The sequence below is a fragment of the Cottoperca gobio genome, chromosome 7 (assembly GCF_900634415.1).
Source record: "Cottoperca gobio chromosome 7, fCotGob3.1, whole genome shotgun sequence".
Classification (NCBI taxonomy): domain Eukaryota; kingdom Metazoa; phylum Chordata; class Actinopteri; order Perciformes; family Bovichtidae; genus Cottoperca; species Cottoperca gobio.
This window is the reverse complement of record NC_041361.1, coordinates 19,737,166-19,809,254: the sequence shown is the minus strand read 5'-3', so window position 1 is coordinate 19,809,254 and position 72,089 is coordinate 19,737,166. Positions and strand designations below refer to the sequence as shown.

At 40.9% G+C, this 72,089-nt stretch overlaps 3 protein-coding genes across 3 annotated transcripts; all 3 read left to right on the top strand.

The window, feature by feature from the left end:
- Positions 1-4,318: 4,318 nt before the first annotated feature.
- Positions 4,319-10,060, top strand: LOC115010686 (keratin, type II cytoskeletal cochleal-like). The gene is made up of 9 exons (XM_029435395.1): positions 4,319-5,050; positions 6,911-7,119; positions 7,236-7,296; positions 7,650-7,745; positions 7,933-8,097; positions 8,221-8,346; positions 8,453-8,673; positions 8,794-8,840; positions 9,018-10,060. The coding sequence occupies exons 1-9, from the start codon at positions 4,487-4,489 to the stop codon at positions 9,281-9,283; spliced, it is 1,755 nt and encodes a 584-aa protein (XP_029291255.1). The 5' UTR covers positions 4,319-4,486; the 3' UTR covers positions 9,284-10,060.
- A 10,952-nt stretch (positions 10,061-21,012) lies between these two features.
- LOC115010554 (keratin, type II cytoskeletal cochleal-like) lies at positions 21,013-26,751 on the top strand. The gene is made up of 9 exons (XM_029435183.1): positions 21,013-21,735; positions 23,596-23,804; positions 23,921-23,981; positions 24,335-24,430; positions 24,618-24,782; positions 24,906-25,031; positions 25,138-25,358; positions 25,479-25,531; positions 25,703-26,751. Exons 1-9 carry the CDS (start codon positions 21,181-21,183, stop codon positions 25,972-25,974), a joined length of 1,758 nt encoding a protein of 585 aa, XP_029291043.1. The 5' UTR covers positions 21,013-21,180; the 3' UTR covers positions 25,975-26,751.
- A 1,848-nt stretch (positions 26,752-28,599) lies between these two features.
- Positions 28,600-49,803, top strand: LOC115011027 (plexin-B1-like). The gene is made up of 23 exons (XM_029435955.1): positions 28,600-28,739; positions 29,756-29,971; positions 31,363-31,506; positions 31,611-31,784; positions 32,719-32,956; positions 33,811-34,053; positions 34,150-34,326; positions 34,446-34,594; positions 35,161-35,261; positions 35,355-35,572; positions 36,059-36,237; positions 36,324-36,390; positions 37,458-37,604; positions 38,068-38,242; positions 39,040-39,143; positions 39,250-39,334; positions 40,182-40,354; positions 41,395-41,555; positions 42,159-42,306; positions 42,565-42,629; positions 46,035-46,110; positions 46,311-46,385; positions 47,025-49,803. Exons 1-23 carry the CDS (start codon positions 28,600-28,602, stop codon positions 47,127-47,129), a joined length of 3,360 nt encoding a protein of 1,119 aa, XP_029291815.1. The 3' UTR covers positions 47,130-49,803.
- The last annotated feature ends 22,286 nt before the right edge of the window (positions 49,804-72,089 follow it).

The following is a 72,089-nucleotide window of genomic DNA, read 5'->3' as shown; positions in this document are numbered from 1 at the left end:
AAAACTTTATTTTCTTAAATAATTTGTCAGCTGTTTCATTCCCTATTATCTTACAAACTCTCTTCACCATATTTCTTCCTCATGACATTTACGATCGGACCCTCAGGAGCTTCTAGCTCCCTACACTGTTTAGACTAAACTCTCAGAAGATTCTATCTCCCTACTATTCGTCTGTCGACGATTATAGTCTTTCACAAAATGTCATGAGGTTTGAATATTTTTGGGAGAGGTGGGAACGGACAGCCATCCAAGAGGGAATCACGCCGGCCTTTTACAGAGGGATACAAAGAAGCCGTGACCGTGTGTGTTAAATGAGTTATGCTGACACTTCTTGACTAAAGTCTTTTATTATTATTTATTATTCTGAACGTAATCTATCATTAGCTGGTATTTTGCGGCTCTGTTCTGTTCTAATCATTTCTGTCTGCTCCAGAATTACACAAAAAGTCTACATATCTGTCATCCACACACTTATTAAACATGTTTTCTCAAAAACATATAAGAGACAGTTTTCTACACTTTACAATTCAGCCTCCATTAATTGACTATGATAGTGTGTGTGAATGCAGATATACGACCTGGTTCCGGAAGTGTGGATCCCCGTTGCTGGGGAGTCATGTTCTCTTGTCAGTCCTTTTTCTCACGTCAGTCCTTTTTCTCACGTCAGTCCTTTTTCTCACGTCAGTCCTTTTTCTCACGTCCGGTCTACAGTCTGGGGTTCTGGTTTCACCTTTTTCTTCTCTTTAGCTTTCCTCAATTCAATTGGATTTTAATTGTAATTTACCAATTTGTCTGCTGGTGCATGGTTTTAAATTTAGGTGCGCTTTAATTGCCGTCCTACAGGAGGTGGAGGTGTTTAAATTTTGTAAAGTTTCTATAAACTTTTAGTTGTAGTCTCAATTTTGTCCACCAGAGGCATTTAGCTATCAACCGGATGTGGGTTTTTTAAATTCCCCCCGGATGAAGAAGGATAGAAAATGGAGGTTTCTTTGTTCTAAATTTTCTCTCCTTCCAGTTTGGAGAAAACTCGCATTTTTGGTTTTAATCACTCGGTCACTACATCACTTATGCATTTTATTTCCACCAACACTGCTTCAGCATAAGACTCAAGGTTTAGTTTATCACAATTTACTCTCACATGCCTCGTAACATCACGTAAACGGAATTAGCGACCCAGCATCACGTGGCCACAGTAAGCTGGTCCTAATCTCTGAGGCCTTTCACAAAAACGTCTCCTTCTTTCACGTTTTTCCAACTTAAAACTACTTCACATACACTCCACGGTTCTCTTTGATTTCACAACCGTCCCCCAGTCAGTTAGAACAGTTTTCACCCGTTCTACAAACTCCAATGCATTAGCTAAATATCAACGCTAGCTTAGCCTCGCCTTAGGCCTGCTTTAGTCACACTTTACTCACAACAATACAACAATACACAAATCTTTACATGTTTTACACTATGCTTGCCGCAAAGAAGATGATATACAACATCTGAGACTATGAGGCGATCGTCATCGGTTCTCACGTAATTCAGGATTATAATCACTATCCTTCTTTGGTGAACAACACTAGCCTCTAATGCTAGGCTTCCCAGAAGTCTTTCAATTAAACTATACCTATCTGCCTTCCAAAGGACTTTTTTAACATTAAACTAACTAAGCTTTCTTAGCTACCTTCCAAAGGTGTTTTCGTATTAAACTACATTCAATGCAAGCTTACCATAAGCTTTATCCGGTACCAGCCCGGACACCCCCAGGGATTTGGTTGATTAAATATAAGTTCTCCTAGAACTCTAACCAGACTATGCTGGAGCTCTCCAAAAGCTTTTCATACATATCGTTAACATCATTAATATCTTCGATGCTTGCTCTTATCGCTTGTATTTCAACATTCAGGATTGCTTTTTATCGTTTAACAGCAGTTGTATTAGCTATGACCGTCGAACATTGTTGCTGGCATTCATTAATAAGTTTTCCTAGTCTACCTGCAGTGAATATTTGTTTTTAACCGGTGTTCACCCTCACCTGATCTTTTGCACGTGCAATGAATACCAGTCAACGATACTCGGCGATCGTTCTTCACTTCTCCTTTCGGGATGCCCACCCTAGGGACGCCAATTAAAGGGTAGGAAAAAGCTGAAGAACTCGGAGCTTAAAGGTCGAATCAAAACAGCAATCTCCTGATGTAATCTATATATTTATTTAACGCAATAAGTCAAACAAAGAAAATATTCTCAGCTGAGGACACATTTCGCGTCGCCGTTTCCATAGACCGCATGGCTCAAAAAGCCCCATCGTTACGGTCTCACGGCCCCGCTCCAGGTGTGCCCAAACATTTGAAAATTCGCATCTAATACATGGAGTAGGCGTTGACCTTCTCCTCATTGGTCCCAGTTTGGCGCCTACACGCTCCTCCGTCAGCAGTCCGGAATACATATTGATTGAGGTAGGACAAATACATGTGATAGTCTTTCCAGTGTGGATTAATGAAGATCAGGATTAATTTACCTGACAAAACACTGCTCCAGGATGTTCCCCTGTGTGTCAAACATGAAAAAAACATTGGGACAACCAAAGTAGGCCCAACATGTCCTAAATGTATCCGCCCTAGGGAGCACTCTAGGGCGAGTGTAATGCAGGTAGATCGCACACCGCTAAAAATAGTAATATATATATATTCCCCCAACGGAACCCCGCGCCAAGTTTTTGTCTTTTTCTTGCCTTGCGCGTTCACATTCACTCCTCCGCTCTGTTTCACTCCCACACACACACACCTACAGTCAGAGTGGAGGAAAGGAGAGGAGTGAACTACGCACCAGCACCCCGTCCGTACGTCCGTACGTCGCACAAAGCTCAGACAGCACCACCTGTCGCAGCATTTTGAATACAGGTAGATCACTTGGACCTGGTCATTTTAAAAGTAGCTCACAAGCCAAATAAGTGTGGGAACCCCTGATCTAGAGGATATATTTGACCAGCCTTAACCATTCAAAAAACTGTGCTTTAGTTGGGGATATGAATATATTTTCTGATATTTTCCCACAGAACATGTTAAGCTAATGCAAAGTTGCATTTAGATACAGTATGTTGCATAATGTATGTAGGTATTAGACAAAAAAATGTTGGAAGTGAGAGTGAAGTACTGACATTTTCTTTTGGGGTGTGACTGAGTTACGCCCTACAGCTCATTTATTGAGATACTACAGTGCATAGACTGGGAAGCCAACATGTATATCAAAGTTGTCGAAATGGGTTTCAACAGGTATCAACCGCTTCAATTCTCTCAGAGAGAAATCTTTTCTACTTTAACTTGTGTTTTTTTTTTCGAGGACCTTTTTTTAAAAGTTGAAACGTATAAAAAAAAGTGCAATAAATACCCTGACTGAACCTTGGTGATTATAGCATGGGATGAGCATTGAAGATAGTACAGTGGCCTCGAGCACCTACAAACTGTAGGCCTGAACGGATTAATTACAGGATTGTGGTATCAACAAATAACTCAACATTTAGTGTAATTCTTTACCCATGTATCCTTAGATCACGTTATTACTCACCTGATTTGTGCATGCGTGACATAATGCAACTCATTTTGGGTATTGCCCACTTCTATGGTCACATGCCTGGATCCTCTCACTGATTGCGTTACTGTATAGTTAAAGGGTCAATTCGTTATTTTGTCTCATCCCTAGTGGTATTTATCCATGCAGAAAGTTTTGGTTTGATTTTTACAGGATTTTATGTATCAGTCTCATCAGATTTCTGCCTCTAGCAGTGAATTACCAGAATTTCAGTGTTGTGCAGTTGCAGCATTACAGCATAGTGCAAACTTTTATGCCTTCAAGAATCCATGCACAAATGCATACATACAATGTATTTAAATGCATACATTCAAACATATGCAGGGTCAGAATATGTTTTTGCAAAACCAGCGAGATTTTGCCAATTTTAACTTTAGTTGATGCTCTAAATATTCACATTTGATCTATCCTGCAAGATGATGAAAAGCAGAAAATGCTGGATCAGCGAGTATAGGTCCCAACCCCATACTGCGATTTCTCCAACCGTGCATACCTCTCACAACGCAGTTCATTCACACAGCTAATCAAGTAAAAATGTCTTTGCCAACATGTTTTTGCTCCCCTGTCACCCCTGGCTCTGATGCCATTCCTCTACGAGCAACTGGGTGTGTCGAGCCACGATCACTTTACACTGTTACCTGTCTGACAGGCTGAGCTGCTCCATGCCGATCTACCTGCCTGCAAGTGCACCTTCCAGGATCCAGGTCATTCGAGAAGGGTTGAGGGGGAGGTGCAGAGGAGGTGGAGCTCACTGGGACCTCCTCCACAGTTGAAGGCAGATAAAAACCCATCACGGACAGGGAGAAGATACTTCGAGGGACTTGACTCTCCTCTTAGTGCGCTTCACTACTCCAAACCTCTCTATCTGCTCCTCCTTTTCTCTGTGAATTCTTCCCTTTCAGAGGAAACAATGGAGAGAAAATTGACATCCTATAGTACCAGCAGTCAAAGCCGTAGCGGCGGCGGCGGCGGCGGCGGCGGCAGCTTTGGAGGCAGTAGTAGTTTCAGCATGAGTGGTGGTGGTGGTGGTGGTGGTGGTGGTGGTGGTGGTCGCAGTAGAGGATTTTATTCCTCAAGATCTGTTCAGCTCAATACGTCAGTCCCAGTTGCGAGCAAAAGTAGCACAATTCTGAGGTCAAGCTTTGGAGGTGGTGGAGGTTATGGCTCTGGTGGTGGAGGTTATGGCTCTGGTGGTGGAGGTTATAGCTCTGGTGGTGGAAGTTATGGCTCTGGTGGTGGAGGTTATAGCTCTGGTGGTGGCGGGGGTTTCAGTGCCTATGGTAGTTATTGTGGTGGTGGTGGTGGTGGAGGTTTTGGAGGCGGTGGTATGGCACCCATCACAGCAGTCACATCCAACCAGAGCCTGCTGGCCCCCCTGAACCTTGAGATCGACCCCACCATCCAGACCGTAAAAACTCATGAGAAAGAGCAGATCAAGACTCTGAACAACCGCTTCGCCAGCTTCATTGACAAGGTGAGACGCCCTTTTCTATCAAAAGAATGTTAAAAAATCTTACATCTGATTTTACATACATGTCATATATTTAAATGCAGAGTTTCAGATATGTTTGATACTAGAATTTGGTTTAATAATAGATGTTGATTTGAATGAACTGGGGAACATGACATAATAGGAATAGATGTTGGATGCACTGCACAATACAGTTCATGCTATCAGTTTGTGCAAGCGTCAGTAGCTGCAACATACTTTTTCTAAGGGGCCACCTGGGCTCATTAAATATTACACAGCAATTGATACGAACCTGAATATTGTGCGCACCAAGGGCCTAGCTGATTCTCCTCTGAAAACGAATACTACCAAGAGCAATGGTATTAGTACGAATACAATTTTTCACTCGTCCAGAACTGCTGTGCAGGCAGCTCTGATCTCAACAGCAAAGCTGTGCATCAGCTAACATTTGCACAGACTCTGAAAGTAGACCACTGCGCCTTTAACTTCCCTTTCAGCATAATTGTCCCTTTGCCAGCTGTCTCTATCTAGAGTGTGAGGCAGGAAACACTAGAGAGATCATATCCAGTGACTGGTGGCTCTCAGTATGAGGGAAATAAGGGATCAGGTTATCAGGACTCACATGCTTCGAATGGTGTTGCAAAAAAGTGGACCCCATCTTAACTATTTGCAATGCATTGCATTATACAGAAGTCTTTGCATGAACTTTTGTCATTTACTTCATACGATGAGGGATGGCACTTTTTAATCACCCATCTATACTGTCATGTATGAATGAAGACCTCGTAAAAAAGACGAGAGTCATTTTCCCTCAGTCAGGAAAAAACAAGTGAACCACACCCATGAGAGAAAATGCTCAGTTAGCTTTCATACTAGAGTTCATACCACAACTCATCTGTCTTTACACGGCTTACGATTTTATGATTCAAAATGAAATACGGTGCAATTAAAGATTCAATCTACTCCAAGAAGTAATAATAGCAAAGTAAGGATCAAGTGTCGATGGAGCATTATAATTTGATATTTCAATGAAATAGAATTATTACACAAATAATATATCTCGAAAGCACTCAATCAATTTGACACTTTATATCTTCAGGCATGTAGCATTAATTACTGAGGACTGTGCAAGGCAAGTTCACTCAGTGAAAGTATGCATCCTGGAGGCGAGGGAGCGGGTGTTTAGGGAGGGGCAAGGCTGAGGTGTGGCTCGGTACACCTCACCTGACATGAGAAAAAAGAAAAAGCTTACACATACACACCCAAAATGGAGCTCCACCTTCTCTCAGTTTTAAAACCGGATGGCAGAGCACTGTACTCTGTGCCTCCCATGCATTTTCTGTCTCCCTAGGAAAAGGCTTTACAACTTGTTTCTCAGGATCATGTCAGATGTTCTCAATTAATGATCTCATTACAACAAGTACAGTTCAGCTACACCGCAGAGACACTGCATAGTGGAGTATGTCTAGGACATCTCTACCCCGAGGCGGTATTTTAGTAAAGAAGCTGCGAGCATTGTTGCACACAAGAGCTTTTTGTGTGGGAAAGTCACACACAGGTGTGGCTCGATGGATCACCTGAGGAAAGTAAAACAAAGAAGACAAACATCTTTGTTATCGCAGAGTGAGCATGCCTAATCACGAAGAAAAGCAACAGTAAATATAGTCTACTTATTTGCCTTTTTTATTTGTAGTTTGCTGAAAGCACAGACATCTATATATGTGGATTATTCACAGTGTGTTATGTAGTTCTATTATCTAATTAATTACATAATCTGATTAACTTGGTTTTGCAGTCTTATTCAAGTAATACCTCTTCCAAAGTGAGAGTGGATCTAAACATGAAATCATTTTTGCCTTTTAGGTCCGCTTCTTGGAGCAGCAGAACAAAATGCTGGAGACCAAGTGGAGCCTGTTGCAGGATCAGACCACCTCCCGCTCCAACATCGACGCCATGTTCGAGGCCTACATCGCCAACCTGCGCAGACAGTTGGACGGGCTCGGCAATGAGAGGGTTAAAATGGAGGGAGAGCTGAGGAACATGCAGGGACTGGTTGAGGACTTCAAGAACAAGTGAGTTAACACCAGCACAGGAAACCAAACACGTCCTTGAATGCGACAGCTGATCTACAATGGTTGAAACCAACAGTAATTTTCAATCAGCTAATTATTTCCATTGTTTGTGTCAGATATGAAGATGAAATCAACAAGCGTGCCAGTGTGGAGAACGAGTTTGTGCTCCTTAAGAAGGTGAGAGTTAATCTGCGACTATAAAGCTCAAACATCTCATTGGAATGCATTTTAGATGCTTTTTCATGCAATTTCAACTCTTATCTACACTCCATTCAAATCTTCTAATGTTCCACATCTCTCATACATTAGGAGTTTTGTACCACTTTTATTGCTCACTTTTCCAACTGGTTCATAGTCTTTCAACTGCTTCTTCATACAGATTAAAGCCAGCAATGCAGTTTAGCGTCAGCTTTTCAGCATCCAGCATTCACACCACAATTTCTTCAGGAATGGCCTTCTCTAGTTGCAATGAATTGCTGCTTTTTCTCTGACCCATCATCAATGCAGACCACCTTCTTCTCTACTTACAGGATGTAGATGGCGCCTACATGAACAAGGTTGAGCTGGAGGCCAAGGTTGATGCCCTTCAGGATGAGATTAACTTCCTCAGAGCTGTCTATGAGGCGGTAAGAAAAATGAACCACACCTCATTCCTATCATGTCTATTTCTTTGCTATAATTATTTTAGGGAAACACTTCTTAATTTACCTAACATTAACGGTAAAGATACAGAAAATAAATAGATATAGAACAGCTTTTACTCTCTTACTTTTTAATAACACATTTTAAATAAGACATATCTCTCTTGTGCAGGAACTGCGTGAGCTCCAGGGACAGATCAAGGACACTTCAGTCATTGTGGTGATGGACAACAGCCGCGACCTGGACATGGACTCCATTGTTGCTGAAGTCAGGGCACAGTATGAGGACATCGCCAACAAGAGCAAGCTAGAAGCTGAAACATGGTATCAGCAGAAGGTAGGTAGAGAGAGAGAACCAACAGCTCCAATATGACATACACATATTCTGCAATGACAAATAATAGTGTAGCGGACATGTGGAATCTGTAATAACAATATTTTTTTTATCTTATTCCTTCAGTTCCAGGAGATGCAGAGCAGTGCAGGCTCAGCCGGAGAAGACATTCGCAACACCAAGAGTGAGATCGCTGAGCTCAACCGCATGATTAGCCGCCTCCAGAACGAGATTGAGTCAGTCAAGGGACAGGTAAACTCACAGCTACTTGTATAAATGTATGTTAAAAAGCAGATGCTGAACATTTTGAATGGTAAAAATCACTTCTGAAGCGTCTGCTGACTTTCCAACCTCTCAGCGTGTCAACCTGGAGGCCCAGATCGCTGAGGCTGAGGAGCGCGGTGAGTTGGCTGTGAAGGATGCCAAGATCCGCATCAAAGACCTGGAGGAAGCTCTCCAGAGAGCGAAACAGGACATGGCCCGCCAGGTCCGCGAGTACCAGGAGCTCATGAACGTCAAGCTGGCTCTGGATATTGAGATCGCCACCTACAGAAAACTTTTGGAAGGAGAGGAAAGCAGGTAAAAACTTAGTTGTTTTGCATTCACACATAGTTTAAAATCCTGAAACTCTAAGGGAGTGCAGTGTATGACATTGTGCAGGGCAAAGCTAAGATTGCTCATTTATGTTCCTCTCGGCAGAATTGGTGAAAGCGGCGGAAATGCAACCATCCACATACAGTCCTCAAGCTCCGGTATGTATCAACATATGTCTTTACAATACAAGTAATTTCTAAGCCCGTTCATGAAAATATAAAAGTGAAAATGAGATAACCTTCAGTAAAGCTATCAGTTTGGTTGACAAGTTTTAATGGAAATTCTTATTCCTGCCATCTCATCAGAAAATGTCTTATTTTCATCAACAGGCGGCGGCTTTGGCGGCGGCGGCGGCGGTGGCTTTGGCGGCGGCGGCGGTGGCTTTGGCGGCGGCGGTGGCTTTGGCGGCGGCGGCGGTGGCTTTGGCGGCGGCGGCGGTGGCGGCCGTGGCAGCATTAGTGCTGGCTACAGCAGCGGCTACAGCAGTGGTGGCGGCGGAGTTAGCTACGGCGGCGGTGGCGGCGGCGGCGGCAGCAGCGGCGGCATGATTTACTCAAAAGTGAGCAGTAGTACCTCATCCAGCCGTGGTTATTAAAAACAGCAGTTGTCTTTCTCTCCATTCTTCTTCTTCCCACATTTTGTTCTCCTCATCTTGTACCTCCCCTCTCCCTGACCTCACTCACAAAAGCTTCAATAAACCTCAATCATCTCTCTCCATGGAGACACAGCAGCCTGACCAGTTTCACCTCACAGATCCATGTAATGGTACAGCTCTCTTTGGCACAACATACCAACAGAGAGTCAGAGATTACATCAAAATACAAATCGAGGCAGAGAAGTTATTAGAGCAGAAACAAAGAGCAGCAGAAATGTGAGTCAGTCCTCTCTGCCTTTGATCAGTCAGCCTGGCTGTCTTTTGGTTGCTGGATCCGCTGTCATGCAGACAAGAGGATACTTGTAGTGTTATGACAACGTATCCTTACAAGGCAAAACTCATTGCACACAAAAAGCAAACAGCAGCTACTAGATTTGTACAGAAGATGGTCCGGATGTAGATGTTCATGAATTTATAAAGCACACCTGGCATCCACCCTTCTTTTCTGCAATGTCTTCTCTGTTGTCTTACATCTGTCATTTTGCTGTGCATTTTAAAATCATCAAAAGCAGCCACATATAAACACTTTCATTATTGTTTTTTGGGATCCTCTTTTTCTTCTCCAGTTCTGAGATAAAATGAGGTCTCCAATGCTGTTTTGATCCTGCTTTACTTCCATTTCCACTCTGAATAAAAAAGAAACATGGATAAGGCTGACTGGGACAACCAGATTTTGTAACACCCAAACGTCCGAAATAAATCTGATTTCGTAGCCATCATGGCAGTTTTGTTTCCTCTTATTGATTTTTTTTGAGTACTCTTTTTGTGTAACTTTTGAGAAATACAAATAACGTGGGTTTATAATTGACACATATAAGTATAAGTATGTGTACATATACCAGGAATGTGACATTGTGTTGCTCTCCAGGTACCTAAATAATAGAAATAGAAATACAGCCAAAAGAAAAACATGGACAAAAAAGCTGAACACAGGAAAACAAAGATTTAGTTATTATGTACATACAAGGGAATGAAGAGAAATATATATATATATATATATATGTATATGTGTATATATATATGTATATGTGTATATATGTATATATATATATATATATATATATATATATATATATATATATATATATATATATATATATATATATATAATATATATATATATATATATATGTATATGTCAAATCAAATCAAATCAAATTTATTTGTATAGCCCAATATCACAAATTATACATTTGTCTCAGTGTGCTTTACAGACTGTACAGGTTACGACATCCTCTGTCCTTAGACCCTCACATCGCACAAGGAAAAACTTCCTAAAAGAAACCCCAAAATTAAAGGGGAAAAAATGGAAGAAACCTCAGGGAGAGCAACTGAGGAGGGATCCCTCTCCCAGGACGGACAGACGTGCAATAGCTGTCGTGTGTACAGGATAAACAACATAGTACAAATACAACATTTGACAGAAATTATGTTGTGTTGGAAAAAAAAGAAATAGAAAGTTTGGATGAATCCAGGAAAATGTCAATAAGGCTTCCCGGTGTCCAGCAGGACCAGGTCAGCAGGCGCTGTCACGATTCATGATCCTGACGTAAACTTTATCAGTGGCAACCTGCCACATGAGAGACAGACACTCCGGGGATGATACCCCGGATGGTGAGTTAGTAACATACATTTACATAAATGCATACAGATAGAGAGGGAGAAGAAGAGAGAGGGAGAGAAGGAAGAGAGCAGGGAGGTGTCCCCCGGCAGTCTAAGCCTATAGCAGCATAACTAGGGGCTGATCCAGGGCAAACCTGAGCAAGCCCTAACTATAAGCTTTATCAAAAAGGAAAGTCTTTAGCTTACTCTTAAATGTGGAGAGTGTGTCTGCCTCCCGAACACAAACTGGAAGCTGGTTCCACTGGAGAGGAGCTTGATAGCTGAAGGCTCTGGCTCCCATTGTACTCTTAGAGACTCTAGGAACCACAAGTAACCCTGCAGTCTGGGAGCGTAATGCTCTAGTTGGTTTATAAGGGTACTAGGAGAGCGGGAAGGAGCGGGAGGGAGAGAGAGGGAGAGGGAGAGAGAGAGAGACAGAGAGAGAGAAGAGAGAGAGAGAGAGAGAAGAGAGAGAGAGAGAGAGAGAGAGAGAGAGAGAGAGAGAGAGACAGAGACAGAGAGAGAAGAGAGAGGACAGAGGAGACAGAGAGAGACAGAGAGAGAGAGAGAGAGACAGAGACAGAGACAGAGACAGAGAGAGAGAGACAGAGACAGAGACAGAAAGAGAGACAGAGACAGAGACAGAGACAGAGACAGAGAGAGGAGAGAGAGGAGAGAGAGAGACAGAGACAGAGAGAGAGAGAGACGACAGAGGACAGAGAGAGAGAGAGAGAGAGAGAGAGACACAAGAGAGAGAGAGAGAGGACAGAGAGAGACAGGAGAGAGAGAGGAGACAGAGAGAGAGAGACAGAGAGAGACAGAGAGAGAGACAGAGAGAGACAGAGAGAGACAGAGAGAGAGAGAGAGAGAGAGAGAGACAGAGAGAGAGAGAGACAGAGAGAGAGAGGAGACAGAGAGAGAAGGAGACAGAGAGAGGAGACAGAGAGAGAAGGAGACAGAGAAGGAGACAGAGAGAGAGAGAGAGAGAGAGATAGAATATATAGATATAATATACATATAGAAAGATAGAGATAATATAAGATAAGAGACAGATATAGAGAGAATATGAAGAATAGATACAAAATATATAGATAGAGATAGACAATACATAGAGATAGAATAGAGATAACATAGACAGATATTAGGAGAGATATACACATACAGATAATATATATATAATACATATACATATAATATATATATATTATACATATACAGATATATATAATATATAACATACATATACAGATATATATATACACATATACAATATATATATATAATACATAATAGATAGAGATATATATATATATACACATAAATATATAATATATATACAGATATATTTAAAATAAGATATATATATATAATAATATATCAATATCTATCATATATATATAATTATAATACATATAGATAAATCATACATATAACAAATACATATATATATATATAATATATATATATATATATCATATACACATATATTATATATATATAATATATATATATATATATACACACACATATATATATATATATACATATAAATATCTATACTTTATATATATGTCCCCAAAGGGGCAATTTGTGATTTTTGACCAGTCAATAATAAACATAATATAGACACAATTAAAACACAGAACAGAGAAAACAAATCAAATACATATATATATATATATATATATATATATATATATATATATATATGGCCCCTGGCCCCTGGTGGAGAGGTTTGTGTGTCCCTATGAACCTGAAGCTGTGTTGTCTGGAGCCTAGTGCTCCTGGTAGGGTCTACTAAGGCAAATTGGGCTCAGGCGAGGGGCCAGACTAAGGATGGTTCAAAAACGACTTCATGGAAAAAAGTGAAAGGAAAGGAGAGAGGAAAGAGGAAGCCCGGGGCCCCCGTCTGGAGCCAGGCCCAGAGGGAGGGCCCGACAGCGAGCGCCTGGTGGCCGGGTTTACCACGTAGCCCGGTCGGGCACAGCCCGAAGAAGCTACGTGGTGCCTCCCATCCATCCATCCTGTGGGCCCACCACTCATGGGAAAAACCGCTGGGGTCGGGTGCGCTGTCACACGGGTGGCAGTGATGGTCAGGGACCTCGACGGACCAGACCCGGGCAGCAGAGGCTGGCTCTGGGGATATGGAACGTCACCTCTCTGTGGGGGAAGGAGCCGGAACTAGTGCGGGAGGTGGATCGCTACCAGTTGGATCTGGTGGGGCTTACCTCCACGCACAGTCTTGGCTCTGGAACCGTACTCCTGGATAGTGGTTGGACTCTATTCTTCTCCGGAAGTTGCCCAAGGTGTGAGGCGTTGGGCCTGGGTGGGGATACTCACTAGCCCCCGGCTGAGCGCCGCTACGTTGGAGTTTACCCCAGTGGACGAGAGGGTCGCCTCCCTACGCCTTCGGGTTATGGGGGGGAAAACTCTGACTGTTGTTTGTGCCTATGCCCCAAACCGCAGTTCGCAGTATTCGGCCTTCTTGGAGACCCTGAATGGAGCCCTGCAGGGGGCTCCAATAGGGGACTCCGTAGTCTTGCTGGGAGACTTCAACGCACACGTGAGAAACGATGAGAAAGGGCCTCCCTGATCTAAACCGGAACGGTTGTTTGTTGTTGGACTTCTGTGCTAGTCATGGAATGGCCATAACAAACACCATGTTCGAACATAAGGATGCTCATAAGTGTACGTGGTACCAGAGCACCCTAGGCCAAAGGTCAATGATCGATTTTGTAATCGTATCATCTGATCTGAGGCCGCATGTTTTGGACACTCGGGTGAAGAGAGGGGTGGAACTGTTGACTGATCACCATCTGGTGGCGAGTTGGATCAAGGGGTGGGCGAAGACTCAGGACAGACCTGGTAAACCCAAACGGGTAGTGCGGGTGAACTGGGAACGTCTGGAGGAAGCCCCTGTCCTGGGGATCTTTAACTCACACCTCCGGCAGAGCTTTTCAGACATCCCTGTGGAGGTTGGGGGCATTGAACATGAGTGGGCGATGTTCAAAACCTCTATTGCTGAAGCTGCGGTGATGAGCTGTGGTCTCAAGGTCTTAGGTGCCTCAAGGGGCGGTAACCCTCGAACACCGTGGTGGACCCCGATGGTCAGGGAAGCCGTCCAACTGAAGAAGGAGTCCTTCCGGGTTATGTTATCCGGGAGGACTCCGGAAACAGTTGCAGGGTATCGAAGGACTAGTAGGGCGGCAGCTTCTGCCGTGTCAGAGGCAAAGCAGCGGGTGTGGGAGAAGTTCGGAGAAGCTATGTAGAAACAGCATCTGCGTTCAGTTTTAAATTCTTTTTGAATCTCATTTCCTTTGCAAGCATAGTTTGTTCGAAACACGATCTCTCAAAGTGCCCACAAATCGTCAGTTTCATCGACGCACTGGTCTTGTCCATAAACGCGACATTTTATCATCTTTTAGCCACTAAAAGCTAGATGTGGAGACGGCCCCACATGCCCATATAACACATCGCTTGCCAAGTATTCTTGCCGATCGATTGTTGTCCATTCTTTATCATAATAATTGACATTAGTCTTTGCTGGACGCTTCAACGCAGACAAACACTGGCGGCTGTGTTCTACTTGTGACGTCATTGCCCGAACATTGCCGAAGTGGATGTTCCCGGCGCAGCGACCGATTGTTGTTAGCGGAAGTCATTTTTATGCTGTTATGATCGTGATTTATTATGAATACATCAATGATAAAAATATATATATGGCACATTTCACAATAGAAATGCAACCTCTATCATATACCAAGCCCAATAACACTGATAAAATATCATTTCGTAGGCTCTCCAAACTGACATCAAAGAACTAGCAGCGACGGAGGCTGACTGTTCGCCCTCACCTCGCCTGCGTCTTGGCCAAAAAGTCTGACTCTCGCTCATCACTTTATTGAAGATGCCCATGTTGTGCGAAAATATACATGTATTGGAATCATCAGATGAGATGAAAAATGAAAAGAGCATCTGTGTGTGTCCTCTTGACTTTAGAAGTTTGCTTGTTTTTCTCACTGTCCGTTTGTCTTCTCATACACTGATTTGCTTAAGCTGAACAGCCAATCAGAGTGATATCTCTCACCGACGAGGGGCCGAATAGTGGCAACAGTGTGACACACACCGCAAAAACTAGGGCAACAGACGCTCACCAATGGCCCGACATTGGCCGACGCTCAACAATCGGCTTGTTGTGTCAGGGGCTCTAGTGCCCCAATTGGCACCAAAATGTCAGAGCATTTTATTTCTAGTAGTTTTATTGCATAATTGTGTTGAGTGTGGTGCCTGTTGTAGTTAATTTACAATGTACTGGATGTGGTTAATATATTTGGGCAAAGCTATTTGACCAGAAAAGTTAGCTTCATTGTTTCTCAGTTTCTGATCCTTCAGTCCACACAAAGCTTATACATATTCTGTTCGATCAGCCATTCAGAGTCAGCTGTGAGTTAAACCTGGTCACACCCACATGATCAACGTAGATTTAAAGAAGCCTTTACACACTGCACAGTAGATACAAACTACAATAACTATACTATATTGCAAGATGTGTTAAAGTTCAGGTGATTTAGGCATAAAAAAAAGGTCAACTTCCAACAGAATATCTACAAGATCCCATGCAACATTCATGTCGCTCCAGCAGGCCCCCCTAATAAGCAACAGATTATTCATGTGTCCCGTCTCCTGAGGAGTATTCATGCTTCTCCACACAGGTGGAACTGTATTGTTGCTGGCCATTATTAGTGCACCTACCACGCCTCTGTTTTGGCAATAGGTAGTTGCCTGAAGATGTTCAACTGTACAATGAGAAGTGTAAATCTGAAACAAAGCAAATAGATCAATACAGGGGAAACTTTTCCAAAAGGGTATTTGTTTAAAACACCCTAAAAAAAATCTGGTCATTACTTGTGTTCAAGAGATGACATTGTGCTCTCCAGTATTCAACAGGTTTGACATACCTCGATCCATAGTGCATGACTAAATAGATATCGTTGTCCTGGCAACAAAATAAAATAATTACAATTTTTTACCACAGCATGATACTCGAGGACGCTGTCAAGTATGATGCCAGAAACAATAAAGTATCAAATCAGAAAATATTACATATTACAATATATATTATGCTTAGTTTGCACATGAAAGTAGCAAGTATTGCACCTCAGAATCCTCATTTAATTACTCTGTCTTCTCAGCCATTCCTCTTGCCAAGTTTCAGTGGAGTAAACTCCCGTCTCAGGGTTGGTTCTCACAGAGAAAATGAGCTTGTGAACATTCCACAACATGCGCTGACTAGAAAGTCTGAAATGTCACCTGTCATATCATGTGAGATCAAATGCAATCCTGGACCAGATGTTTTAGTGTCACTGCCTTTAAGGAAAGGTTAGAAGCGTGAAAAATAATGTTATTTATTGTGGTGACTGGGAGTTTTTCTGAAAAGGTTAAAAATGTCAGAGGGTGAGGCCCTTATCTGACACATTAATTTCTGGTTCTGAAGCAGAGATCTGTTCATACTGTATATGCAGAGAGAATGTACCCATGAATGTTTTATAGCTTTTCTATACAGTTAATCATATTATTTACACTTTTACAAATACTATATGTTTCAAGTTGTGGACACATACATGTTTAGTGTTACAGTGCAGACATATTACATAACATCGTGTTAACATGACAGTTGTTCAAGGCTTCAACTTTGTGTAAGATGAGGTAGCTGTGAGGTTATTTTAATTTTTAGCAAAAGGTTCAACTGTCTACCAAACTGTGGGTGTTATTTCCCCCACTGTTTCTGATCAATTAATCCACCTCACACTGTTGCTGACACTTTTTTAAACTTTTGTTGCCTAAACTTTTGTTGTTGTTTTGTTGCGTAAACCTAACATAAAGCCACGTTGAATGTTTATTTTGAAAAGACACTGTATGCCTGTAACAGGTGGAAACTGTAAGTTACCTGTTAACACAGAAGTTTATTTTGACAAGACACTTTGAATGTAATGAGCGAAAACTATCACGACATCTCTGACACATCCAAAAACTGATGCTAGAGGGTTACCTAGAGCGTCACAGTTTGAAGCGTAGGACCACTGACCAAGCCATCGGTATTTGACAAATTGGAATGAGAATGTTTTGCCCTTGAATCTGCACCAAATGTTTTACCCAACAACTCCCCAAACTTAAAGTTGAATAACAAGATAGGTTGAATGTTAGATTGCCATCATGGTCATTACCAAGTATCAGTTTAGGCCTAGTTACCCTTCATCTTTAGATTTGAAAGCATGACTGGATCTCATTGTCTTTGTACGGCAATGGGACCAAAAGTATTAAAGTACTCAGATCAAAGCATGCTAAGTGCTCAATAGTTAGAAATTAATGCATTTCATAGACTTAAAGTAGATGACCGTGTTGCACAATCAATTCATGGTTTGGATACATTTTCCCGGTAACCTCCCCTCTTCAATTAACTGAATAAAACCAGGCCTGCCAAGTCTGAAAACATCCTCACTGCGCTCAGCACCAACCGACACATGCAGCATACCACGTTCTGCTCACTTGCTAGTGGAAAGTGATGTCTGCTGGCTGTGTTTTGCCATACCTCTATTTTATGTTGATGACTATGCAATTTTCCCTTGAGTCAACGCTTTGTGCTACTAAGTGGCCAGTAAATTGTGCCCTGAGACTGGATTTTCTTCTGATGGGTCTCACTGATCATTGAGGCCAACCAGGACTCGATAAATGCAAAGCGGCAATCTTTCCCTCCAGGACAGTCTTTCTCAAAGAGTGGTCCCCTAGTGGTCCGCGAGTATATTGGTAAAATGTCACGTTTTAAATTCATTTATAATAATAATAATTAATTTTATTTATAGAGCGCTTTTAAAAGGTACTCAAATACGCTTATAAGTTCAAAGTGTTTCTCAAACTGTTTAAAAAAGACTAGTATAGAGTGTAGCATAGATGTAGCCTAGTTATGCAGCTATGTGTAGAGCTTCGATCGTAAAACGAACCTACGCAGCTGCGTAGCTACGTAGGTTCGTTTTACGTGATTACGTCATAAATGATCTGCGCGGTCAATTTGAGCGGACAAGATGGATCGATGGCTAAAGACAGGGTCAGTTAAAAGAAAATTAAATGAACAATCTGACACGGCAGGCAAGGTGCTGGTCCTGATGCAGGTGATTCAGCAGCTTCAAGTGCTTCAGCTGCAGCAACAAGTCATTGTGTGTGCGTTACTGAGTCCCAGGAGAGTGGTTCGCCGTCCAACTACCTACCACCCGGCTGAAAGCTGTGAAACTCGGCTTGAACGTGGAAAGTCCAGCGCTAAAGTGAAAAGAAAATATCACAGCGACTACATAAGATTTGGACTGGAGATGAAGAGGATCCTAATCCACACTGTGTTTTGTGCTACGAGTCGTTGGCGAACGAGGCTATGTTTACGCCAAAGCCAGTTTTTCACACGATGAGTCGACTGATATCGGGAATGAGGCAAATCTGCTGTGTTTTGTAAGGTACATTTATGCTACATTTAATAATTAACTTGTGTTTATTGTTAAATTCCTGTTAAACTTGGACCTGCAACCATAGTGTTACTGTATTTTATTTTTGAAAATCCACAGCGGAAGTTTGTGTCGTACTAAATGTGGTGCATTTTGTGTATCTTGCTGAGGGTAAGTTCACTCTGACACTCAGTAATAAACTCAGTAATAAATGTAGTCTACGTTTCATTTGATGTGTAAAATCTATCAGCATTTACCGTTGTTGGAAAAAAATATACTTAAATAAACCCACGAAGTCAGGACCAAAATAAGAGTTTTAATCAATATTTTTGCAAGAAAGAGCAGAGTTATACATAAAAAAAGATGTACAAACTCTCACACGTAAGCTTGTAAGACTGCCGTGTGCTGCTCAGAGGAGTGAATCCTCTGCTGCGGTATTTATACTGAATTCAAAAGTCAGGAGGTAGTTCAGGTCAGTCCCTCTTTTGTTTACACAACATGGTGGTTTGCAGAAGAGACAGATGGTCTTCTTATCTGGAGTTAAATCGCATATGAACGAAATGCTTGTAGAATCCGTATTTGTATTTGTATTGTTGATTTAATGTGTGAGCGAGCGATATAGAGAAGGTCACATGAAGCTCATTATTAGGCTGTCATTTGTAATATATTGTTGGAGTGGTAAGCAGGCCTATTGTTTTTGGATATTTGGAGAGTTAGGTGGTCCGTGAGTGTTTTTTTTATTGGTTAAGTGGTCCTTGGTCTGAAAAAGTTTGAGAAACACTGCTCCAGGATGTTCCCCTGTGTGTCAAACATGAAAAAAACAGTTGGGACAACCAAAGTAGGCCCAACATGTCCTAAATGTATCCGCCCTAGGGAGCACTCTAGGGCGAGTGTAATGCAGGTAGATCGCACACCGCTAAAAATAGTAATATATATATTCCCCCAACGGAACCCCGCGCCAAGTTTTTGTCTTTTTCTTGCCTTGCGCGTTCACATTCACTCCTCCGCTCTGTTTCACTCCCACACACACACACCTACAGTCAGAGTGGAGGAAAGGAGAGGAGTGAACTACGCACCAGCACCCCGTCCATACGTCCGTACGTCGCACAAAGCTCAGACAGCACCACCTGTCGCAGCATTTTGAATACAGGTAGATCACTTGGACCTGGTCATTTTAAAAGTAGCTCACAAGCCAAATAAGTGTGGGAACCCCTGATCTAGAGGATATATTTGACCAGCCTTAACCATTCAAAAAACTGTGCTTTAGTTGGGGATATGAATATATTTTCTGATATTTTCCCACAGAACATGTTAAGCTAATGCAAAGTTGCATTTAGATACAGTATGTTGCATAATGTATGTAGGTATTAGACAAAAAAATGTTGGAAGTGAGAGTGAAGTACTGACATTTTCTTTTGGGGTGTGACTGAGTTACGCCCTACAGCTCATTTATTGAGATACTACAGTGCATAGACTGGGAAGCCAACATGTATATCAAAGTTGTCGAAATGGGTTTCAACAGGTATCAACCGCTTCAATTCTCTCAGAGAGAAATCTTTTCTACTTTAACTTGTGTTTTTTTTTTCGAGGACCTTTTTTTAAAAGTTGAAACGTATAAAAAAAAGTGCAATAAATACCCTGACTGAACCTTGGTGATTATAGCATGGGATGAGCATTGAAGATAGTACAGTGGCCTCGAGCACCTACAAACTGTAGGCCTGAACGGATTAATTACAGGATTGTGGTATCAACAAATAACTCAACATTTAGTGTAATTCTTTACCCATGTATCCTTAGATCACGTTATTACTCACCTGATTTGTGCATGCGTGACATAATGCAACTCATTTTGGGTATTGCCCACTTCTATGGTCACATGCCTGGATCCTCTCACTGATTGCGTTACTGTATAGTTAAAGGGTCAATTCGTTATTTTGTCTCATCCCTAGTGGTATTTATCCATGCAGAAAGTTTTGGTTTGATTTTTACAGGATTTTATGTATCAGTCTCATCAGATTTCTGCCTCTAGCAGTGAATTACCAGAATTTCAGTGTTGTGCAGTTGCAGCATTACAGCATAGTGCAAACTTTTATGCCTTCAAGAATCCATGCACAAATGCATACATACAATGTATTTAAATGCATACATTCAAACATATGCAGGGTCAGAATATGTTTTTGCAAAACCAGCGAGATTTTGCCAATTTTAACTTTAGTTGATGCTCTAAATATTCACATTTGATCTATCCTGCAAGATGATGAAAAGCAGAAAATGCTGGATCAGCGAGTATAGGTCCCAACCCCATACTGCGATTTCTCCAACCGTGCATACCTCTCACAACGCAGTTCATTCACACAGCTAATCAAGTAAAAATGTCTTTGCCAACATGTTTTTGCTCCCCTGTCACCCCTGGCTCTGATGCCATTCCTCTACGAGCAACTGGGTGTGTCGAGCCACGATCACTTTACACTGTTACCTGTCTGACAGGCTGAGCTGCTCCATGCCGATCTACCTGCCTGCAAGTGCACCTTCCAGGATCCAGGTCATTCGAGAAGGGTTGAGGGGGAGGTGCAGAGGAGGTGGAGCTCACTGGGACCTCCTCCACAGTTGAAGGCAGATAAAAACCCATCACGGACAGGGAGAAGATACTTCGAGGGACTTGACTCTCCTCTTAGTGCGCTTCACTACTCCAAACCTCTCTATCTGCTCCTCCTTTTCTCTGTGAATTCTTCCCTTTCAGAGGAAACAATGGAGAGAAAATTGACATCCTATAGTACCAGCAGTCAAAGCCGTAGCGGAGGAGGCGGCGGCGGCGGCGGCGGCGGCAGCTTTGGAGGCAGTAGTAGTTTCAGCATGAGTGGTGGTGGTGGTGGTCGCAGTAAAGGATCATATTCCTCAAGATCTGTTCAGCTCAGTACGTCAGGCCCAGTTGCGAGCAGAAGTAGCATAATTCTGAGGTCAAGCTTAGGAGGTGGTGGAGGTTATGCCTCTGGTGGTGGAAGTTATGGCTCTGGTGGTGGAGGTTATAGCTCTGGTGGTGGAGGTTATAGCTCTGGTGGTGGAAGTTATAGCTCTGGTGGTGGCGGGGGTTTCAGTGCCTATGGTAGTTATTTCGGTGGTGGTGGTGGTGGTGGTGGAGGTTTTGGAGGCGGTGGTATGGCACCCATCACAGCAGTCACATGCAACCAGAGCCTGCTGGCCCCCCTGAACCTTGAGATCGACCCCACCATCCAGACCGTACGAACTCATGAGAAAGAGCAGATCAAGACTCTGAACAACCGCTTCGCCAGCTTCATTGACAAGGTGAGACGCCCTTTTCTATCAAAAGAATGTTAAAAAATCTTACATCTGATTTTACATACATGTCATATATTTAAATGCAGAGTTTCAGATATGTTTGATACTAGAATTTGGTTTAATAATAGATGTTGATTTGAATGAACTGGGGAACATGACATAATAGGAATAGATGTTGGATGCACTGCACAATACAGTTCATGCTATCAGTTTGTGCAAGCGTCAGTAGCTGCAACATACTTTTTCTAAGGGGCCACCTGGGCTCATTAAATATTACACAGCAATTGATACGAACCTGAATATTGTGCGCACCAAGGGCCTAGCTGATTCTCCTCTGAAAACGAATACTACCAAGAGCAATGGTATTAGTACGAATACAATTTTTCACTCGTCCAGAACTGCTGTGCAGGCAGCTCTGATCTCAACAGCAAAGCTGTGCATCAGCTAACATTTGCACAGACTCTGAAAGTAGACCACTGCGCCTTTAACTTCCCTTTCAGCATAATTGTCCCTTTGCCAGCTGTCTCTATCTAGAGTGTGAGGCAGGAAACACTAGAGAGATCATATCCAGTGACTGGTGGCTCTCAGTATGAGGGAAATAAGGGATCAGGTTATCAGGACTCACATGCTTCGAATGGTGTTGCAAAAAAGTGGACCCCATCTTAACTATTTGCAATGCATTGCATTATACAGAAGTCTTTGCATGAACTTTTGTCATTTACTTCATACGATGAGGGATGGCACTTTTTAATCACCCATCTATACTGTCATGTATGAATGAAGACCTCGTAAAAAAGACGAGAGTCATTTTCCCTCAGTCAGGAAAAAACAAGTGAACCACACCCATGAGAGAAAATGCTCAGTTAGCTTTCATACTAGAGTTCATACCACAACTCATCTGTCTTTACACGGCTTACGATTTTATGATTCAAAATGAAATACGGTGCAATTAAAGATTCAATCTACTCCAAGAAGTAATAATAGCAAAGTAAGGATCAAGTGTCGATGGAGCATTATAATTTGATATTTCAATGAAATAGAATTATTACACAAATAATATATCTCGAAAGCACTCAATCAATTTGACACTTTATATCTTCAGGCATGTAGCATTAATTACTGAGGACTGTGCAAGGCAAGTTCACTCAGTGAAAGTATGCATCCTGGAGGCGAGGGAGCGGGTGTTTAGGGAGGGGCAAGGCTGAGGTGTGGCTCGGTACACCTCACCTGACATGAGAAAAAAGAAAAAGCTTACACATACACACCCAAAATGGAGCTCCACCTTCTCTCAGTTTTAAAACCGGATGGCAGAGCACTGTACTCTGTGCCTCCCATGCATTTTCTGTCTCCCTAGGAAAAGGCTTTACAACTTGTTTCTCAGGATCATGTCAGATGTTCTCAATTAATGATCTCATTACAACAAGTACAGTTCAGCTACACCGCAGAGACACTGCATAGTGGAGTATGTCTAGGACATCTCTACCCCGAGGCGGTATTTTAGTAAAGAAGCTGCGAGCATTGTTGCACACAAGAGCTTTTTGTGTGGGAAAGTCACACACAGGTGTGGCTCGATGGATCACCTGAGGAAAGTAAAACAAAGAAGACAAACATCTTTGTTATCTCAGAGTGAGCATGCCTAATCACGAAGAAAAGCAACAGTAAATATAGTCTACTTATTTGCCTTTTTTATTTGTAGTTTGCTGAAAGCACAGACATCTATATATGTGGATTATTCACAGTGTGTTATGTAGTTCTATTATCTAATTAATTACATAATCTGATTAACTTGGTTTTGCAGTCTTATTCAAGTAATACCTCTTCCAAAGTGAGAGTGGATCTAAACATGAAATCATTTTTGCCTTTTAGGTCCGCTTCTTGGAGCAGCAGAACAAAATGCTGGAGACCAAGTGGAGCCTGTTGCAGGATCAGACCACCTCCCGCTCCAACATCGACGCCATGTTCGAGGCCTACATCGCCAACCTGCGCAGACAGTTGGACGGGCTCGGCAATGAGAGGGTTAAAATGGAGGGAGAGCTGAGGAACATGCAGGGACTGGTTGAGGACTTCAAGAACAAGTGAGTTAACACCAGCACAGGAAACCAAACACGTCCTTGAATGCGACAGCTGATCTACAATGGTTGAAACCAACAGTAATTTTCAATCAGCTAATTATTTCCATTGTTTGTGTCAGATATGAAGATGAAATCAACAAGCGTGCCAGTGTGGAGAACGAGTTTGTGCTCCTTAAGAAGGTGAGAGTTAATCTGCGACTATAAAGCTCAAACATCTCATTGGAATGCATTTTAGATGCTTTTTCATGCAATTTCAACTCTTATCTACACTCCATTCAAATCTTCTAATGTTCCACATCTCTCATACATTAGGAGTTTTGTACCACTTTTATTGCTCACTTTTCCAACTGGTTCATAGTCTTTCAACTGCTTCTTCATACAGATTAAAGCCAGCAATGCAGTTTAGCGTCAGCTTTTCAGCATCCAGCATTCACACCACAATTTCTTCAGGAATGGCCTTCTCTAGTTGCAATGAATTGCTGCTTTTTCTCTGACCCATCATCAATGCAGACCACCTTCTTCTCTACTTACAGGATGTAGATGGCGCCTACATGAACAAGGTTGAGCTGGAGGCCAAGGTTGATGCCCTTCAGGATGAGATTAACTTCCTCAGAGCTGTCTATGAGGCGGTAAGAAAAATGAACCACACCTCATTCCTATCATGTCTATTTCTTTGCTATAATTATTTTAGGGAAACACTTCTTAATTTACCTAACATTAACGGTAAAGATACAGAAAATAAATAGATATAGAACAGCTTTTACTCTCTTACTTTTTAATAACACATTTTAAATAAGACATATCTCTCTTGTGCAGGAACTGCGTGAGCTCCAGGGACAGATCAAGGACACTTCAGTCATTGTGGTGATGGACAACAGCCGCGACCTGGACATGGACTCCATTGTTGCTGAAGTCAGGGCACAGTATGAGGACATCGCCAACAAGAGCAAGCTAGAAGCTGAAACATGGTATCAGCAGAAGGTAGGTAGAGAGAGAGAACCAACAGCTCCAATATGACATACACATATTCTGCAATGACAAATAATAGTGTAGCGGACATGTGGAATCTGTAATAACAATATTTTTTTTATCTTATTCCTTCAGTTCCAGGAGATGCAGAGCAGTGCAGGCTCAGCCGGAGAAGACATTCGCAACACCAAGAGTGAGATCGCTGAGCTCAACCGCATGATTAGCCGCCTCCAGAACGAGATTGAGTCAGTCAAGGGACAGGTAAACTCACAGCTACTTGTATAAATGTATGTTAAAAAGCAGATGCTGAACATTTTGAATGGTAAAAATCACTTCTGAAGCGTCTGCTGACTTTCCAACCTCTCAGCGTGTCAACCTGGAGGCCCAGATCGCTGAGGCTGAGGAGCGCGGTGAGTTGGCTGTGAAGGATGCCAAGATCCGCATCAAAGACCTGGAGGAAGCTCTCCAGAGAGCGAAACAGGACATGGCCCGCCAGGTCCGCGAGTACCAGGAGCTCATGAACGTCAAGCTGGCTCTGGATATTGAGATCGCCACCTACAGAAAACTTTTGGAAGGAGAGGAAAGCAGGTAAAAACTTAGTTGTTTTGCATTCACACATAGTTTAAAATCCTGAAACTCTAAGGGAGTGCAGTGTATGACATTGTGCAGGGCAAAGCTAAGATTGCTCATTTATGTTCCTCTCGGCAGAATTGGTGAAAGCGGCGGAAATGCAACCATCCACATACAGTCCTCAAGCTCCGGTATGTATCAACATATGTCTTTACAATACAAGTAATTTCTAAGCCCGTTCATGAAAATATAAAAGTGAAAATGAGATAACCTTCAGTAAAGCTATCAGTTTGGTTGACAAGTTTTAATGGAAATTCTTATTCCTGCCATCTCATCAGAAAATGTCTTATTTTCATCAACAGGCGGCAGCTTTGGCGGCGGCGGCGGCGGCGGTGGCTTTGGCGGCGGCGGTGGCTTTGGCGGCGGCGGCGGCGGCGGTGGCTTTGGCGGCGGCGGCGGTGGCTTTGGCGGTGGCGGCCGTGGCAGCATTAGTGCTGGCTACAGCAGCGGCTACAGCAGTGGTGGTGGCGGCGGAGTTAGCTACGGCGGCGGTGGCGGCGGCGGCGGCGGCAGCAGCGGCGGCATGATTTACTCAAAAGTGAGCAGTAGTACCTCATCCAGCCGTGGTTATTAAAAACAGCAGTTGTCTTTCTCTCCATTCTTCTTCTTCCCACATTTTGTTCTCCTCATCTTGTACCTCCCCTCTCCCTGACCTCACTCACAAAAGCTTCAATAAACCTCAATCATCTCTCTCCATGGAGACACAGCAGCCTGACCAGTTTCACCTCACAGATCCATGTAATGGTACAGCTCTCTTTGGCACAACATACCAACAGAGAGTCAGAGATTACATCAAAATACAAATCGAGGCAGAGAAGTTATTAGAGCAGAAACAAAGAGCAGCAGAAATGTGAGTCAGTCCTCTCTGCCTTTGATCAGTCAGCCTGGCTGTCTTTTGGTTGCCGGATCCGCTGTCATGCAGACAAGAGGATACTTGTAGTGTTATGACAACGTATCCTTACAAGGCAAAACTCATTGCACACAAAAAGCAAACAGCAGCTACTAGATTTGTACAGAAGATGGTCCGGATGTAGATGTTCATGAATTTATAAAGCACACCTGGCATCCACCCTTCTTTTCTGCAATGTCTTCTCTGTTGTCTTACATCTGTCATTTTGCTGTGCATTTTAAAATCATCAAAAGCAGCCACATATAAACACTTTCATTATTGTTTTTTGGGATCCTCTTTTTCTTCTCCAGTTCTGAGATAAAATGAGGTCTCCAATGCTGTTTTGATCCTGCTTTACTTCCATTTCCACTCTGAATAAAAAAGAAACATGGATAAGGCTGACTGGGACAACCAGATTTTGTAACACCCAAACGTCCGAAATAAATCTGATTTCGTAGCCATCATGGCAGTTTTGATTCCTCTTATTGATTTTTTTTGAGTACTATTTTTGTGTAACTTTTGAGCAATACAAATAACGTGGGTTTATAATTGACACATATAAGTATAAGTATGTGTACATATAACAGGAATGTGACATTGTGTTGCTCTCCAGGTACCTAAATAATAGAAATAGAAATACAGCCAAAAGAAAAACATGGACAAAAAAGCTGAACACAGGAAAACAAAGATTTAGTTATTATGTACATACAAGGGAATGAAGAGAAATATATAAAAAAGTATACATATGCTATATAGTATACATATACATATACATATATATATATATATATGTATACTTGTTTATATATTTCTCTTCATTCCCTTGTATATATATATATGTGTGTATATATATATATATATATATATATATATATATATATATGTATATGTATATATACATGTATATATATATATATATTGTATATATACATATATATATGTATATATAGATTATATATTATAATACATATATATAAGCATCAAGGGAGAGAGAGGAGGGGCCTGAACAGAGGACGGATCACCGGGGGCCCTGAGAGAATGGAGGAGATCGTCCCGGAGGCGGACTGCCCCGAGGGAACACTCTGCCATGTCAAACAGGTAAATGCGGGATTCAGAAATATGATTTGGTATGACAGGAGAGCTGATTACACCAATGATTACACACGTAGCCATTTTGTTGTAGTGAGACCATGTTTTGAAACTTGACCTGATTGTATAAACGACCTGTTGTGAGCTCGATAACCCCAGCCTCATGAAACTTTACAACTAGCGACTGAGGACATAAAAGGATGTTTGGATTTCATAGTTTTTCTGAGCAGTTTCCAGAACAGACTGCTCGCCATCCAATCTAAGGCAGTAATCAAAAAGGCAATTCATACAGAAATCTCCAAATGTCAAAAGTTTTAGATGCCAAATCACAGCATAAATTATTTTATGGTGTTCCACAATGTCTCGGTGTCTTAATGTGGTATTTTGGAGAGATTTTTGACAATTTCTTTATCAATTTTCAAAAAGTGGTCAAAAAGGTTTTAATTTGGCATCTGTGTAACAAATGGTATCAACCCAAATTTGCTGCAACAACATATGAGACATAATAGAGCCATAATAGACGTAATGTTCTTCAATCATGATGTTCGAATTCAGGAAAAACATTCACAATTTACTTAAATTAATTATTAACAACTTCAGGTTCCCAGCTTTCAGATGATGTACACCACTTCTATGTGGCCTATACTGTTGACCATCCCCTGTGCCCCATCCCTCTAAAAGGGGGTTGAATGGTGAGGTTAAACCTGTAAAATATATAAAGCTTAATACAAATATTTGAAGCTGTTGTTATAAATACTCAGAAGGTAGAGTGGTGATCATATGTTCCATTACAAACTATATTTCTCTAATGTCCCTAATATACTGAATTACATAATTCCTGCGCTCCCCTCCAGTACGAGTCTGGCTGCACGCTGAACGGCTCCTCCCTCATCTTGTGCCCGACTCCAGCGGTGGGTCCGGAGGCCAGGAGGGCCCGGGTCAAAGTTCATTTCCTGTTGGACAGCCTCCAATTTGACTTTGCCGCCGTGGGGAACGAAGCCTTCAGATATGAGCCCAACCCGCGGCTCTACCTGCTTAACCAGAACGACCCCAGCAAACCGTACCACCACAACCCGGCAGCATCATCTCCGTCGAGGTGTGCAGCAACGGCAAATTTGAAGGAGTCGCTGTAACTGTGTTATAATCATCAACACTGAGAAAAGTCACGTCATTGTGTGTCTTTCCCCTGTGGAGAGAACCTGGATCTAGCCATCTACAAGCATGAGGTGGAGGCTCGGATTGGGGCGGGTGTGTTCGGTGAAGACCCTGACCCACAACCACTTATACTGTGAACCGCCGACTCAGCAGCCCTCAGTCACAGCTGGCAGAACAGACGGCATGGAGAGTCTGCCTAGTTCACAGTGAGTAAATGTTTCTGAGAGTTCATGTCGCATATTTCACATTCCGTCTGACTATACTGCAGCGCAGGGCTCTGCTTAAGTCAAAGGGTGACTTTGATTTACATTTTTTTTTCATCATCCAGGTGAGAATGGGGAATCTAAACTTCTCTCTGGGCAGAGTGCAGTATGACAGCCAGGCCCAGTCTACGTTTCCTCGGAAGCTCAGGTGGGAGTCGGGGTGGGAGCCTCCATCGTGGCTCTCATTGTGCTCATCTAGTTCTCATATACAGGTGAACACAGACTGCTCTTTTTTTATTATTTTATTATTTAATTTCAGTTGAACTGACTTATAGTCCTCAACAGGCTGCAACGTAGTAGTATATAAATGCCTGCTATTGACTGCTATATTTATTTTTATTTTTTCTGTTTTTTCATAACTAGCTAACACGCATTGTTTGTACCTTGTTTTTTAGAGTGCATGGAGAAATTCACTCACCTGGGAAAACGGAAAAAAGGGAATGCTTAACATGAGGCTGACCTTCGCCTCTTGTGGTCGAATTTAGTATTACAAACACAAAATCGCCTACCAAAACTTAAAAAAGAAGAAAAAAGGCACCTTTCCCCACCTGTTTGACAAATGAAAAAAGCCAGTAATTCAGAAATACTTTCCTGGCAAAAAACATTTTTTTCACTTCTTCTTATTCATTTCACAAGAAAATATTTAGATCAGACTAAGACCACCAGAATATGTTTTCCTCACTTGCCACTCAGTCCTTCTGTACTCTTCTATTAACATTCTGCTGCTTTATTTCTTTACCTAAATGTTGTCCGCATCATTGTTGTTTGTAGGAGGAAGAGCAAACAGCTATGAGGACATAAGAAGGTGCAGATCCAGCTGGAGAACCTAAGGACGAGTGTGAGAGACCGCTGTAAGAAGGAGTTCACAGTACGATCCAAAGCTTCTAACTTAAAAAAAATCAACTCAAAAATAATTGTCCCCAAAAAACTAAGGCCTCATTCCCTTTCCCCTCCTTCAGACCTGATGACGGAGATGATGGACAGTCCAGTGATTTGGTTGGTTCGGGGATTCCCTTCCTGGACTACCGGGCATATGCTGAGCGCATTTTCTTCCCCGCCCACCAGGATTCGCCACTGAGGCGAGATCTGGATGTTCCTGAGAGTCGGAGGCAGACTGTGGAGCAAGGGCTGGTTCAGCTGTCCAATCTGCTCAACAGTAACTCTTTCTCACCAAGGTCAGCCAACAGGGTTATGTTGTTCTTTCTTCATTGGAGCAGGTTGTTAAATAAAAGGTTAGTTTTAGGGTGCGCTGAAACCACAGTACACTCTGGGAACAGTTTGTTACTGGGAAAGATCTTCACATCAATATTCCCTTGCAAGTTTCTCAGAATCGGGGACAGTGAATTATTCAGAACGCTGCTTTTCTAGATAACTTGCTGTATATACAGAAGCCCAGAGACAAAGTGAGGAAAACAATTCTGATGATCCATTTTCCAAATCTTGTTTGAAATAGTTTTCTCTCTTGTGTTTATGGCCAGGATAACCTTAAAAATGTTTTCTTGTTTCTGTTTTTAACATATTGTTCGAATCAAAATGACTGTTTTTGTCAAAGGAGTCTGGTGGTATTGAAAGGAGCGTAGATAACAGTGTCAGTTCCTACTCAGAAAGGGCTGTCTGACAGCAAGGTCAAGCTGTGGAAATATTCTAAATATAGCGTATACTGCTTAAACTGATATTGATTTTTTGTTTAGGTGTCTGAAATAAGTTTAGCTGCTGCCCCCGTCCACAGACTATGGACTATGGGGGTACCAAGTACCTCATAAAGATCCAAACTATCTCTTTAAGTGCATGTAAAGCCACTAAATGTCCACAGAAGCTCCCGCTACACTCGTTCAGTAAACCTGTCTTGGAAGGATTGTATAATTATGCTGAAGCAACTAAACAAGCATTTCAAAAACAAAGACATCTCAGGAGCATTTTCACTCCCAGTTCACAAGTAGCACTTACTTTGAATACTTGCATGAGGTTGGAACAGTTACATATACGAGAACGTAGTAATCGCTCCTTGGTTGTGGACCAAAACTGACGCACCGAGTCTTTACTGAGAGGATCCCTAGATGTTTCTCTAAACTAATCCTGAAAGGCCTCATTTACAGAATTTGATACAGCTGAGATTGAATACAACCTCAGGAAATGGGTTATGACACTCCACAAATGTAGCCGTTTAATATGTTTAACGTTTGTTTATCCGAGAAACGGAAAGGTCAGCAGGTTTCTCACCAATTAAGGAAATGACGGATCCCACATAACTTTGGTTAATTAGGCTTCCCTTGAAATTGCGCCGTGTGGAATGTAAGCGAACCGCTGCAATAAAGTAGCAGCATGTCTCCTTATTTACATTACAGTAAAAGGGCTGTAGGTCTGACAGCAGTCGTAGTTAATTAGCCCAAGTGACAAGCACATGAATTGCTATACTAGCTGGCCGTGAGGCAACCTTCTAGTGTTTCCCAGAATGCCCCGGTGTCTCTTTTTTATCTTCCTAATAAATCACCCGCTCCGTATCGGATTATTGATTACGCTGTTCTTTCTCTCTCGTGCATCTCATCCTTTTTTATCTTTCTTCTTCTCACCAGGATCCCGTACTAAGCAGCATCTCCCCCCAAAGAGGGCCTAAGGCAGGGGGCTCCTCTCTCACCATCAGAGGCCGGAGACTGAGGACCGGACACTCCAATGAAGTCAGCGTCCTCATCGGAGGAGTGTCGTGTTTTGTGTATGTGTCTCTAAATAACCATGAGTTAAAAGCAAAACTGTCTCTTAGTGTAACAGACCGATTTTTTTATATTTGTTCGAAAATAAATGTCCACTTCTATTCAGGCTGAACATCCAGGACGAGCACATCAGCTGTCTGACCAGAGGCAGCAACAGAACAGGAGAGCATGGCATCACTGTGCGCTTTGGAGGCACAGAGCGCCACCTGCAGGGTCTGGTGTATCATTACACCCCCAACCCCAACATCTCAATGGCTGCGCCGTCCAAAAGCTTTCTCAGGTGCTTATCGGTCTCAATAGAGCAATCTTGAGCCACATATATTTCCAGTCTGTGGTTTAATTTGCTCACAACTGTGTAATTTGTATTGTATAAGTGCTATGGAAAATCCCAGCTCTATCTTAATATCTCTATCTTGTGACCTGGATACAGTTAAAAGTTAAGGTTTAGGGTTTACTGTTTTAACTGAGTGGTTCTCCCCTGCCTATAGGATCATGATTGTGTAATTTAATTTTATAGACACTCAACAATTGACTTCAGATTACACCAAATAAGTAAAAAAAGGTCTGTCTCACTATCGCCTCACTAATGTCAGTAGATGTCTCTGCAACACAAGACATAACGTCGACACTGTTACCTCTTCACACTCTGTTGATAATCTGTTAGTTCATTGTTTTAATGTTTAAATTCTAGCTTTTCTTACACGTTGAACTGTTAACTAAATCACACACATTTTGGCTATTCTGTGTGATCTTCTTTTGATAACTGATGTAATAACTAATTAAATATTTTAAGCTCGCCTCCCGCTTTGAATAACCTCTCGATTCTACAGGATGATTCAAAAGAAGAAGCAGAACTGTGTTTAGTCTAAATTTACGAATTGACTTTTGCTCAGACGATTAAGAGGCTACAGTTTCAGCAGTAAAGTTACAGGAAACTTTATTTAAAAGTGCGTTTATTGCATATTTATATGTAGGAATATGTGATGTAATGTACAAAGATTTTTAAAATCCCTGTAGATCTTTATGGGTGCAGACACCAGGACGGTATGAACGTTTCAATTAGAGGCCAATAAAATCCATTACAACCTCGGAAAAACAAAAAGTCAACTCTGTAACCATGTCGGCAGCAATTTGACTTGCATTAAATTCCAGACATTTACGTATTTAGTCTTAGTAAAATGTTCATTCTTCATTGCGTCTTCTTTCCCCTGCAGTGGAGGGCGAATCATCAGAGTTTCTGGTCAGAACCTGGATGTGGTCCAAGAGCCGAAGATGAGGGTGACCCTCAGTCCTCCTGATACTCTCCCTCCCAGGAGGAGGAGGAGGAGCATCAAAGGGAGGAGAGGAGGGAGCCTGAACAGAGGACGGGATCACCGGGGGCCGCTGAAGAGATGGAGGAGGATCGTCCCGGAGGCGGACTGCCCCGAGGGAACACTCTGCCATGTCAAACAGGTAAATGCGGGATTCAGAAATATGATTTGGTATGACAGGAGAGCTGATTACACCAATGATTACACACGTAGCCATTTTGTTGTAGTGAGACCATGTTTTGAAACTTGACCTGATTGTATAAACGACCTGTTGTGAGCTCGATAATCCCAGCCTCATGAAACTTTACAACTAGCGACTGAGGACATAAAAGGATGTTTGGATTTCATAGTTTTTCTGAGCAGTTTCCAGAACAGACGTGCTCGCCATCCAATCTAAGGCAGTAATCAAAAAATGCAATTCATACAGAAATCTCCAAATGTCAAAAGTTTTAGATGCCAAATCACAGCATAAATTATTTTATGGTGTTCCACAATGTCTCGGTGTCTTAATGTGGTATTTTGGAGAGATTTTTGACAATTTCTTTATCAATTTATCAAAAAGTGGTCAAAAAGGTTTTAATTTGGCATCTGTGTAACAAATGGTATCAACCCAAATATTGCTGCAACAACATATGAGACATAATAGAGCCATAATAGACGTAATGTTCTTCAATCATGATGTTCGAATTCAGGAAAAACATTCACAATTTACTTAAATTAATTATTAACAACATTCAGGTTCCCAGCTTTCAGATGATGTACACCACTTCTATGTGGCCTATACTGTTGACCATCCCCTGTGCCCCATCCCTCTAAAAAGGGGGTTGAATGGTGAGAGGTTAAACCTGTAAAATATATAAAGCTTAATACAAATATTTGAAGCTGTTGTTATAAATACTCAGAAGGTAGAGTGGTGATCATATGTTCCATTACAAACTAATATTTCTCTAATGTCCCTAATATACTGAATTACATAATTCCTGCGCTCCCCTCCAGTACGAGTCTGGCTGCACGCTGAACGGCTCCTCCCTCATCTTGTGCCCGACTCCAGCGGTGGGTCCGGAGGCCAGGAGGGCCCGGGTCAAAGTTCATTTCCTGTTGGACAGCCTCCAATTTGACTTTGCCGCCGTGGGGAACGAAGCCTTCAGATATGAGCCCAACCCGCGGCTCTACCTGCTTAACCAGAACGACCCCAGCAAACCGTACCACCACAAACCCGGCAGCATCATCTCCGTCGAGGTGTGCAGCAACGGCAAATTTGAAGGAGTCGCTGTAACTGTGTTATAATCATCAACACTGAGAAAAGTCACGTCATTGTGTGTCTTTCCCCTGTAGGGAGAGAACCTGGATCTAGCCATCTACAAGCATGAGGTGGAGGCTCGGATTGGGGCGGGGGTGTGTTCGGTGAAGACCCTGACCCACAACCACTTATACTGTGAACCGCCGACTCAGCAGCCCTCAGTCACAGCTGGCAAGAAACAGGACGGCATGGAGAGTCTGCCTGAGTTCACAGTGAGTAAATGTTTCTGAGAGTTCATGTCGCATATTTACATTCCGTCTGACTATACTGCAGCGCAGGGCTCTGCTTAAGTCAAAGGGTGACTTTGATTTACATTTATTTTTTCATCCAGGTGAGAATGGGGAATCTAAACTTCTCTCTGGGCAGAGTGCAGTATGACAGCCAGGCCCAGTCTACGTTTCCTCTGGAAGCTCAGGTGGGAGTCGGGGTGGGAGCCTCCATCGTGGCTCTCATTGTGCTCATCATAGTTCTCATATACAGGTGAACACAGACTGCTCTTTTTTATTATTATTTATTATTTAATTTCAGTTGAACTGACTTATAGTCCTCAACAGGCTGCAACGTAGTAGTATATAAATGCCTGCTATTGACTGCTATATTTATTTTTATTTTTTCTGTTTTTTCATAACTAGCTAACACGCATTGTTTGTACCTTGTGTTTAGAGTGCATGGAGAAATTCACTCACCTGGGAAAAACGGAAAAAAAGGAATGCTTAACATGAGGCTGAACTTCAGCCTCTTGTGGTCGAATTTAGTATTACAACAACAAAATCGCCTACCAAAACTTAAAAAAGAAGAAAAAAGGCACCTTTCCCCACCTGTTTGACAAATGAAAAAAGCCAGTAATTCAGAAATACTTTCCTGGCAAAAAACATTTTTTTCACTTCTTCTTATTCATATTCACAAGAGAAAATAATTTAGATCAGACTAAGACCACCAGAATATGTTTTCCTCACTTGCCACTCAGTCCTTCTGTACTTCTTCTATTAACATTCTGCTGCTTTATTTCTTTACCTAAATGTTGTCCGCATCATTGTTGTTTGTAGGAGGAAGAGCAAACAGGCTATGAGGGACTATAAGAAGGTGCAGATCCAGCTGGAGAACCTAGAGACGAGTGTGAGAGACCGCTGTAAGAAGGAGTTCACAGGTACGATCCAAAGCTTCTAACTTAAAAAAAATCAACTCAAAAATAATTGTCCCCAAAAAAAACTAAGGCCTCATTCCCTTTCCCCTCCTTCAGACCTGATGACGGAGATGATGGACATGTCCAGTGATTTGGTTGGTTCGGGGATTCCCTTCCTGGACTACCGGGCATATGCTGAGCGCATTTTCTTCCCCGGCCACCAGGAGTCGCCACTGAGGCGAGATCTGGATGTTCCTGAGAGTCGGAGGCAGACTGTGGAGCAAGGGCTGGTTCAGCTGTCCAATCTGCTCAACAGTAAACTCTTTCTCACCAAGGTCAGCCAACAGGGTTATGTTGTTCTTTCTTCATTGGAGCAGGTTGTTAAATAAAAGGTTAGTTTTAGGGGTGCGCTGAAACCACAGTACACTCTGGGAACAGTTTGTTACTGGGAAAGATCTTCACATCAATATTCCCTTGCAAGTTTCTCAGAATCGGGGACAGTGAATTATTCAGGACGCTGCTTTTCTAGATAACTTGCTGTTATATACAGAAGCCCAGAGACAAAGTGAGGAAAACAATTCTGATGATCCATTTTCCAAATCTTGTTTGAAATAGTTTTCTCTCTTGTGTTTATGGCCAGGATAACCTTAAAAATGTTTTCTTGTTTCTGTTTTTACATATTGTGCGAATACAATATATATATATATATATAATATATTTAATAATTAATATGTGTGTGTATATATATATATATATATATATATATATATATATATATATATATATATATATATATATATATATATACGTTGTCTCTCCAGTTTATTCACACTCTGGAGGTCCAGCGGACTTTCTCCCCAAGGGACCGGGCCTATGTGGCTTCTCTGCTGACCGTGGCCCTGCACGGTAAATTGGAGTACTTCACAGACATCCTGAAGACGCTGCTTAACGATCTAGTGGAACAGTATGTGGCCAAGAACCCCAAGCTGATGCTCAGGAGGTGAGGCCGAGTCGGTTCATTGAGGTTATCTTTAGCACGGGTAGTTCCGTCGTCCATAAACTGTTTGCTTACTTTTCCTTTTGCAGAACGGAATCTGTGGTTGAAAAGCTTTTGACAAACTGGATGTCCATCTGCCTGTTTACCTTTCTGAGGGTATGTACCAGTGTTTTACGCCTGACCAGAGATTAGTGAATAAAGAATACATCTGTATTAAAAGTTTAGTATGCATAACATAACTAAATGACCAACAGAGAAAACAATCATCCCAATTATATCAAAATATTAATCTCATAAACTAATGCTCACTAAATGTGTATGCAGTTACTTAGATACCGCATACAGTAAGAAGAATAGGGATTTTCTTTTCAGATTGTTTCAATAGAACAAATAAAAAACTTAACAAACATAACTTTTTGTAACTTAACAATTCGTTTTTCTTTCTTATCCCTTTTTGTTCTTCTTTTTTATCTATGGACCTCCTTTATTTATGTTGGGACCCCTTTTGGAGTCCCACCCCCCACTGCTACAGTAGTTAACAGTCGTTATAGCTGTATTATCAGTCAATCAATGTTGTTGTAGCAGCTTCCATACCGGTTAGTGCAGCTCAAAGTGCTTCAGACAAGTCCAATTTAAGACGGATCAAAAGAAAACACAAAAACAATTTCAGACTAAACTAAATTAATATAATAACAATTAAATACAAGACAATTATACAACTTAAAAACAATAACATAGGTGATTGCTAAATTAATAAAGTAGAACACAATTTTACACCCTAAGTGCAATAAAAATAAATAAAATAGTTTGATCATAAAAAAATCTAATCTGACCCAGCAAAGCTTTTAGCCCTGCCAGATGAGCTTTATATAGTTTATGTTGTTTTATTGATTCTATTTCCTACTAAATAAATGACTTGGTCGCTGCAATTTTTCCACAAGAATCAATAATGTAAATATCCACCTACCTACACCTACACACACCTACACACACACACACACACACACACACACACACACACACACACACACACACACACACACACACACACACACTAGATTTGTATAGTGCTTTTCTAGAAACTATATATATATATTTCTGTTAGTCATGAAGCCGGGTGGCTGCTCAGAAGTAAACACTTTGTTCAGGACACACTGAATGACTCAAATTAAATTCTGTAATGTTCGGACATCGTTGACCTTTCCTTCTTTATGCTTGGCCAGGAATCGGCAGGGGAGTCTTTCTATATGCTGTTCAGAGCCATAAAGCACCAGGTGGACAAGGGACCTGTGGACGCCGTGACAGGAAAAGCCAAGTACACACTGAATGACAACCGGCTGCTGCGAGAGGACGTGGAGTACCGCACGCTGGTGAGGACATACATCCATACAATACATTAACAGGGGCAGAGTTAATATGTTAACCATGTCAGTCATGACGAAACAATCGAGGAAATCCATTGTGTATATCGCAAAAACAAAAAAGAGCAACCTTTTCCTCTTGTTTTTCATGCTCCTTTTCCTTATTCTTGATGGCATTAAGTTTGTGGAGTTGGCACGTTTCTTTTAGTACTATTAATGCCACTTTAAAACAATCTTGTAAATGTAAAATATAACACTGAGTTTGTGCTAGATAATATACATTTTTAAGAACATACTTTACGTTGAATTACTCTTGTAATAAATCATTCTTTCTCCAAATTCAAACTTGAATGAAATTAAGACGCAAAGTTGAACTCAAACTGCAGACACCACAACACTCGCAAGCCTCCCCACCAACGGAGATTTAGCACAGCAGTATTACAACAGTCAGCCCATCTTTTCATCTGTCCAGACCCTGAATGTTGTGATGCCAGCTGCAGCCACCACGGGAGGCACTACTACCCAGACGGTCCCTGCCAAAGTCCTGGACTGCGACACCATCACCCAAGTGAAGGAGAAACTCCTGGAACAAACCTGGAAGGGAACGTCCTTTTCCCAGAGGCCGCACATCGACTCATTACACCTCGGTGAGGCCAATTGATTTTACAAACCCACGCTTGTTTCTCAGGAGTTGAATGTTGGTCAGATTTAGCAGATAATCACAATAACTAGTGGGCTGGGTCTATGGAAGCCCATAGGGGACTTTATTAAGTGTTATGACGTCACTTCCTCGATCACATACCGAACCGCTAAAGTCGTGTTCCGGAAGGTAGCCTGTGGTGTCACGCCTACAGAGATCGGTTGACATCGTAATTTAAGACCCTTGAAGACGGATTGCTTGTTCATTCTGACACCAACAGAAGGTGGTGATGGTAAATGTAAATGCAATACACGCTGTTTCGCTGTTTGCATTTGAATGTTGTCCAATGTACAACAAGTTAAGATTTTCCATTTTCAAATAGTAAGAAAATTGCATTTTATTTTAACGTTTACTTAAATATTGCTAATAATCAAATTTTATTTTATTTTAACGTTTAAATATTGTTCACAGTACAGTGGAGACAACTTTGAAATTAAAAGTCAAACAGCTTTTCCATTTTGGTCATACGACGCCCATATGTGAAAATGCAAATTTAATTATAGCATAGTGATTATTGCTCTAATAGCACATCCATGTGTGGAAAAGCACAATGCTATTTAGGAATTACATTTTAATTTTGAAGTTTATATTATCCTCTTAATAAAGTCTCCTATTGGCTTCCATTTATTACCAAAAGCAATGAAACTGTCCTCTTTTTGGAGAAACACATGTCATATATGTCTATTTTGTAGTATTGTTAGACAAGCAGTTGCATAAGTTTACACACAAAGTGTTTCCCTCCAGAGTGGCGTGCAGGTGTTGCAGGTCACCTAATTCTATCGGACGAGGACCTGACATCAGTAGTACAAGGCTTATGGAAGCGTCTTAATACACTGCAGCACTACAAGGTAAGTGCAAGTCATACAAACACTAACACGCATGCACACATCAATCATGCATGATGATTGTTTTAAGGCGGGAAGTGTGACAGTTGTGCTGACCGGTGCAATGCAGGTTCCTGACGGAGCAACGGTCGCCCTCGTCGCCAGGAACACCAAGAATCACCTCCACGACAGCCACGACTACATGCCCGGAGAAAGTGAGTCATTTATTTCTGTATTTGTACACACACTTGGGATTTGCACCAACAGATGTTATTCTTGTGATCTGATATTGAAGCATGTATGACTTAATAAGAAACAGGAATATAAGGAGCTGAAGTTAGGAACCGTCTTAAAAGTGCATGCAAAATCATGCAATATTGCCAAATGGAATTATTTCTTATTCACCCAGACAATCAGCATTTACACAGCTTTTATTTTGACTCAGTTTTGACTTCCTTCTTTTTTTGAGAAGGCTTAAAGGTTTGATTATTTCAAAGATCCTTCAGGCGCTGTGTGTGTGTGTGTGTGTGTGTGGTGTGTGTGTGTGTGTGTGTGTGTGTGTGTGTGTGTGTGTGTCTTAGAAATCCAAAACAAATAAAATGGACAACTGCACATTGATATTTGCGAGGTCAGCGCTTGAATGTAAAATGCTTAAATTCCGTAAAGCAAATAGTGCAGCTCTATTTAGACCTCATGTCGTTATTATACAACACATTGTTGCACAATGAAATGCAGATGTCGTGCTATACTCGATGTTTTTAACAACTTTACCTGAAAATGCACTCATATCCACATTTCTTCTGTGTGTATCGGCAGCTGTTTCCATAACTACTGTATGAGAGAATGCATTTGAACTGAGTTAAACTGTTGAACTGAGTTGAATATATATATATATATATATATATATATAATTATAACACTGATAATGTATGTTTGCAGTGAAAAATATTAACCTTAGTTTTACACCTAAACCTGATATTTTACTATAACTTTCTTGAAATTTTCACAATGAACCAAGCCAACACAAATCTACTCCTTCTGATGTTGTCCCCATCCTTCCAGAGACCCCCATGCTGGATGATATGGAGGAGGGAGGAGTGAGGCTTTGGCATCTGGTGAAAGCCAGCGATGAGTCGGAGCTGCCCAAGCACCGGAGAGGTAGTGTGAGGGAGAGGGGTGGCGAGAGAGCCAAGGCTATACCCGAGATCTACCTCACACGCCTGCTCTCCATGAAGGTAAAACACACCGACATCTACAGGGTGGTGCTCAGTCACTTAACTCTTGTGCCTCACAAAATGCTCTGATGTCCTCATAAAAATATTATATATGTGTATTATCGTCCAATTTCACTGAGTTAAATTTTTTAACCAGTCAGTCCTTATCATCACTACCAAATATTCATTTTCAGAATTTTAACACTGAAATGCCAGTTTGTTTACATTAGGCCTTGTTTTTATGGGTCAGCTTGAGATTTTTCAGCAGAGGAGCAGTAGCCAGCAAAATAAATAAGATATAATAATAATAATAATAATAATAATAATAATAATAATAATAATAATAATAATAATAATAATAATAATAACAATAATTTAGAGCTGTACTGAATGTCATTTTTATTTAAAACTTTTATTAAGGTTTTAGAATGAAAACCAAATAAAATAATAATTTCGAACAAAATCTTAAATTCAGGATCTTAAAAAAGGATTCAGCGGATTCAATAAGTTAATCTTTTTATCAAATTAAATTTCTTTAATCAATATAACTTGTCGTGCAGCAAGCAATGAAAATGTTGGGTTGAAGTATTTCGTTAGATAAAAACATCTATATTCTTTCAATAGATTTTGACTTTTGGACTTCACAGCACTCTAGAGTTATTGGAAATATTTCAATAATCACACGAGTCGGAAACAATCCCACGCAGCCACCACTGGAATATAATTCTACAAATATATGTATAATACTAATAATATTAAAGCTGTACTCTTTATCTGCACAAATACCGACAATGAAGAAAAATAGAAGAAGAAAAAAAGAAGAACTGTGCAGCATTCAAATGTTGATTTAGAATTGGAATGTTAACGCTATGAATGAAGCTTCGTACTAAAAGTAAAACGCTTGAATCACAATCTCACAATTATAGAAAATGGCAGTGATGAGAATAATAAGAAAACTTTAATTCAATGGATAACCTGGTGTGAGCTTGATTGTGTGAACACATGTGTGCAGATGTGTGTCTGGTTTATTTATCCGCTTCACTTCATCTGTTCCGTCTCAGGGCACACTGCAGAAGTTTGTGGATGATTTATTCACCGCGATCCTCAGCACCAGTCGTCCTGTACCGCTGGCTGTTAAATACTTTTTCGACTTGTTGGATGAGCAGGCTCTGCAGCACAACATCACGGACCCTGAGACCATCCACATCTGGAAAACCAACAGGTAATCAGCTTATCAGAAGGATGTTGTTAGGAGGCAGGTTGGAACTGGTCGGAGACCAACTTCTGCTGGGCATATGAGATGAACGTTATAAACACACTTCAGGGGTTTTATATATATATATATATATATATATATATATTTAATAGTAATAGTAATAATAATAGTATTATTTATCTCTCTCCCGCACCCTAACTTTGGTTCATTTGGTCAGAAAAAATAAATAAATAATTTTTTTACTTTTTGTTTGTGTTCACATTGACTTACATCAAACCAAGAGAAGTAAATAATATGACGCCATATTCAATGACAAGTATCAAGTCATTTCTTGGACAGTTTGGCCAAAGATAGTTCTGCATCAGGGATGAGGGAGTAATATTCCATGAAAATATGGGTATTAAAACGTTCACAAGTGGTACATTTATAAGAAAGAATTCCCCAAATTTACGAGAAATAAAACAAATATTGACAGCTATAAAGTGAACAAAAGGTTAATTGAAGCGTCACTTGTTCTCTGACATATAATTAAGTGGTCTGTCTTAACATGCATTACAATCAGATGATCTCTGTTCACACGTACGTCCACTTTCTTGTCTTGCCAAACAGTTTACCACTGCGGTTCTGGATCAACATCCTGAAGAACCCACAGTTCATCTTTGACGTGCAGACCTCAGACCATGTGGACGCTGTGCTGTCTGTCATCGCCCAGACCTTTATGGATTCCTGCACCATCGCTGACCACAAACTGGGACGGGTGAGCTAAGGCTCTGCTATTAAATAAACCAATCTAAAAACACAATGCGAGCACAATAGGGTGAACAGATATTACTGCAATATACATCAGTACAATAACATGACTATATACAGTACATTCACTTCTCATCTCTATGCATGCATAGATAAGGGAAGCGATAGAAATGTGAGTTGGGTGGGTTAAAAAGAAGCAAAGTTTATATGACCCGTTTAATGTGATATTCAGAACACTTTTTCTCCATTTGTCTTCCTTGCACAGGACTCTCCCATCAACAAGTTGCTGTACGCCAGAGACATCCCGCGTTACAAGCAGATGGTGGAGAGGTAATAATATGGCGGCCAGTTGCCCCACTGACCCTAGGCATAAAAAGCATTCTGGAGGATAGAGGGAGGGAGGGAGGCCTCAGACAATCTGTCAGTGGCAAACAGAGGTTAGACTAAGCCTGTGAGGCTTCCATGCATGGATGGCCTCAGAGCAGACTGCTACACTTACTGCTGTCTGCTGCACATTACACTGGTGACGTATTAAAGCTTTGCTTCAGCAGATTTTTATGGAACATGTATGCCTGTTTTTTAAGCTCTATTAGTTTAATTTAAATGAAAAAGGTTAAATGCTGCAGAAAACAGTTCTAGACTATTTCTCTTAATATTCCCCCCCACTGATATGCTATAGAACAGGGGTCACCAACAGGCGGACCGCGGTCCGAGTTCGGACCCAGACGCCGACCTATCCGGACCGGTACTTCTATTTTAACAGTGCATTTAATTTTTTTAGCTTCGCGCATTCACATACGCTCCGCTCTGTATCACGAAGGGCGGCGCTTCGCACACACCTATACACACAAACAGAGGGGAGGAAAGGAGAGGAGTGAACTAGAGAATCACCGCACTCGTTTTTACGGCACTGGTGTAGCGGTTCAGGAAACTCACAGACCAATTACAAACGAGTTAAGCCATCCCATGTGATGCTACGCAGCCAATCAAATCTGTGCATTCCAGGCGGCAAACATTGCGACTCTGAATACAGACAGATGAGAGGCGAGTGACAGACGGAAAGACGAGTTAGCGATACAGGGAGAGAAGACGGAGAAAGGGAGAGAAACACAGACGAAGAGACAAGTGAGCGGCAGGGAGAGAACATTAACTACTCATGGCGCTCTCCAAGAAGAGAAAAGTCAACAGAGCTTTCAACCCAGAATGGACTCATTCATGTTCATCCTTCATACTGGGAGCACAAAACTAGTGTCTCATATGCTCAGAGATGGTGCTCATTAAAAGTGGTGATGTGAAACGCCACTATGAGGCAAAGCACAACATTTTTGACCAAACATACCCACTCAAGTCTGAACTGAGGGCACAGAAAATAAGCACTCAGAGCCCAATGTGATTTTGATTTGTGACAAAATAGAGCAAATAGGCCACCTGTCAGCATCATCAGCCACAGAGAAAAGTTTTCAATTGTTAAGTGTTGAGACTGATTTATTCTAACATTGGTTGAGAGTTAAATCAAGATGTGAAACAGTTAAAGAAAAAGGGAAACTCAAGCTACTGCTACACTTTATTTTATTTTTCCAAAATTAAGCACTTTATTTTAAGATGCACAATTCAAAAGCTATTTTATTTATTTTCTCAATTTTATTTTTAAATACAGCCCAAGAAGAACATTATACATATCTATAGTATTATATATATATATCTGTATAGTTCTGTAAGTGACAATAAATATTGTCTAAATGTTTTTAAATTGTCAAATCTAATAATGAAAGTACAGTCAGTTGTTGATGACGTGCAGACGTTGATACAGCTATGAGGATACTTCAATATATATCACACTAATTCATAACGCAAGTTAGACATTATGATGCTCTGGACCTTTACTTACGGAAATCTTCTCTAACTGGACCTCTTAAAATTTTAGTTGAATACCCCTGCTATAGAATCATCATATTTCCCATATGAAATTAAACCGCAGAGACATCTTTTAGGGACATTTTTATTGACGTTACTTTAGGAGTAACTTAAAGTAACAATCCTTAAGATTTCAGTCCCGGTGGCAACACCCTATGTACTGGTGGCGACACCCTATGCATGTACTGGTGGGGACACCCTATGCATGTACTGGTGGCGACACCCTATGCATGTACTGGTGGCGACACTTTATGCATGTACTGATGGTGACACCCTATGTACTGGTGGCGACACCCTATGTACTGGTACTAGTGGTGACACCCTATGCACTGGTGGTGACACAATATGTACTGGTACTGGTGGTGACACCCTATGTACTGGTGGTGACACCCTATGTACTGGTACCCTATGAACTGGTACTGGTGGTGACACCCTATGTACTGGTACTGGTGGTGACACCCTATGTACTGGTACTGGTGGTGACACCCTATGTACTGGTACTGGTGGCGACACCCTAAGTACTGGTACTGGTGGTGACACCCTATGTACTGGCGGCGACACCCTATGTTCTGTGTGAGGGTGAGAGAGAGAGGGGTTGTGTGAGGGTGAGAGGGGGTGTGTGAGGGTGAGAGAGGGAGAGAGAGTGTGGGTGAGAGAGGGGTGAGAGAGAAGGTGAGAGAGAGAGAGGGGGTGTGTGAGGTGAGTGAGGTGAGAGAGGTGGTGTGTGAGGTGAGAGAGAGAGAGAGGTGGTGTGTGAGAGAGAAGTGGTGTGTGAGGGTGAGAGAGAGAGGGGGTGTGAGAGAGTGAGGGTGAGAGAGAGAGGTGGGTGATGTGAGGTGAAGAGAGAGGTGGTGTGTGAGGGTCAGAAGAGAGAGAGAGAGAGAGAGAGAGAGAGAGAGGAGGAGAGAGGGTGTGTGTGAAGGTGAGAGAGGGTGTGTGAAGGTGAGAGAGGGTGTGTGAGGGTGTGTGAGGGTGAGAGAGGGGGTGAGAGAGGGGGTGGTGAGGGGGTGAGAGAGGTGGTGTGTGAGGGTGAGAGGAGAGAGGTGGATTTGTGTGAGGGTGAGAGAGAAGAGGTGGGTGTGTGAGGGTTTGTGAGAGGTGGTGTGTGAGAGGTGAGAGACGGGTGGTGTGTGAGAATGAGAGAGAGGGTGTTGGTTGAGGGTGAGAGAGGAGAGGGGTGTTAGGGTTGAGAGAGGAGAGGGGGGGGGTGAGAGGAGAGGAGGGGGTGTGAGGGTGAGCGAGAGAAGAGAGAGAGAGAGAGGGTGTGTGTGAAGGTTGAGACGAGGGGTTGTGTGAGGGTTGAGAGAGGGGGTGTGTGAGGGTGAGAGAGAGAGAGGGTGTGAGGGTGAGAGAGAGGGGGGGTGTGTGAGGGTGAGAGAGAGAGAGAGGGTGTGAGAGAGAGGGTGTGTGAGGGTGAGAGAGGTGGTGTGTGAGGTGAGAGAGGTGGTGTGTGAGGTGAGAGAGAGAGAGGTGGTGTGTGAGGGTCAGAGAGAGAGAGAGAGGGTGTGTGAGGGTGAGAGAGGGGGTGTGTGAGGGTAAGAGAGAGGGGGGGTGTGAAGGTGAGAGAGAGGGGGGGTGTGAGGGTGAGAGAGGGAACCAAGTTTCGGTTCCCACTCTTGGGCAAAGGTGCTGTAAAATACAATTGAAGACACTAAAAGGCATCATATTCCATTACAAATGCAAGATGTGGGGCTTTTACTGTAAAACAATACAATAGTCGAAAAGAATAGTAATATCAAGTTGATTTTATTCCTCCAATAATTCTATGCCGTTCCTTCCTTCTTTTCCTTTACATAACTCTATTCTCCGCTCTCTCTCCAGGTACTACGCAGACATCCGTCAGACCATCTCCGCCAGTGACCAGGAGATGAACTCCGCTCTAGCAGAACTCTCTCGTGTATGTTACTCCGCTCTTGTTTTCCCATTCTGCAAGAAAAATGTTTTTTTGTGTTAGGCAAGGTTGAACACATGAATCATCAGGTCCTGGAAATAACCATCGGACAAGCTGTGCCTGACAAGCTAAATGTGGAGTTTGAAATGAAATATGCAATTTTGAACAGTTTTTTCACCTCTCTATTTTTACTCTTCACAAAACAGAATTATGCTGCGGAGGTCAACTGCCTTGTGGCTTTGCATGAGCTGTACAAGTACATCAACAAATACTACGATCAAGTGAGTACATGGCTGTTGATCTCCACTACATGTACAAATAATTATATTTCTGGAAGTGCTGGAAATACAGTAGGGGAACAGTCTCTGCTGCTTCTGATGGTTACCATTGCACATGTGCATTAAGTGGCTGGGTATCACCACTGATTTCCCAATTCGATAAAAAAAAAAGGTACACAATTGATTTGATTTCCCATTCGATTAGGGATATCTTATTTTAATATCTCAGAGAACTAATGCTGTAAATTAAAGGAATCCTCTACTGGTGCATTATTAGAAAAATATTTATATTTGCATTAAGAATTGACCCCAAAGCAGTTAAATGTACTTTTTATAAAAATACATTTTAAAAACATTTTGCACATCCTTTTGTCCAGTTCTTCTGTCTTCATAATATTTTTATCCGACATGCAACCAGACATCTGCATGTAGGCTTCCCACACGAAGTTAACCTGGTTAAAGCTTCACGCATCCAGGCATATAATAAAAAATAGATGTCTGGATTTTCTGAATCAATATCAGATCATTAAAACAAATATTTTAATCTGAGAATCAAATTTTTTTAACCCAGTCCTTTATGTATCATCAGACATCACGTTAATCTAAGTAAGTACACTTGTAATGATTTCCTTCTTCCGTCAGATCATCACAGCCCTGGAAGAGGACTCCACAGCTCAGAAGATGCAGCTGGGTTACAGGCTCCAGCAGATCGCTGCTGCTGTAGAAAACAAAGTCACAGACCTATGACCCACAGGACGCGATAGATTTTTCCTTTAACCTCGAAGAGACGACGATGAGCGGAGAGGCTCCTGTTGTTTCTTTTCTTTTAAGATGGAGGACAAAGGAACATTGTGGCACATACAGTAATTTTGATGAACAGACTTTTAGTAAAGGGAGAAATAATCTCAAGAGGACCCCTGTCACTGGCCATGGAGGTAAAGTGAGGCTCCCTTGGAAAGTCCACAGGTCCAAACACTGGGACTAAAGTGACACTGCTCTGAGGGGGAGAAAAAAGAAGAAAAAAAAAGTGAAATGAAGCACATTAAAACTAAGGAATTTCCTCTGAATTATGACATCTCTCGTAAGGATTTCCCACGTTGCATTCAAACTAAAGGGAGATGTTATGTGAAAAGAGATGTTTCGTTTTTTTTACTCTGACTCTACGTGTCTCATGGACTTGAAGGTTTTCTTGACAAACTGCACTGAACATTCCTGTAAGTTTACAGCTATACTCATGAGTCCTCTGCTGAGGAATGGATGATGTAGGTGTGCTGGATGAAGACACAAGTTTTCTACCACTTTAAGTCAAAGTCTTACATAAAAGGACAAAGAGACAAAGTGCTATGGAAGCCTGAGCAACTTCTTCCCGTATTGGAAGGATGTTTTTATTCTGCTTTTAGCTTCCTTTTAAATCATTCTAGCAAGTCTTACTCTATGACGTTTAATTAGCTGGTATTGGACAGTTTGTGGAAACGGTTTCCCAGGCTTTCTTTTTTTATATTTTATAAGCTTCACATCGCCAGTTGTGCTTTTACTGCAATTTGTAGATGCTGCCTGTAGTTTGAACTGAAAACCAGTGTTTTTGTAAAAAAGTGTTGATTTTCTTTTGTTGAGGACACAAATGAATTCTCTCAACCTCCTGCTGTTGTGAATGTTCCTTTTCTAAGGTCATGTTTCCCAAATGTCGATATCAATTTTGTAAGTTTTTTTTTTTTTTTTTTTATAATTACCCAAGAAAATTTGGCAGATGCGCTTTTATCTAACTCTGATCCGTCCGTAAGAAAACCATGACAGTGAAAGATTTAACTCTGTGTAGACAAAGTGTAATCTGTACTAATGAAAGAATGGATGATTTTATCACTTATGAAAGATCAGGCCTGACTTATTGGACAAAAATTTACAAATATATGAATAATGTACGAAGGTATTGAGGAATATTGATGTACTTCTGCCTCTTCAGTATTTATTTCCCATCCCCGTTTTCCTTTTGTGTGATATATTTGTCTTCCACGGGATGTTTTTTTACGTGCGTGACTAACAATAGTTTTCCTTAAGTAAGTCAAAGAAAGTCCTAAAATTGGACTGTAAATCTGGTGACTAATATAAATAACTGCTTTCGAATTAGATTACTACGACGTGTATTTGGGCCTTTTGTAGGTAAAAACATTGCGTTACGGAGCCGGTGGAGGAGGGTAATACTCCGAGAATCAAAGTCTTGAATTTAGGAGAGAAATAAACGTTTATATTATCTGAGATTAAAGTGATACATTTAATAGAAAGAATATGCAAATTTATGAGAATAAAACTCAAATATTCTCCCGCTAAACAGGGAATACCACATATTAAACAAGTTAGTGATGAAGTGAAGCGGTATGGGACATGGACCTATGCCGTAACTAAATCAGTGTCTTAATGTCTCTTCAAAGTCTGGATGCGAGTATTTCCTTATTATTATTATTTTATTATTTCCTTATTGTTATTGTTAAATCCCATTGCAAAGATTCATTTGATTAGGTCATCCACTGCAGGCAAGCTGTGGCATCTGTGGTGTAATGAGGTTGATCCAACCTTGCAAAGTGAAGCCACGTGGATCCTTACAAAAAAAACATCAGAGTATTCTAGTTTTTGTTTTCTTGAATTTGTGAGTTATTCTCTTTTTCTCAGAATATTACCCCCCGGCTCTGTATTTATCTCTTTTTTTCAAAACATTTTTTTACTTACAATGGCCATAATACACCGTCATAGATTACTACATATTTATACAGTCACTTCTCATAAATGCACATTTCATAGATTTATTTAAATTGCTTTGTCTTATTCACTTTTTTTATTCAGTTCTCTTTTATTTAAGTCAGGTTTGATCTTCCATATGTATAAGATGTTTCGAGTATTGTCTACATTATGTTTTATTTTTGGATATTTTTTCATGCAGCCAAGTTATTAATTATCTCTTCCCCACTTGAGTCTAATATCTGTAACTGTTGCTAAATCCCGTCAATAGTATGGGCTTTTTCATGCTCAAGGTAAATCGGGGAGAGTGCTGCCTCCACTGGATGGTTATCTTTTAGAATTCTTCCCTTTCTCTCGAGACTTAAATCAGACAAGATGGTTAATAAACAAAGGTGCCTATTCTCCCTGTTGCTCTGTAATGCCACATGTGAAAATCTAGTTTTTGTCCAATTTAATTTATTTTGTATTTATTCTATTGCAAATGTTGTTTTTTTCCGGACATATGGAATAATAGTGGTTATACCCTTCCAAATCAAATGCTTTATCGTGTTGTTGTTTTTAAGAGCACAAGAGATTTTTTTCTATTTTTGTTTTTTTACCTTATTGTGTGTTTCTTTCTATCTACTCTCAAGATAGTTGGGAGGAATTACTACAAGTCAAAATTAAATGCACATCAGCTGTGTTAAAACCCGATAGTTTCAATCTCTCATTTCATATTCTGCATCAATTTTAGAAGCAATAGAGAAACATGATTTGTAATGTTGCAAGCGATTATTTTGTACATTCAAAAAAAAGTGTTGCTTGTGGCCTGTATGGTTGTAAGCTCAGTTCTAATGTTTTACCAAGTTCCTGTAGATACATAACGCTCTTCAGTAATCCTGACTTCAGTGTTCTCTGACTAATTGATAGTATGAACCTAACAACAACTTAATGTGATGCAATAAAGTGGTTCCAATGTAAGTGAATGTGTCAAGTTATTTAGCTATTCCTTTATGCAGTGAAAAGTGTTAATAGTCGTAACACATTCAGTGTTGCACGTAATACATCAAAGAGGCATGTGTGGCAAAGTGTAGTGCAGTATTTTTCTAAATCACACTTTTAATCTTCAGTGTCTCCACTTGTCATTGTGGTACTCATTTCTTATTGTATGATTTCTCTCATGTTCGTCCTTGGTTTGTGTGGCTGCTTTCTTTGCAGGTGCTGGAGGTGGGCGTGGCAGAGGGTCATCAGTAAAGTGTCGACACCTGGGCCCTTTGTGCCAGTGCGCCTATAAAAACCTTGTTGGAGCTCAGTTGCTCACTTTCTCCTCCCTGAGATACCTATTTTGTTTTTTTGGGTTGATGGTGTGTCTTGCGTTCCTGCCCCATACAATAATGCATTTGCATACTTTTCCGCTCATGTGCATACCTACCTAATGGCCAGTCGGTGTGTGCCACAGGTCCCTCTGCCCCCTCTGAGTGGCTGTTTTATGTTGAGGACCACGGGTGGGTGTTAAAAGCATTATGTGTATACAAATACAAAAAGATTATCAGCAGTGGTGGGATAATTATCTAGAGCTTTTACTTGAGTAAAAGTAGAAATACTACGGTGTAAAAGTAAAAGTCCCGCATTTGAAATCTTACTTAAGTAAAAGTACAAAACTATTAGCCTAAAACTATTAGGTACGTGAGCGGCAAAGTTGCTGGCTCTAGCTATGCATCTGGGAGGAATAAAAAGAGTCATATCGAGCTCCTCTCCAAAAGAGATGTCGAGAGAATTGCGTTTAATTCAGCAAACGGCAATAATAGTGTGATTTGTTTTTCTTGTGACTGGAGGTGAAATATGGTGTGTGTGTGTGTGTGTGTGCGTGTGCGTGTGCGTGTGCGCATGCATTAATTTAAGCGCTAAAGTGGGACAAGTGTTTTAAATTAGCAGCAGCATCATAGCAAATTAATTTGAGTCACATTTCACTCGAGGCAAGGGTGGGGGTCTGATAGGTCAAACTGAAGGTGAGGGAGAGTGTGTCTGCATTTGTAAGCATTTATAGTATATGGAAATGTGTGTGAATTTGGGCTATGTATCCTTTAGTGTGTCTTGCAACGTGATGTATTTATGGTTTGAAATGCCTATTAATACAGTAACAATAAAAGGAATCAGCCTTCACAGCATTTTCAGTGTCTATGTTGACAAATGTCTGGTTATATCATTAAGAATTAATTTAGTATGTCGTTTCAGTGGTTAAACTGGAACAAAAATATGTTGTGACGCAAACTTCTTTCATCACCTGCTATTTATCCCCGCCTAACCCAGTCATCTAGATCCATGCAGGTCTCTCAGCAGCGTGTACACACACACACACACACACACACACACACACACACACACACACACACACACACACACACACACACACACACACTCTCTCCTGTGGGAAGTGTCTTATTACATCTCTGTGAAAATGGAAAATAGTAACAGCCAGCACAGACTTTTCAGCTTAAGACTGGACGAACATTAGACAGTAATAATAGGACACAGGAGGATTGACAAAAAACAACCTGCATACTCAAATGCAATGTAATACAACAGCCTAGAAAACATTACTTTGTTGCAGCTTTTTAGCGTTGCGTTCTTTTTGATACTTTGCATCATAGAGGTTTGGCCAGTAAAAATGGAAGGCTACCACTAACTGTAGTCTCACTATAGTAGAATTCACAACTCTCAAGTGCAATGTTCATGTCATTATATGCATACACAAAACTTGCGGCACATTGTCTTGGCATAATTCACAAATATTTTACTTGTTCAAAAGGTTGCTGCTTGGCAACAAAAAGGGAGATCAGATCACACCTACACAGGCCCCGCCGGCCGCACCGTGGCAAAGAATTGATTTTGAAGTTGTGAAAAGGTCGCCTCTCTCTAGTGATGGCAGTGTGATACTGAAGCTTCGATAGGTGCTTCAAACTCTGGACTACAATTACATAGAACCACTGCTTCGAAGCTTGCTTCAAATCACGTGACATATGACGTCAGAAGCAGTAACTGCTTCATTGCCTGAATGAATCACCGGACTGGTTCGCGGTCTAATCAGGTGATTCGCTGCCACTGTCTCGTCTCGATTCTGACAGGTTGAGACAGTTTTGAATTTGAGCCCCTCAACACTTTATAACCGCTCTAAACAATGTCGTAGTAGTATGCGTTATTGATGTTGAGTTGTTGGTATTGCATTTGTATTTGATCATTATGGAGCCAGCCAACTGGCGAAACAATTTTTATGCACGCCAGCATCATCTGTTCCTTGTGTGCAAGTAAAGACACCAGATCTAAATCTGTTGAACGAATAATGTACATCCAACATAAAAATGCGCAGCCCCAGTGACGCAGCTCGTAGAGCAGGCGTTCCCTCAATTAAAGGCTTGCCGCAGCAGCACGGGGTTTGAATCCGACCAGTGTCCATCTGTTGCGTCTCATTTTCCTTATCTCTATCCAATCTTAAACTGTACTATCATTTAAAGCCTAATAAGCCCACATTTTCCCCCCAGCACTCTCTTCTCAATAACACATACACACAATCATCAATCTTTATTTTTAAATAGAACATGATATTCAGTCTTAGATGTGTGCGTCAAAGAATTTTCAAGGCAAAGATACTTCAAATCCACTGTAGCCTTGCACTTCGCCAGTAGAGGTCACTGTACCTGAAGCTTCAAGTAATGAACCCATTTCCAAAACAATTGGCTGAAGTAGTTCAGTGCTTCACAAAAGCTTCATCACTGCCTCTCTCCCTTTTCACTCGGCCCTGTTCTCCAAAATTAACAGTGTTTTGTGTCTGCTTGATTATTAATTTCAGTCCAATGTTTTAGTTTATTTGATACATTATCAACTAAGGTGTATAAATGACTTTCTTTGTTTTATGGGTTCAAAGGATTTTTGTTGTTCTGTCTGGGATGTTGTTGTAGTTCAATCAAGTAAAGTGCTAACAGGTGTGCCTCATTATGTGCTCTGAGCAGGGAGGGGCTGGGCTCTGTTAAGATCAAAGATAGGGAAGATAGTTCTGCAGTAAATAACATTCTGTAATATTTTGTGTGTTCATTAGAATGTAATGATAGAATGTAATGATTTCCCATAGATGCATTGAGATGTCAGCATTAATTTAAAGATCTTGTATTAATGGTATGCTTATAATTCTGTGTGATTTGATTTTTCCCAGGTTTTTATATTGCAATTTTTGCTTCAGTAAACCTTGTTAATAAATGCCACTTTTATTGCACTTCTCCTGCTTATCGACCTGAGTCCTGTACTATGAAGCAGGATTTGGGGTTTGTAAGATAACTCCAGGGTTAACCCTGGGTTTTCAGTCCTACGACGGTGTTTCACTTCTTACCGGGCTAGATCACCATGGTAACTAATGCTGCACACCTAACTGCTCCGAAGCAGGTTATGTTTGAGATAAGAGATTTGTGTAAAAGCAGGGCCTGCTGACCAATCACGGCTCAGTGTGCTGATGTTAAGATAATATTACACAAATGTGCTATTTACAAAGCCAGGCTTTTCCCCCTGCCTCCTGTCTTTACCAATCCCACAATGCAACTTGATGGCCGTCAGTTCAGTTGAAGGTTTGGGTGTGTAATGCTAGTGGCTAGTCTCTAATGAAGCCTCAAGCCAACTGTCTCCTAAACTTAAAAATTAAGTTTCAAGGTAAATTAATTTTTTCCCAGATTTCCGTCACAGTTTTAAATGTTTAGGTAACAAAAATAAATAACATAAAATAAGTATGTTTGTTGCATTATCTAAAGGCCCTGTCACACAAACGTATACTGACGTATACGAAAATATATCAGTCCAAATACGTCCAACTTTTCATTGGATTGGAAAAGTGAATGTATACATGTCTAACCTATTGATAGTGTAGGTAGCATTTATTACCTTTTTTTTTTTAAGTTATATTTTTGGGCTTTGTCATGCCTTTTATGATAGAGAAGTGCAGATTGTGAAAGGGGAGAGAGAGAGGGAACGACATACAGCAAACGCCACAGGTTGGACTCGAACCAGTGGCCGCTGTGGGCAAGGACTAAGCCTTTGTATATGGGACGCCTGTGCTACCGGGACGCCCCATGATAACAGCATTTTGATAATACTCTCAGCTGAGGGCACTTTTTACGTCTCCAATTCCACAGTCTGAATTACTAAAAAACCCAGATGGCTGTCTGGTGGATAAGCAAAGAAGTGTCCCAACAATCTCATAAACAATTTGACTAGTTCAACACAAAAGGGTGTAGTCTCTTTCCATTGGTCCATGTTGGCGCGGTCACGGCCCTTGGAGAGCAGCGTTATGACGAGATGGTTGTAGACCTGTAACCTTTTAAAGGAGAAGCGTACCTGATGTGTTTTACATTCATAACTAATATAGTGCTCATTATACATGTGCTGAAATACATGTTGTGCTGAAATACATGTTGTGCTGAAATACATGTTGTGCAGAAATACATTTTGAGCAAAAATATATATTGATTGAGGTGGACAAATACATGTGATAATCATCAAGTGTGAATTAATACAATCAGGAGTTATTTACTTCACAATACCGTATCACTTACTTATACAAAACGTATCAGACGAATGCCCAACGAATGCATAACGTATACAAAAATATGGCATATACAAAATATCGGCAATACGCTGGGGTACGTTGTTGAACGCTGAGGCTGTGAAAATGTTTTGAACATGTTCAAAGTTTTTGGACATACCCAATGTGTGCTTCAAAGGTTATGCAGACGTTACACATAAGTTACATTACGTTAGACATACGTGAATACTGAATACGTACGTGAATACAGTATGTGAATACCTACGTGGATACAGTACGTGAATACGTTAGAGCAGGGGTTTCCAAACTACGGGCCATTTTTTTATTTTAATAAGAAAAGTTTTTTTTAATTAAAATAAAAAAATGAAATTAAAACATTACATTTTTAATTGGCCCGCAGCACATTCTAAAAGTATAATGCAATATGGCCCAGATAGAAACTTATGCTTGAATGTAGTGTACTTCTTAGTTCTAACACAGAAACCCAGTTTTGACTTGTCATCTAACTTAAAACATCAAGTGTCAGATAAAGCTTGTGCTTTAGATTTTTACTCGATTGCATGTGATGAGAGAACATATGCGACGGACACCGCACAACAATTTTTTTTGCAGTTTGGAGTTGACGATAACTTTTGCATTACGGAAGAGCTGCTTGGTCTTAGGAGTCTAAAGGCCACAACATAATTCGAGCACGAGGACTTTACCACAGAGAATTTCAAGCTTTTGTGATATAATTAACTAATAAATGTATTATCTTGTGTAATAACTGACAAAGCCACGTATTTACATTGATAATGTGAAGAAATGTTAGGTACTATATATATTAAATAAAGCTCAACTCACTCATAACTGTCTTGTCATATCAGGGATAATTGGGATATTGTGAATGCATAATATGAGCGCGCCCCCCTGGCAGAGTTGTTCGAATACCCCGTATGATGTGACGTGATGATGTCAGACGTCAAAGACTGGAAATTATATAAAAACTTATGTAACCGAGAGGCGGGACGTTTTTCTGCGGAGCAGGGGAGAGAGAGGCTGCAAAACATGAACGTCTCTCAGCTGAGAATATGTTCCATGCTTGACTTATCATATTAATTAATAAATATATCGATTTAACTACAAGTTTTCTGTATTGATTCGATTTCTTCAACTTTTTCCTCAACAACTTGGTGTCACAGTGTGAGGCTCCAGCCAGGAGAGGTAAAGAAAAGTGAAGAAAGATTGTGGAATAATAGTTGACTGGTACTCGTTGAGGCCTCAAAACCAAAGGTGAGGGCGAACACCCGTTTCAAATTTAGGAATTAGGAAAATTAGAAAAATTATTATTTACCAGTGCCAGCAACACTTTGACTGTCATAACTAATAAAAGTTAATTAAGTTAGATGTTAAATGATAAAAAGCAATCCTGAATGTTGAAATATGTGATAAGAGCAAGCATTGAAGATATTCAATGTGATCAACTGGTTTATTAAGTTCTATGGAAGGCCCGGTGTGGTACCAGAGTGCCCTACGGAAGGTCTGAATTGTATTCAGTTGAATAGAAACCCTAAGGTAGGTAGCTAAGTGGGACTTAGTTGGTAAACGTTAAGATTAAATGTTAAAAAATTCCTTTGGGAGGCAATAGGTATAGTTTAATATTAACTTCAAGACTTACGGGAAGCCTAGCTTAGAAGCTAGTGTTGTGGCAAAAGGAGAAAATTGAGTGTAAGCCTGATTTACGTGATGGAGTTGATGATGATCGCCTCATAGTCTCAGTGACATTATATCTCATCTCCTTTTGGACAACATAGTGGTAAAATAAGAATGTTATGGATACTAATTGTGTTGTTGTTGTGAGAAAAGTGTATCTCAAGCAGGCTAAGGCTAAAGGCTAGGCTAAGCTAGCGCTGATATTTCGCTAATGCATTTGAGTGTGTAGATCTGTCAAACTGTACAAACTGACTGGTGGATGGTTGTGAAATCAAGGAGAACCGTGGAGTGGGTAAGATGTTTTAAGTTGGAAAAACGTGAAAGAAGACATTAATTTACATTATTAATAAGACGAGAAAAGTAGTAGAACGCTAGAATTAGAATAAAAATAAAATTCGCCATTTTGAATTTTTCCATGTGGTCGTAAAAAGTAAATAACCACGCAATATTCATTATACTCAAAATGTGAATATCTCCATTTAGAGTAAAACGATAGAATAACACAAGCTCCTGTAAAAAAAAATATTCAAAAGATCAGCCACTCGGGAGAACTCCAACCGACTGAATTGGCCAAAGTCAGTGATTTTGATTAACAACAAAAGTAGACAAAGACAGGAAACACAGGCCCAGTGGGCAGCAGCTGTTGGCCATTACTTCCTCCCCCACCTGGGGGATGGAAAGACTTTGGAAACAAAGGAGACATTGTACCCATCCCCCACCAACCAGTAGGCTATAGGAATGTCTGATATTCATAAACAAAAAACATGAGGACAGACAGACTACCTTAGGAGAAAGGTTTAATCCATCCGTAAACTGGAGTGGAGACAAGTATCAACCTGGTGATGCAACAGTAGAACATGAATATGTTAAACGGAGCGCCACTCCTGTGTCAATCATGTTAAAATATTGGACAATTACGTGATGAAGAGAGAAAATAAGAGCAGGGAGCTACTAGGGGCAGAGCCCTGTAGCAGAGATATTTTATGACTAAAGACAAGAAAAATGTGAAACCAGAACCCGAGGGAGACTGCAGAACAGACGTCAGAAAAAGGTCTGACAGGAGAACATGACTCCCCAGCAACAGGGGGTCCACACTTCCGGAACCAGGTCGTATATCTACATTCACACACACTATCATAGAGCCAATTAAAAGAGGCTGAATTGTAAAGTGTAGAAAACTTTCTCTTATTTTTTTTGAGAAAACATGTTTCATAAGTGTGTGGATGACAGATATGTAGACTTTTTGTGTAATTCCGGAGCAGACATAACTGATTAAAGCAGAGCTGCAAAATACTCAGAATAAAGAGTGTAAAATAAAAACAATCTCAGTAAAATCAGCTAACGATAGATTATGTTCAGAATAAAAAATAATAATAAAAGACTTTAGTATCAGGCCATATTAGAGATGGTATCTGTTTACGCAAGAAGTGTCTGAGAGATTAGATCAGGTGTGTGAAGTAAATTACTCCTGATTGTATTAATCCACACTTGAAAGACTATCATATGTATTTGTCTACCTCAATCAATATGTATTTCTGCACTATGAATGTATTTCTGCACTATTATGCATTTTCTGCACTGTATGTATTACAAACACAATACTCTGTATTACAAGCATAATATTGAATGTAAACACAATAGGAACACTTCCCCTTTAAGAGAACAGGTCAACAAACCATCACTTCCTGACTCTGCTGACGGAGGAACGTGATGGCGCCAACGGGGACCAATCAGGAGAAGGTCAACGCCTACTCCATGTATTAGATGCAATTTTTTTTACAACTCTTGTACACACTTGAGCGGAGCCGTGAGACAGCAACCTGGGGGTTTCTTAGCCATTCAGTCTATGGAAACGGTGATGTGATTGGTGTCCTCAGCTGAGAGTATTTTCTATGTTTGACTTATCACGTTAATAAATATATCGATTTAACTAGAAGATTGCTGTTTTGATTCGACATTTAAGCACCGAGTTCTTCATCTTTTCCCTCAACAGGTGCCAGGGGCAATCCATATTTTCAGTAAGGAAAACTGCCATATATAGGATGGAAAATGCTGCCAGATTTACAGGTAGTAAATAAAGTTGTAGTACCAAGAGCATCCATAGATTTAGAAAGCACATTTTTAATAATAGATATAGCAAACGCATTCTTTTCCAGCTAAATGGTAAAAGAAAGTCAGATTTAGTTTGCTTTCCAGTATAGATCGTGTGCATGTGACGTCACGCTTACGTCCCAACCCGTAAATCAGTCATGTTGGATGATATACACAACCAAGACGGCGCCCGTTCGCGTGTGAGTTGCTGCAACGCTTCGTCTAAGATTGAAAGAAAATGCCAATCGTGTGCGCAGTTTATAATTGTGGTCATAACGCTACTCGTGACCCAGAGAAACGGTTCTTTAGATTTCCTAAAATCATCAAAAACAACGATCCACAAAAGAGGGGAGAATTGCTGTCTACCGAACGCCGTAAGCTGTGGTTTAGCAACATAACTCATGAGGATTTAACAGAAGAAAAAGCACAATTCACCCGTGTGTGTGGGGTCCACTTTATATCTGGTAAGAGTTCATGCTAAAGCTATGTTTTCAATGTTTAAGTTAAACATTTGTGCTTATGATATAGCCGAACACTGTAAGACCTTACTTCTCCATATCGCTGACTGGTAAATAAGGCACTTTCTTTACATGTGATGGCAGCCATTTGCTCTTTTCTTCTGTGCATGTTTTTGTTTTGCTTATTCTTGAGACTACTTCACTTGCGAAAAGCAAAGCACCAATGTGAGAACATCGCTTAATCCAGCCATACAATCACAGTGTGCGAGGATAACATCGCCGCTCTTCTCACTCACAAACCACGGCTTGAGAGGTGTATCTCGAGCTCTTTGAGAGTGATTTACACGGGCATGGACGAGCACCCTGAGCACCCTGTCATCTTTCACTGGTTTGGTAAGAAGACTACCAACCCAGCCAGAAACAAAGACATTATAAGCATCTAAGCTCTTGTATGCCTTCATTTGTGCGTTGGTTGCCCACGACGTTTGTAGCACAAGGTAGTTCACAATATCCGGATATTCAATCGGCGGTAAATCCTCAATATAATCCGACGGCTTTAGCGTGTACGGGTCACGGCTGCAAATTTGGACTTTTTCCTCTGAATCTTGCCTTTGCAGAGGACTCCAGAGAGTCAGAATACTTTAAAGAAGTCGGAGTTGTATTGCTGTTGTTGTTCGCTTTAGACGCCATTGTTGATTTGTATATCATCCAACATGGAGTCGCACACATACGTCACACAGTTTTGTCACGTGTTTTCACACTATCTATGAGGGAAAGAAGTGTGCATTTACACAATAATCCCATAAGGATATGGTGAGTGCCTTGATATAATAAACTACAATTGTTCAAATCAATAGTAAAGGATTTGAGTTACAACATTTCACAATCAGGCAGATCACTTGAAGAGGAGAGGAAGAAAACTTAATTAGAAGCACCTAAACCAGACTGAGAGACAAATTATGTAATTTCTGTAGAAACTGAGTGCCAAATGATGCACTATTAATTAATCCTCTGTCAAAACTGATTCCTAAAAACCCTATGTCAGCATCTGATAAGATAATATGGAGTGAAACAGCTGACAAATTATTTAAGAAAATAAAGAAAGTTTTGGTAAACTCATCTGTTTTAGCAATACCAGACTATAAGAAACCTTTTATTTAAACAGCAGACTCTATGACATTAGTATTAACATAGAACCATGGAAATAAGAGTAGACCAGTGGTTTATTAGACCCAGTAGATAAGGCAATGCCTGACTGCACATACGCAGTAATTGCAGTTTCAATGGCAGGTGTAGAGAGAAGTGGATAAGGGTGCAATTCATATAAGTGCCGACTATATTTATATTAAGAATATATATATATATTTATGGTCAGGATAACATATGGATGAAGTATTTGTCATTATCGCAGAAGATGTGTGTCAATTACATAGAATGAACTTAAATAACCTATGGGTTATCTAAAAGTTAAATATGTTATCTTTTATCATTTATTTGCTTTCTGAAGTACTGATATATAGTAGTACTTGTGTTAAAGTTAAATCAGAGTACTGGAATCTTTAGTATTCATAGTCGCCTCATTATAATAATTTTTCTTCCATTAATTGGAACTCTGTGTGTGTGTGTGTGTGTGTGTGTGTGTGTGTGTGTGTGTGTGTGTGTGTGTGAAGGGAGGTACAGGTTAATTTTAACAACTCCTAAAATAAAATAAATATTGTATTTTTATCTGTAATAATTGTGATTATATGTTTTATGCATGGTAATGCCATGGGTTAAGTTCTTCTTCTTTTTATGAATTTACAAAAAGGTCATGCCATATGAATAGAGGACGTGATGTTTTGGCCAGCTGAGATCTACTGCATTGCTGAGGCCCTGCTGAAGCCGGCAAGACACCACTTCCTCTGTCAATAGGGGCTCTAGGTGTTACATCCGGTGACAGTTGATGGAAGGGTTGTATGTAGATCAAGATAAGCGTTACGTAAACTTTTGAACTCTGATACATGGGTTAACTGCTATTCACAGGTTTTTTGGTTCTTGGAAGAAACAATAGAAAAAACGTCCGTCGAGAACGCACTTGCATGTCCTGTGTAAAAATGCGCAGGAACGGGCCTTAAGATATAAGGGGATGTTTTTGACAGGTCCAACAGGCTGATAGTGATGGGCAGCGGAGCCCTAACACGCTTGACATAAGATATCATGATTCTGAAACTAGAGAGGTAATTACATTTTTAATGAACTAACTAAGAGCTTCTAGAGGTCGATGAAGTTACAGAATTGTAAATGAGTTTTGATTGTTGGAAATAACCAGTTGCATTTTCAAGAGAAATCAAAACGGAAACTTAATACTTTAGCCGCTGGAGCTAGAATAGAGAAAAACCTAATTGACCATCCATGAACCTGTACTGAATAACAGGACTTCCAATAACCAAACACTTGGAGTAAGTCACTTGAATAACTGTCATATTGTAATCTGTTCTTTATTTTGATTCTTTGTATTACATTTTTGATAAACTTAAACGTATAGAAAATAAAAGCGTTGTGAAAACTTAAGAAAGCCTTTGTTCAGAGTCCTTCCTTTCACTTTTCTTCAATCGAGAGGACCGGAGACACCCAGAGAGAAGAAGAAAAGAGTCTTTTTACGGGACCTCGCTGTAGCCCCCGCAGGTAAGCATCAGATAGTACGGCTGACACACTACTGATTTTTCCAAAATATTGTACACACGCCATATAGGACACATCGGGTGAGATAACCTGTATCACCGTATAGGGACACTTAAAACCAAAACTGGCCCAGTGCCCAGAATTCTCGTGGAAAAATCTTATATCTGGTTGGATTTTGTAGTGTTAAAGAGCTTTCTGCATTGCATTGTGGTTGAATTGGTGCTGGGAAAATGTTTATCTGATGGTGACTGTCTGTGAACGCTCTTCGAGTTGTCTGTGATTCTCGACTTTGTATAAGAGGCCTTTTTCCTAGTGGTTATCTTAGACGAAGGATTTGCCGAGGGGATTAAGTTTAAAAGCAGGTCCGGGAAAGTCGTGTTCTCTCCAGAGAGAGAGAGAGGCGGCCGACCCTAGCTCCCGAGACCGATTAAAGTTTAGCAGGAATGATATAAGAGGTCCCGTATCCCCGTCCCTCTCCCCTTTCCTCGTAGCTGGTGCTGAAAGAATTTCTCCGTGGCCCATACGTGTCTTCAGGACAGAGACGAGACCAGTGGGCGGGAGTTTGATTAGGTATTGTTAAAAGTAAATAATGGAAGGCTACGAGAGGGGCTTGCGGTGGTAACCGGACGAAAAGCGGACTGAAAACCCAGCCGAAAATGAATCTCTGTGGGTTAAGGGCCCGCTGGTAGCAGTCCGCTGTGTGTTCCGAGAGTGCTACGGACGACAGGTGCTTTTTCCTCCGCTGGGAGGAAAACGTGTCGTTCACCTGGCGAGAGAGTCTCAGTTTCTGACGCTGACTGAGAGCGGCTTGCTTCATTGTTTGTGCTTTTAAAAAGTTGTGTGAACAGCTGGAGGTTAATGAGGAGCGGCGACAACGGGGCAGACAGAGCTTGAATAAGTGTATTTACTGCTGGTTCTGCCGCCGTCCTCCCCGTAGCCCGATTCCACTGTTCAGTATTGTATATTTTCCCCTGATATACGCTTCATGACACACTGCGTGAGGAAAGTGTTGCTGTGCCAATGAAAGGCCCAACAAGAGGAGAGGATTTATTCAAGTCTTTCATGGAGTTCGCCAAAGAAAGAAATCTAACGATAGAGAAAGTGATTTCTGTGTGTACTGATGGTTTTTCACCAACATGTAGGGTGCTGTATGTTGGTAAAAAACAAAGGATTTGTTGCGCTTCTTCGTGAACATGAAAATAGACCTAAGTTTTCATTGCATTCTGCACCAGGAGGCGCTTTGTGCTCAAACGTGTGGCGAGCAGCTTGGTGAGGTGATGTCGCTGGTCATTCGAGTGGTCAACTTTATTGTTGACCGAGCTTTAAATCATCGCCAGTTTAAAGCACTGTCAGATAAAGATGAGAATAATTATCCCGGCCTGCTTTTACACAACAATGTGCGCTGGTTGTCAAGGGGGAAAGATCTCAGCCGTTTTGTCGCTTGCCTGAGTGAAATCCGGACTTTTCTCAAAATGAAAAGCGTCGAGCATCCGGAGCTATCTAACACTGAGTGGCTCCTGCTGTTTCACTATCTCGTGGACATAACTGGCCATCTGAACCAGCTCAATGTGAAAATGCAAGATGTTGGAAATACAATCGTATCCCTTCAACAAGCAGTGTTTGCATTTGAAAGCAAACTGGAACTCTTTATCAGGGACATTGAAACAAGTCGTCTTCTGCACTTTGAAACACTGCGACAATTTAGAGATGCGTGCTTATCAAGTGAGCCCACTCAACATGTTGATCTCCAGCAGCTAGCTGGCTTTACGTCTTTACTGTTGACATCCGTTTTTATATAATTTCCGGTCTTTGACGTCTGACGTTATCATGTCACATCATATGGGGTATTCGAACGACTCTGCCAGGGGGCGTGCTCACATTATGCATTCACAATATCACAATGAGTCACAATTATCCCTGATATGGTAAGACAGTGAGTTGAGCTTCTTACAAGTCTAATATGAGCTTTATTTAATATATATAGTACCTAACATTTCTTCATATTATTTATGTAAATACGTGCATTTGTCAGTTAATACACAAGATAATATATTTATTACTTAATTATATCACACTAGCTACACTATATCAACAAGAGTATTAAGAAGAATAAATATATTTACTATATATAGCGCTTATAGTACTCGGAGAAGTGTTACACTTTAAAAATGTATGTCTTACTTAAGAAATGCATGTATAAAGCTGCATTACATTTTATTAAATAGGCTATATGGCTCTCATGGAAATGCATTTAGAAAGTATTTGGTTTTTATGGCTCTACCAGCTAAAGTTACAGGGTTGAATTTTAACATATAAATAATAGAGAAATGTTATTTTTATCCATAGCCCTAAAATCATTTTCTGCTGTTCCATTAAATATTCATGCAAATTAAGTCTATGATGCATCTTTAAAAACAAGTTGACAGGTAGTTCTGCAGGTCCAAAAACTAAATAATATATATTTTTTAAACTCAGTGAAAAGGAACTTAAAAGTTTAATTAAATAAATAGTTAGACATTTTGAAAAATATTCCTCTTCACTTTCTTTCGTTAAGCGGGAAGATCAAAACCACTTTCATACCTGTCCTTCCAAGGGGAACTCCAGCAATTTTACACATTAAAGTCTGTTCACATGAGGTAGGGGAAAGAACCCAGATGCAGACTTGGAGACACAGGAGAAGTGCATAGAATCTGATCACTTTCAATGCAAAACAGAAGTTGCAGAAAACTAATTATTTTGGAGTTAATGAATGAGTATAACAAACCCAGGACTTTCACTCAGGTTACTCAGGTGTTTGTGAAATGTGTAAAACCAAAAGTCAAAGGTGACTTATTTTAACTTGCATAATGATGTAAGTTAATTTATGCCCGTAACTAAAGGCGGTGTTGTATCTGACATATACATAACAAATTATTATACGTATGTCAAACATATTGATAGTGTATCACTTACTTATACAAAACGTATAAGAGCGTCTGGCCAACGGAGCTGGAAAAGTGCCATTTGGTCGTGCTGATGCTGAAGAACGGCTAGAATATACTCTTGTCGCAGACTCTCAGTATCCTCCATGCTCTCTGATGATGGGTTGATCTATTCATCAAGACGTGCTGTGAAGAAGTTAGAATGAGCTACTCACAGGGACCCTATATACTATATTCAAACCCCAATAAGCTCCCAAAACGCTAGCTGAACGCTAGCCATACTGTAGAAACACGCTTAATAAGTTACTCCGTCGTCAGGGATAAACTTAATCCTTTAACACCTAAGCCTAAAAAGCCTCAACATTTTCGCCTGGACGTTTTAGCTTATTTTGACTATAAAAAGGTCAGAAAATGTCCTGTGAGTAAGTTCTTTTGCCCATTTTCCAACAATACCTGGAACTTTCCATATCTGGCAGTCATTTACAATTTATTGCATGTTATGAGAGTGTAATAACAGTTTAAAATGAAGAGAAACACAAAAGCGGAATTTGAGTTCAGTGGTTTAGTGAACAAAAAACACTGCAATTGTACATGAATAAGAGATTTAACATGTTACACTTGAAGTTTGAAATATATACAACTATTTCCTGTAAAGGTTTTGAGTCTTTTACTTACATCTGCAAAAACAGGCCATAAAATGGAAAATATGTCCACACAAGGTAATTCTCTCCTCTCTGAGTGTCCCTTCACATGCAGAGGTCTTGGTGGTACTGTCAGTGACTGTTCCTGTTTCTCCTATTTTCTCTGGGTCACTCATATGAAGATTAGATCAAATGGCGATGGGGACATGACAGTGGCAGGGAATTACACATGGAAAATGGTTTGCTTACACCACAAGTTGCTCATCTTTCTGCAGGTCCAAAACTGACATGTACAGCAACATGCCTGTGGACTTCTTCATTTCTTCTGGAGTTATTTCAGTCCAGATGAACTTTCTCCCTCTCTCCAGGCTTTTGGCTGCATTCTTGTTTGTGTATTCAGAGAGGAGTTTGAAAACTGCAGCATCAAAGTGAGAATACATGTCACCTGGTGCTGGCTTTCCCATATCGAGAGGGGGTTGGACACCTGGGGTCCATCATCGGGCTCTGCCTCAGTCTGCCATCTTGTTGTGTGATGTGGTGAGGGGCTTCTGTGTCTGACAGCATCACCAGATCATCCAGCATCCCCACAGCTCCATCTACAGGCCTGAATGTGATCTCTGGTGACACCTTGTGATCTCTGGTGACACCTCCTCCTCTCCAGCTAAAGCCTGCACACATTTCCGCATATAAAGTACAATTACACACCTAGTACAACCTTACAGACTTGGTACAATGTTCTAAACAAGTCACCACGCAATACAAGTGTTGATTTACATACCGTCTTGCTTCCATTTGAATTAAATCCGCTGTTTTCCGGCTCTATATATCCGCGGTGTTGTTTGTGTCTCTCCAGCGTTGTGTGTGTGTATTCGCTCAGAACAAAGGCGCTGTTTCGTGGGCTTCCGGGAGGGCCGCAAGTGAAGTTACCGTAATCAATATATGCTGTAAAGCGCAGAGTTTCAGCTTTCAGAAACCGTTGAAATTTTTTAGATTGTGCAAACTTTGACGTAATCCAAAGCTTTGCTTGCAAAATGTGTCGTCACCGACACATTCGGTGTTAAAGGGTTAAATGAAGATAAAGTAAATATGACCTATCCAACTGCATATTAATCCGGGCTGATCAGAAACTCTGAGATGGGTTTCTTGTAAATAGATGATCTGGGCCCCCAAGTGTTGGAGATGGTGCAATACTTTGCTGCGCTTAACAGGATTATTAAGGCCTCTACAAGTCCACCCCCGTCCTACTGTACTAATTTAGGTGGAGCCATAACGACATCTTAAGACGTAAGGGATTTAGCATAATGACATAATACATATAAGCAAAATGAGATATAGTGAATAACAATATGTTAGGAGTGAACGCAATGTTGATAGACCGAGCAGACACGTAGAAAAAACATTAAAAAAAAACACACACAAAATAGAACAACCCTTTGTGGTAAACGGACCACGTTACCCCCGCCCACCTTGGCAGAAAGGTCTCCCCAAACGAGACACGCCGATCAAACCTTATAGAACGTGCTAAGCACTCCATTGTAGCCATCATCATCATAGTGTACTACTACGACCTACGGCTACCCAATAGAGAATATTGATAGTGTCAAACATGTATGAACACGTACGAAATTAACATAATATAACAGAATACCAAGAGGTTTCCACATTAGGGAAGTTGTCCATAATTAGTATGGGAAGCAACAATGACTTACTGGAAAATGCAGTCCAAGTAAAGGTAAACAATCGAGTGTAAGCCAGGAGCCAGCACTGCTGACTCATCCATGTCACTTCACATACCACCTGGATTGACTGCTTTCTTGAGGGTTTTGTTGATAAAGTAATTTGCAGTAACAGGATCTTCGAACCGGTGTGTGTCTCCGCTCGATAGCGTGATTCTGAGTATTGCGGATACAACAGACCGACATGAGTGGAGATGACGCTTAACATTGCCAAAAGCAGCCCGCTTTTTAGCAACAGTAGAGCAAAGATGGAAATATTCTTACCCCAGTAGAGGAGAGGAGAGAGTTCTCCGGCCTGACTTAGAATCTCATTGCGAATGTGGAAGTAGTGTACTCTTACGACAAATGGCCGGGGTGCATCTCCCTATTTGGGCTTGTCCCGCAGTGTGCGATCAAATCAAATCAAATTTATTTGTATAGCCCAATATCACAAAATATACATTTGTCTCAGTGTGCTTTACAGACTGTACAGGTTACGACACCCTCTGTCCTTAGACCCTCTCATCGCACAAGGAAAAACTTCCTAAAAGAAACCCCACAATTAAAGGGGGAAAAATGGAAGAAACCTCAGGGAGAGCAACTGAGGAGGGATCCCTCTCCCAGGATGGACAGACGTACAATAGATGTTATATGTACAGGATAAACAACATAGTACAAATACAACATTTGACAGAGAATGATGACCAAGGCAGCAGGCGCAGCCACGATTCCTGATCCTGACGTAAACTTTATCAGTGGCAACCTGCCACATGAGACACAGAAACTCCAGGGATGTTACCCCGGATGATGAGTTAGTAATATACATTTATATAAATGCATACAGATAGAGAGGGAGAAGAGAAGGAAGAGAGCAGGGAGGTGTCCCCTGGCAGTCTAAGCCTATAGCAGCATAACTAGGGGCTGATCCAGGGCAAACCTGAGCAAGCCCTAACTATAAGCTTTATCAAAAAGGAAAGTCTTTAGCCTACTCTTAAATGTGGAGAGTGTGTCTGCCTCCCGAACACAAACTGGAAGCTCGTTCCACTGGAGAAGAGCTTGATAGCTGAAGGCTCTGGCTCACATTGTACTCTTAGAGACTCTAGGAACCACAAGTAACCCTGCAGTCTGGGAGCGCAATGCTCTAGTTGGTTTATAAGGTACTATGAGATATTTAAGCCAAATTAATGCCATTAGAAAATGCGTTTCGGAGGCGTTTAGGGCCAAGTATAATAACTTCAGTTTTGTCTGTGTTTAACATCAAGAAATTGCTAGACATCCAAGTTTTTATGTCCTTAAGGCATGCTTGAAGTTTAGCCAATTGATTGGTTTCATCTGGTTTAATTGATAGATATAATTGGGTATCATCCGCATAGCAATGAGAGTTTATAGAGTGGTTCCTTATAATATTGCCCAAAGGAAGCATATATAGAAGGTGAATAGAATCGGTCCAAGTACAGAACCCTGCGGAACTCCAAGACTGACTTTGGCTGTCATGGAGGATTTATCGTTAACACATACAAATTTAGATCACTCAGATAAATAGGACTTGAACCAACTTAATGCGGTTCCTTTTATGCCAACACAATGTTCCAGTCTCTGTAGTAGAATGTCATGATCAACAGTGTCGAAAGCAGCACTGAGTTCTAACAAGACAAGAACAGAGACAAATCCTTTGTCTGATGCTAATAGAAGGTCATTGGTAACTTTCACTAGTGCCGTCTCTGTCCTATGATGAACTCTAAATCCAGATTGAAAAACCTCAAATAAACTATTATTATGTAAAAACTCACATAACTGTTTTGCAACTGCTTTCTCAAGGATCTTAGCGAGAAAGGGAAGTTTAGATATCGGCCTATAGTTGGCTAAAACCTCTGGATCAAGACTAGGCTTTTTAAGAAGTAGTTTTATTACAGCTACTTTAAAGGATTGTGGTACGTAGCCAGATAATAGAGACAGGTTGATCATATTTAATAACAAGGTGTTAATTAAGGATAAAACTTCTTTAAACAGTTTAGTTGGAACCGGGTCTAAAAGACAGGTTGATGGCTTAGACGATGAGATTGTTGAAGTTAGTTGGTTCAGGTTGATTGGAGTAAAACAGTCTAGATATATTTCACGAGTTACAGATGTTTTTAAATTGCGGAGGTTGAAGTTAAGTCATTACCAATTGAGGTCAGGAGGAGATTAATTTTGTCTCTAATAATTATAATTTTATCGTTAAAGAATCTCATGAAGTCGTCACTACTGAGAGATATAGGAATAGAAGGCTCTGTAGAGCTGTGGCTCTCTGTCAGCCTGGTGCTGAAAAGAAACCTGGGATTGTTCTTATTTTCTTCTATTAAGGAAGAGTAATAAGCTGCTCTGGTATTACGGAGAGCCTTCTTATACGTTTTAAGATGATCTAACCAGACTAAATGAGATTCTTCCAATTTAGTGGAACGCCATTTACTTTCAAGATTTCTTGACTTTTGTTTTAGTTTGCGGATTTGTAAATTAAGCCATGGAGCTTTCTTTTTCTGTTTTATGACCTTCTTTAGAGGCACGACAGAGTCGAGTGTTATTCGCAGTGAGGCTGCAGCGCTATCAACAAGATGATTAATTTGGGAGGGACTAAAGTTAGCATTGAAGTCCTCCATTATATTGATATTGAGTCCTGGTATTGAATTAAGTGCTGATGGAATCACTTCCTTAAATTTAGTCGCAGCACTTTCAGATAAACATCGAGCGTAGGATATTTTGCCTACTGGCTTGTAGTCCAGTAACAGGACTTCAAAAGTTATTAAAAAATGGTCTGATAAAAGAGGATTATGTGAACACACTGATAAACTTTCAATTTCAACACCATATCCCAGAACGAGGTCCAGAGTGTGGTTTAAACAGTGAGTTGGTTCATGTACATTTTGACTGAACCCAATTGAATCTAATATTGAGATAAATGCATTATTAAGGATGTCACTATCAACATCCACATAAATATTAAAGTCACCTACAATAATTACTTTCATTCATTTAGACTGACATATTCTTCATGTCTCAGCCAGGTTTCAGTGAGACAAAATAAATCAATCTTATTATCTGATATTAAATCATTTACCAATCCAGCTTTCGTTGATAAAGATCTGATGTTTAAGAGCCCACATTTAATTTTTCGATTTAGTTGCACTTTTGCAGCGGTGGTGTTTATTTTAATTAGGTTTTCATGTATAACTCCTCTTCTGTTAACCATAGATTTGATTAATTTCAGTGGTCGTGGGGCAGACACAGTCACTATGGGGATTTGAGTGGGTGACTGCCCGAAAAGAAGCACAGAGAAGTGTGTAAGACTGCAACTCTTTCTCCTGGTCTCAACTCTGGGTTGTCATAGATTAGGTCTACTAATAAACTTTGTAATATTATTGGATATGAGATCTGCTCCAGCCAAAGTAGGATGGATGCCGTCACTCCTAATCAGACCAGGTCTTCCCCAGAAAGTCCGCCAATTGTCTACGAAGCCCACATCATTATCGGGACACCACCATGAGAGCCAGCGACGGAATGATGACATGCGGCTAAACATGTCATCATTCAAAAGATTTGGCAGAGGACCAGAGAAAACTACGGAGTCCGACATTGTTTTGGCAAATGTATAGTTTGCCCATGTTGCTCAACCTCCTCTTGCAATGGCCCTATCGACTCTTTTAATTCTTTCCGGACAGAGGAAATCTTGGAACGGAGACTGGAAGACAAATCGTCAATTTTTCCAAAGATGTCAGCTTTCAGGGAGTTCATCATAGTTTTCATAAGTTTGGCATCGAGTACATTAGCTTCAACCACCTGTTGAGTAGGGTTAGTGTAAAGTAAATAAACTCCTGATTGTATTGTGTCACATTTAATGATTATCACATGTACTCGTCCACCTCAATCAAAATGTATTATTGCACAACATGTATTTCTGCACAAATGTATAATGAGCACTATATTAGTTATGAATGTGAAGCACTGTAGGTTCTCTTCAAAGAGTTTCAGGTCTACCTCCATCTCGTCACAACAAGACGGCCCACCAAGGGGCATAACCGCGTCAACATGGACCAATGAGGGACGACGACACCCTTCTGTAGAGAATATAGCAAAATGTTATGTTTTTGTACCACTTTCACTTTTACCAACAGACAGCTAACTGGCTCTTTATTGAGTCGGACTGTGGACTTGGTGTGTGAAAGTGTCCTCGGCTGAGAGTATTTTTGAAATGCTGTCATCATCACTTTAAATAAATAAGTATCTTGATCAACTAGAAGTTTACTGGATTCAATTGAAAGACAATCACAGCGCCCTTTGGGCTTCAAAACCCATCAAAACCTGGTGACCCCGACTGAGATGATCTGAAAGTTCTGGACACGAGGGCGACTGGAAGAGAAGCCAGAGGAGTGCGTTCAATGATATTTACAACAGGCCTGACAAACGATAAGGTGAGCAAACCTGTTATAAACGAAATTGCAATAGTTTATTGTAGAATAATAGTACTTGTAAATATCAAAGAACACACTCTGAACGCTGTCTCATAAAATATACTATCCATGCTAGGTTTGCATATGATAAAGTGATGGTGACAAAGTTTTGAAAAATACTACATGAAACTGTGCACAGAAAAGGTTTTAAAAGTGACACCGGTGTAAGAAATAAGGTTTTCGAGTAGCGCTCGATTTATAGTGTAAGTGCAAGTCTTTGGGAGAAAGCGCAGTCTGAGCGACTGGTGGGAGTCTGTGGAGGAAAAGACCAAAGCGGCCTGTTCTGGCTGAAAAGAGAGAGCCTTAACAGTGAATATTTTGATGTGACTGCGTGGTGGAGGTTGACGAATTCCCCATTGTCTATATATTTATTCATCTTCCGTAGACGACCATAGACACATAATTAAAGTAAGTAAAGCATTTTGAAGTGGTTTAAAAAGATCGCGGAATTTGGCTGTGTGAGAGAAAGAGTGAGCTTCTCTTAGCGGGGGCTATAAAAACCCTATTTTATCCAACGATAACGGCATAAAACGAGTATCAATGCAGTGTGGTTTGGAAACTATATGTTGATGAATGTGTGTGTGAGTTGTTGAAAAGCAATGTTGTTTGTAAGTGAATGAATTGAGGCGTTAAAGTCAAGCTATTTTAGAGCTAACGACTATGCAGCTCCGGGCGCCCGCCTGAAGCTAACGTGGAGCTAACGCTTGTTTGGGGTTACATTTACGTTTGTAGCGGAAGAATTAACCGTGCA

What these genes read in the sequence shown, in the direction of transcription:
- LOC115010686 (XM_029435395.1), top strand. Translation starts at nt 4,487, where the DNA reads ATGGAGAGAAAATTGACATCCTATAGTACCAGCAGTCAAAGCCGTAGC. An exon ending in AGTTTGTGCTCCTTAAGAAG is followed by an intron (nt 7,297 to 7,649) that starts GTGAGAGTTAAT and finishes CTCTACTTACAG; the next exon opens with GATGTAGATGGCGCCTACAT. An exon ending in TTGAGTCAGTCAAGGGACAG is followed by an intron (nt 8,347 to 8,452) that starts GTAAACTCACAG and finishes CCAACCTCTCAG; the next exon opens with CGTGTCAACCTGGAGGCCCA.
- LOC115010554 (XM_029435183.1), top strand. Translation starts at nt 21,181, where the DNA reads ATGGAGAGAAAATTGACATCCTATAGTACCAGCAGTCAAAGCCGTAGC. An exon ending in TCGCCAGCTTCATTGACAAG is followed by an intron (nt 21,736 to 23,595) that starts GTGAGACGCCCT and finishes TTTGCCTTTTAG; the next exon opens with GTCCGCTTCTTGGAGCAGCA. An exon ending in GTTGAGGACTTCAAGAACAA is followed by an intron (nt 23,805 to 23,920) that starts GTGAGTTAACAC and finishes TGTTTGTGTCAG; the next exon opens with ATATGAAGATGAAATCAACA.
- LOC115011027 (XM_029435955.1), top strand. Translation starts at nt 28,600, where the DNA reads ATGAGGTGGAGGCTCGGATTGGGGCGGGTGTGTTCGGTGAAGACCCTG. An exon ending in GCCTGTTTACCTTTCTGAGG is followed by an intron (nt 36,391 to 37,457) that starts GTATGTACCAGT and finishes ATGCTTGGCCAG; the next exon opens with GAATCGGCAGGGGAGTCTTT. An exon ending in TCAACAAATACTACGATCAA is followed by an intron (nt 46,386 to 47,024) that starts GTGAGTACATGG and finishes TTCTTCCGTCAG; the next exon opens with ATCATCACAGCCCTGGAAGA.